Raw genomic sequence first — 71,845 nt, 5'->3', positions numbered from 1 at the left:
TCCTCCCCTAAGCTCCACTATCATCGCGCCCGTTGCACGCCATGGCCGCGACGCCGTCATGGCCTCCGGCCAAGACATCCCTGCCAGCCACCGCTGCGGGCTACACGAGCCGTCGGCGCTGGTGGTGGTTGTTTGGAGAGCCAGAGCATGGCATCGGGCTAGGAGGCTCCCGCGACAAAGGATGCGCCGAAGTTGACGTGTGGTGGCGCGCCATGGATGGCAGGGCGCTAGGGGGAGCGGCATGAGCGGCGTGAGCATACATGGCCGGAATCTTATCCAATGGGTGTGGGGCATCGTGGAGGAGCTCGGTGGTGCAGTGGTATCGACGAATTTGGGAGAGGATGAAGAAGACATGCGCATCGCGATCACGACACCTCCGTCCAATTCAAGGCACATGAGGACGTAGAGAAGTTGGGTGCTCTTCAGTTGATGGAAGCCGTTAGCTGCACTGTTTATGGTGGTGGTGCTCAAGCGAAGCTCTCTAGACAGAAAAAGGAAAGGGGAAGTCGCATGACCTCCAACTGCATCACGTCTCGGTTGTTTCCTTGCTCTGCTCATGCCCTGGCTGGTGTGGCGCTGGCCATCCAATGCGTGGCGGCGGATCGAGGCTCGAGCCCTCTCGTGAGATAAAAACATCATTTTTTACTTTATTCTTTCTTCCTATGACAGGTGGAGCCCCCATGGCAGCAACATTGACCGTCTCACCCTAACGTTATCCCATGCCACGTGGCTCTGACTGATGGGGCCCGTTGTTAGTTTTTTGTCAAAACATGGTCTTTAGTGCTTTCTGCGAACAATTACTCAAAATTGATGTTTTTTACAAATTTTTATGAAAACGGTGGTTTTTAGCAGCAACACAATTGTGGAGGAAAGGAAGAAACAGGGGAGAAACCTATTCTACGCTCGTTTCCTCCAACAGTCTCGACGGCGAGAGCTCACTTGGCCGGCCCATTTAACCTGTTTGGGTTCGTCTCAATTTTCGTAAACTATTTGCAGGTTCCTCTTTGGTTTTACTGGTTTTGGAAACCGTCTAGAAGGTTTCTGAACCATCTTTTTTTTTAAATCAATTTTATTTTTATTTTCATAAACTGTTTGGGAATTCCAAATAATATCCAGAAAATGAAATATATTCGCATTTTCCAAAAAAATAGAAATATCCAAAAATACAAATGTTTTAAATATATAAAAATGTTCTTGAGTTTCATTCATAAACTGAAAATCTTGCATTTTTTAAAAATATAAAACTTTTAGAAAATTTCCTTATTTTTCAAAATATATTCCAGTTTTTTAAAAAATCCAACTTTTTAAGAAATAGTGTATCTTTTTTTTCCAGAAATTTTAGTAAAATATGACTTTCAAAATTTATTCCAAAAAATATTATTCGCTTTAGTGCCAGGTTCATTAAAGTGAACCGGGTCACTGCAGTAAGCAGAGCGATGTAGTGAACTGGGTCACTAACATTATCCGAATAGCTACAACGAACCGGGTCGGTACGATAGCGGACCGGTACAGTCCATGCATGGTCATGTCACTACACCGCGCTGCTGGACCGGCCTAGTCGATGGCTTGCTTATATATGTGAAATGTGATGCCACAGCAAACTGACCCAACCATCGTCACTTAGGAGCTCTCAGGCGTGTCACGACTAAATAAAAACAATGATGTGGGCCTCTTGTGGGTTGAGTGGGCAATAGACGGACAAAGTTAGATTTAAATTATTTCTCAGCTCGCATATATGGGGGCAGATAGTGTTGCCTAACGAACCAATAGGCCTCTTTCAGGACTTAATTTTTTGTTGAGAAATCCCTCTTTCAGGACTGCAAAATAAATTTAAAACAAATAGTTCTAAGATATAACATCTACAAGATCCAAGCTCGTATGTACATCAACGAGGGTTTCTGGTGCCGCCGTTGTCGTCCCCATCTAACAAATTTAGGTCCCCTCGCTTCCGGGTGCCATCTTGGCGCTGAGAGGTGATGCCACCTCGGATCTTCATGATCTTTATGTTCTTCGTTAATGTCTAATGATCATTATAGTTTTGTGAGAATAAATTTCCTCTCGTTTTTTTAGGTGACATGATGTTTATATTACTGTGTGTTTGTGTTTATGTGTTTATATGACTGTGTCCTTGGATTTTTTTTGTCCTTGCAGATCCGATTATTCAGATCTGATGTGTTTATGTTACTGTGTCAAACTTTATTTTTCTTATGTCAATTCTTTGTGGAGGTGAAATTTGCATCGACACAACGGTGAAGATATAATGATCCGACGGCCTGCACTTCTAAGGGATCATCCCTGGCTCAAGTACATTGTAAGTATAAATGTTGTAAGTATGAATAAAGTTACATGTGTTTCTAAAAAAATAGTTCTAAGATATTTCTCAAAAACATTAGGTGCTTGCACTCTAGTTTCGCCCGAGAAAGATTGACTAGCTTCAGTCTCGCTGTGGAGCGTTAAGAGTCATGTTTTCCTATCCCGTCTTGTGAGACTTGGGGTGTTATACACGCCATCTTCGGCATTTTCTTCTTTGAGGTGGGGTAGTGATATGCTTTGTTGTCGTCGGCACCTTGTAGAATAAAATTTTGAATAAATCTCTTACTGCAAAATGTGTTGTCCCTTCAAGAAGTGCTAGTGTATGGTGACTATATACATCGTGTATCTCTATTTGTAATTCTTTAGCATGCTAAATAATAGAGAGTAATGACAGATGTATGTGTATTCTACTAAGCGTCATTCAAAAATGCAAGGTATAAAAAAAGATAATTAAGAACAAACTAAAAGAAACTACAAATTTAGACGATAACTAGAGCAAAAAGAAGAAAGGTGTAATGACCTTATCTGAGTGCAACAATTTATTCTGGCTCACCTCGTGTCTCTCCTTGGTAACGATAATGACCTTATCTAAGAGCAACAATTTATTCAGGCTCACCTTGTGTCTCTCCTTGATAACAATGCCCGGAGATCAGGACGAGTCAAAGCAAAGTAAGAGTCAATGGGAGAGTGGTAAGGAGAAAATGGGCAGATGGTTGAACAAGAGCAAATGTCATTGTAGCAAGTGCCCGGAAAGTTTCCGACCTTATCAACTCCGACCTTATCATTGATAAGGTGAAGACGGCTCCGATAGAGGAGGGACAACGACGACGACGCGTTGACGGCACGTTCTGACGATAGAAGTGACCGGTTGGTGGTCATGAAATCTTTGTATTATGCTTTGTACTTCCGATAAACTTTTACAATGCGTATGTAAGAGAAATAAAGTGGACCTTAAATTTCAAAGAAGAAAGCAAAAACACACATCCAGATCTGCACATGTCTGGTAAGAAGTAGCTTGATCGATCATGCGCTGGCGGCGCTCATGAACTCCTCGTCGGCGACGAGCCTCGCGAGCACTTGGGGGGCGAGGCACACCTCCAAAGTAATGCTGCCTCTGGCGCCTCTACCCTCGTGCACATTCGCCGACCCGTCCGACTTGTTCGCCGGGCCAGTCCGCACGGCTACCGGCTGGCCCCAACCAAAGTCATTCCCGTACACGTCGAACCGCGGCGAGCCCCCGGTCACCACCATGTCGGTGGCCGTGGGGTGCGGCGGCACACATGCGAAGCTAGGATTTTTCGGCCAGGATTCAAGCCTGTCCCTCTCGCTCGCCTCGTTGAACGCCGTCACCACTTTGTTCAACAGCGACGCGGTCCAGCCCAGCCCCCTTTCAATAATCTCACCGGCGGTGGACACCGCCTCGACGAGTGCCACGGCGTCGCCCGCGTATGCCGCCGTTAGGCCATCCAGTTTGCCCCGGCATCCGACGAGGAGGGTGTACGATGTCGTCTGGTTCGGAGCGAGCCTCCTGGCTCGGGACACCGCGATCCACAGGTGTCCGAGCAGGGCCTGCAACGAGGAGATGGTGGTGGTGCCGGACATCTCGGCGTTCGCCTTCGCTTTGAGCTTCCTTACACTCTCCGCAGAGAAATGGAGGATGCATTCCCCGTGCACCCACGCTGGGTGCCCATCCGTACGCCGGATGACGGGGATGTCCTCGAGCTTGCCGAAGGGCAGAGGGACTGGGACATGGAAGCCGTCAACAAACCACCTCTGGTGCACCGGCAAAGGCGAGGAGATGGCGTCGTCACCCTGACGGCTGAACTGAGACCATGTGTTGAAGAAGTGCCAGAAGGCCGTCCCGTCGGCGATACCGTGGTTGAGCGACATGGCGACGAAGAAACCGTCGGCGAGCTCGGTGACCTGCGCGGCCAGGAGCGGGTGGGCGCCCGCGGCGGCATCCACGCCGTGCAGCCCGACGAACGGGAAGAAGGACCAGACTGCCCTCGGGGTATAGAGCGACTCGTTGATGTCGGCCACGGTGACGCCGGGCGCCACGGCGTGGATGAACTCGGCGCCCTCCATGTTGCAACGCAGCGAAATCGCGATGCTCTCGCCCTGCTCACCGTCAGCATTGCTCCCGGGCGCGACGGCGAGGCGGCCGGCGTAGGGGTAGAAGCGGCCCAGAGCACGCACGAAGGACGAGGCGAGACGATCGACGACGGCGACGTGTCCATGTCCTCCGGTGGTCGTGGGAGGCTTGGGCAGGAGGACGCCCTTCTGGTTGTACTCCAAGGCGATCAATGAGAGGTCCCACGGCGTGAGGTCCATGGTCGTCTCTGGCTCCGGTGACAGCGAAGTGACTGGTTCCGGCCGGACCATGCGCCGCGACATGATCTGTACATGGTTCATCTGGTTCTTTTGCCACAGCGCACGCGGTCTCTTACACTTGCGGGAGTAGCTCACAAGATGATTTTGCCCTTGTCTCTGTCTCCTCCTGCCTTTATAACTTTTTATGAGCGTCAGCTTGTGTACCGTGCAAGTTCGATCAGATCAGATTTTCTCAAAAAAATCGACGCTTTACTATTACTTAAAAGGTTTAAGCATTTCAAACAAATCAGATATGTTAAGAAAAATGGAAATCTGATCTGACCAGACCGTGTAATGCAGATTACAGAATCGTGATCAACTATACAATGTATATTCCCCAACAATCTCATTCTGTGACTTTTCTTTTTTGGCGATCAATCTCTCAATCTGTGACCTGATCATCTTAGCCGGTCCAGCATCAACTCTGTAGCTGGCATCTGTGATATGATCAGCCAGACAGGTGGAACTGAACTAAAAAAAGAAAATATGATCACATAGAATCAGCTGCCTGAACTAAAAAAAGAAAATATGAGGTGGCTAACATCTGCTAGCATGACACCTGTGATACGGTACTCCTATCATGGTGTCTTTTTAAATGGTCAACACTTTCTGCATGTGACTAGTCACCGCTTTGACCGATATTCTAAGAGCTCACCGCTTTGATTGATATCTCTGCAGATCTCACGAAGCAATTGCAGGCAACTAGAAGTAATTACACGTGTGCACACGTATCCACAAAAGAATGCTTAGAAATTTATGGAAGCACATCACTTCCATCGCACGACCCCAAACGGACGTCCGGTTTGTCGGATTTTATTCGTTTGGGACCGCAATAGGTTCGTCCATGTCCGTCTCTGTCCGTTGAATCGTACGCGTGTCCAGCGTGATTTATTTTTTGTTTAAAAAGACCACTAACCGAGTGTTATTATCAAAAAAACCACATGCCACGTGACGCATGGCACCTGCCGTCACGGGCCGAAGCGGCTAGGCCCTGCCGCCACCCGGCGAGGCCGCCGGCCGCACAGGTGGGACCTACCGCCAACGCTCGAGGCGGCAGGCTGCGCACTGTATCGTACGTGCATGCATTCAGTCGGAGCCAGCACGAGCGAGCGCTATGGCTGACTATGTGCGTGCTCTAGCCCCATCCCATGCTCTAGTCCATACATACATGCATCCCGTTCCATGCCCGGCCATGCCCATCGTGCGCAGCCTGCCGCCTCGAGCATTGGCGGCAGGTCCCACCTGTGTGGCCGGCCGCCTCGCCGGATGGCGGCGGGGCCTAGCCGCTTCGGCCCGTGGCGGCAGGTGCCATGCGTCAACCGGCGCGTATGCCGTCACGAGAAGTGGGGGTCTCTTTTTGCATTGCATACCGCATGTGGTCTTTATGACAATAACACTCGGCTAGTGGTTTTTTTGACAAAAATTCCGCGATCGCATCCCAAATCATGTCTGTGTTGAACTTGATTAAAAAAATAGAAAAACTCAATAAAAATAAATAAACACAGTTAAGAAACTTAAAACATAATAATATTAATATTAAAAACGGCTCAGTTTTCACGAACATAAAACGGCCCAGTTTGACATAATTAACATAAAAAAAGCCCGTCGTTGTCGTGGCCGTCGCCGTCTTCACTGACCGCCGGCGTCGTCGTCGTCACCGTCGCTGACGAGGTCGACCTAGGCCGGTGGCGTCCAGAGGTGGGCCGACGGTCCCTGGTGCGCGGGGGCGGGCTGGAAGCTGGCCTACAGCACCTCCTCCCGCGGCGAGGCATCCCGCTCCGATGACCGCGGCTGTGTGGGGCACCAGTTCACTGTCCCCACTGCCTGCGTCATCTCCGACGCGGTGCACGACCAACCCCATGACGCGCCCACCAATTTCGGAGGGAACGAGGCCACCTCCTCCTCCTGCATCTGCTCGGGGATGGCGACATCGCCGGCCGCAGAGAAGGCCATGGCGCAGTCCAGGCCAGACCGTTGGCGCTCATCATGCGTCGTCATGGAGTCCTCGATGACGCGCTGCATGAGCCGGGCCTCCTCTTCCTCCGTCATGCGAGGCGTGGAGGTGGTGACGGAGACGGAGAAGGCGACGACATGGACGTGAGGCCGTGCACCCATGTACGTCCGCGCACCTCCATCAACTCTGTAGCTGGCATCTGTGATATGATCAGCCAGACAGGTGGAACACATGCCGGTTGTCCTGCCCACATAGAATCAGCTGGCTGAACTAAAAAAAGAAAATATGAGGTGGCTAACATCTGCTCCATATAACAATACTCTAGCTCGTAAGGATTCGATTTTTGTGGGTTTTTTGGAGTTTTTTTACAGCCCTTGTTGCCCTTGTTAGCATGATACGGTACTCCTATCATGGTGTCTTTTTTAAATGGTCAACAGTTTCGGCATGTGACCAGTCACCGCTCTGACCGATATTCTAAGAGCTCACCGCTTTGATTGATATCTCCGGAGATCTCACGACGCAATTGCAAGCAACTAGAAGTAATTACACGTGTGCATACGTATCTACAAAATAATGCTTAGAAATTTCTGGAAGCATATCACCTAAGGTCAACTCCACGACACGATCCCTAAACAGACGTGTGGTTTGGCCGGATTTGGTCTATTTGGACGGTAATGGGTTCGTCCATGTCCGCCTCTGTCCATTGGTCGTGCGTGCGTCCACCGCGCGGATGCACCCCCTCCGTGTTGCACTTGATTAAAAAAAATAGGAAAACTCAATTAAAACAAAATAAACGTAATTAAAAAAACTTAAAACATAATAACATTAATGTTAAAAACGACTCAGTTTTCACGACCACAAAATGGCCTAGTTTGACATAATTAACATAAAAAAGAAGTCCGTCGTTGCCATGGCCGTCGCCGTCTTCACTGGCCGCCGGTGTCGTCGTCGTCGCCGTCGCTGACGAGGTCAACGTAGGCCGGCGGCGTCCAGAGGTGGGCTGGCGGTCCCTGATACGCGGGGGCAGGCTGGAAGCTGGCCTGCAGCACCTCCTCCCGCAGCGAGGCGTCCCGCTCCGATGACCGCGGCTGCCATATATGTCTACAAAATAATTTGATTATGTTAGCAACATATCCTAGTATTGTATTAGTACATGCATGACAATTGAGTATAGGGTCTAGCTGAGTGCATATATGATAGTATAAGTTGGGCCTTAAATGATTCATTATGCTCATTGTGTCATTGTGTGTTATTTGATGGTTGGGTTACAAAGCAGCCGTAGTGTAGTGTCCCAGATGTAAATCTTCCATATTTGGAACCTGTTGCATATGGGTCCACCTTGTCAGAGTTATGATGATATCATTTGTGCCATGAGTTCTTGTGTTGTCCCTTGTATTTTTTTCCCTTCCTTCCCATGCATGCATGCATAGCATACCATTGTTTGCCTTGTCATGTGTTGTGTGTTATGATCTTAGCATTTCTTGAGATGTGGTGATCTTGTGGTTAGCTACTTTGTGATGTTGTGTATGTGTTGGGGGTGATCTATGTTTTCATGTGAGTGTAACTAGTTCTACATGAAGTGGTGTTAGAGCATATATCTCCATATGTCGTTTTGGTAATTGATGACAATTTCTATGGACTAATGGTTGCCTTAAGTTATATTTATAGGATTTGTCCATAGGCACTTCTTGAAGTCCATCTGTTGGGTTCAAGGAGTTTATATGATGACCAAGATGTTATTCAAGGTATTATCCAAAGAATGGTCATAGAAACACTAGGTTGATCAAGATCTCAGACAAAGAGTAAATCAAGATGATCAACACACAAAGTGTATAAGATGTACCGAGAGGGATCAAGTGATCCCATGGTATGGTAAGCATTGTCCATTACGTGTTTGTGTACTAACCCATGGTCTTTGTGAGACTCCTATGTGGGGGTTAGGTGTGCTTCCATTGGGCTTGTGTCAAAAGGAAGATCTCATACAACCCATGAAGGATGACGTCAACTGGTGATCCTCATCAAGATTGTGGTGTGCAAGTTCAAGCGGATCAGCACGAATATATCATTGAAACTATTGTCAATGATCTTGTGTTGATAAGGACAACCTCGTGTGCTAACAAGGACAAGATCAAGATAAGCATTCCTGAGCACTACATGCTTGATTCTTGTGGATGTTCACATGGTGGACAAATGAAGATAAATACATAAGCTAGGCTTTCGACTTTGAGTATGGGAGAGCTGCTTGAAGACTTCATCATGTCTTGCTTTCAACTTGAGCCAAGAAGGAACAACAACATCAAGCTCAAGTGAAAGGGCTAACTCAAAGGTATCAGTTCCTTTGACGTTAGTTGTGCGGAGTGATGATCAGCGAACAAAAGTATACACTCAAGTATGGATCATCAGTACCCCTTTTATGATTCTTGAGTCTTTAGGGATCCCGCACTATTAAGAGGGGATCACATGTTTTGCGATGAACTTGCTCAAACTACATCTTCACTTTCTGCTCACACCACATCTCCACTCCTTTGCTGTTATCGGAAAACAGAACCAGTGCCTCGGACATCCGGCTTCCTCCGGACGTCCGAGGGCTGGACGACCGACTGCTTCGGAAATCCGGAATCCTATACCAAAGAAAGTAGAGCCATATATCTCGGACTTCCGGCTCTCTCCGGACGTCCGAGGGCCGGTCAAGGGTCGGACGACCGACCAGCTTCGGAAATCCGGAGCCCTGCACCAGAAGAACATGAGCTCTATAACTCGGATTTCTGGCTCCCTTCGGACGTCCGAGGGCCGGACGTCCGACCCCCGTCGGAAATCCGGAACCTACCACCAGTAGAAGTTGAGTTGTATAACTCGGATTTCCGGTCCTCTCCGGACGTCCGGTCGCTGTTTAATTTAAAATAGTTTCAGTCGTATCTACAGGCCTCGGACGACCAACCCCTATCGGACGTCCGACCCCTCGCGGACGCCCGGACTTCCGGAAACTGTCGGACGTCCGGCCCCTGTGTGACTTAAAGTGTCCCCAGTATTTTCAGTGATATCTACATGCCTCGGACGACCGACCCCTCGCGGACGCCCGGACTTCCGACAACTGTCGGACGTCCGGACCCTGTGTGTCTTAAAGTTCCTCCAACGGCTGGATTTCACTCCCCACTATAAATACCCCCTCCCACTTCGTGAGAGGGTTGCCCAACACAGCCTTATCCTCATAAGAACACATTTCCACCTCACACACATTTGCTCACTCCAAATCTTAGATCCCAAGAGCATTTGTGAGCCCCTTTGAGAGTTGTTCCAATCAAAAGATAGATCGTCTCCCTCTCCTTCTCTCAACCCAAGCTATTTGTGTTTTGAGCAATTTTGAGCATTCCCCGTGATCTTGTTACTCTTGGAGGTTGGAGACTCCTAGGCGGTAGGAGTTCTTCGGAGAGGAATCAATCCGTGTGATTTTCCCCCGGAAAAGTTTGTGAGGGTTTGGAAGCCACCTCAAAGGCTTACCACTAGTGGTTGAGAAACGCCTTCGTGGTGTTATCTCAAAGGGAGAATAGGGTGAGCCTTCGTGGCGTTGGTGTGCCTTCGTGGTAACATCCACCTCTCTAATGGTGACTAGCTTCCCTCCAAGGAAGTGAACATCGGGATACATGTTCGTCTCAGTGACCTTGGTTATCCTTAACCCTAACTCCTTACTTGTGGTTTACTTGTGTTACTTGAGCATACATACATTGCATATTGTTTGTGCTCATTATATTGTGTTGGCTATTTCTTGTACAAGATTAATCATTCAAGCATACCCTCTATATCCACACGTTCATACTTGCAGCCCTTGATATATCGTGTTGATATAGTGTGATCTAGTATCTTGTGTTGTTCACCTACTTGTCGTGTGATATAGCTCAAGTAAGTTTGTGTAACTTACTTGTGCTTGTTAGTAACTGTATTGTGTCCATCTTGGTAGATCGTGTTGTTGATACATGTTGCAGTGCCTAGTGCATTTAGGATTTGTGCTTGACAAGTACCCTCTTAGTTTATTTCCGCATTAGGTTCAAGCCAAATCCGAAGAAGTTTTTAAATAGCCTATTCACCCCCCCCTCTAGGTGTCATCGAGGTCTTTTCAATTGGTATCAGAGCCAGGTCTCTCTTTAATTAGGTTTCACGACCTAGAGAGTATCGATGTCGACTATTGGATTAGTGCACAATGGAATCTTTGACTTTGATGGCACCAATTATACCCTATGGAGAATTCGTATGCTTCATCACTTTCGGGCGATGGGCCCAAATACTTTACGAATTGTTCTTGTAGGGATTGCCGACAAGAAGGATGGTGCATCTTCATCTACTAATGAAATGTATCTTGATTGTGAGGCTTTTCTTGCCATTCATCGAACCATAAGTCCTGAAGTGTTTAAGTCTATCTCGACTTGCAAGTCAGCTCATGAAGTTTGGACTAAACTTGAAGATATATATGGTGGGTCCAATCTTGATGAAGACGGTATTATGATGAAGGAGTTGGTGCATGAGCTATTCACTCTTTTCGATCTTAAAGAGTCCACCACTACTTCCATATCCGACTGCTTGCACACCTCAGCATCTTCAATCTCACAAGGTAATGACATGGTGAGTGAAGAAATATATGTTGATGAAAATTTCATAGCCTCTATGGACACGAGCATATCTAGCACCACACATAGTGTAAATTATTGTGCTGATAGGTCATGCATTTCACCTAAAGATTCCTCGACAAATGTTTGTGGTGATATGCCTCCTTCCTCGTGTCCTCTTGATCAAAATATCTTGTTTCTCCCTAGTTGCTCTATGACTAATCATTTAGGGGAAATCAAGAAATATGAAGTACTTTTGACTAATGAAGAATCTGATTCACCAAAACAATCGTCATCAACTCCTCCAGTTCACATGTGCCTCATGGCAAGAGGTAATAATGAGGTATCATATTCCCTGTGCAATAACGGTGATATTTGCGATGAAGATGATGATGATGACTTGACTGAAAATATCTATGTGATCAGTAAAATTCTTCATAAAGCTAAAAATAACTCTCTTCAAAGGTTCCAAGATGTTCTTGCTTACTTTGAAAATTGTAATGATTCACTTAATCATGAACAAGCTAAAAGTGAACAACTTGAACATGAACTTGAGAAGAGTCATCAAGCATGTAGAGACTTAAGATCTTCAAAAGGAGAGATTGAAGTTGCTCATAATAAAATTAAAAGGGATTTTGAGGTCCTTCTCCTTGAATGCAAGAATGTCAAGGGAGAGCTCGTCAAAACCTCTAAGATATTTGAGGAGCTTCAATCTACTCATGAGAAGTCTCTAATCGCTACTTACTCCTCTCATATTGTTGATGATACTTGTACATCTAATCCTATCTCTTTTGAACTATCAACATTGAAGGAAAATGTTGAGCTACGTGCTCAACTTGAATTACTAACTAGCAATTATGGGAAGTTGGAAGAAAACCATGTAATGCTCACAAGCTCTCATGCCGATCTTCTAACATCCCATAATGTTTAAAAGTTAGCTCATGAGGCTATCATCACCAAGGTAACATCAAGTGAGCCTCATGTGGACAATGGCACTACTTCTGGTCAAAGTACTATATTTCCATGTGCTAGTCCTCGTAATTCGTCTACTCATAATGTTGCTAGCTCGTGTGATGAATTACTTTCCTTGCCTTGTTGCTCTAACATTGAAGCTTACACTTCCTCTAGTACTTGCATTGATACTAACCGTGCAGAGGAAATCGAAGAGCTCAAGGCCCAAGTCACTTCTTTGAAGAAAGACTTGGAACAATGTCATGAAGGGATGTCCACACTCAACAACGTCCTGTGTGAGCAAACATCTCCTAATGACATAAATGATGTTGGAGTAAACTCAAACAAGAACAAGAGGGGCCTAGAACAAGTCAAGAATTCGGCCAAAATCATTTGCTTCAAGTGCAAAGTTAAAGGGCACCATGTTAGATCTTGCCCTCTGAAGACGATGTCTCAAAGTCACAAGCAACAAGGGAAGCGTCCACAAACTCAATCACATATTCAACTACAAGTTGAAGGAAGGCCTCTTCCCAATAAGACCCAAGCCAACACTCCCCGAGCTGAGAAATCAACTGGGAAGAAAGCAAAGGGTAGATGTTGCTACTTATGTCGTGAGAAGGGTCACGTCGCTTCGTCTTGCACAAGAGGTAACTTATCCAACCCAATCACTATTGATGATATCTATTCCCTTGGGAAGGATAAGGTTGGCAATGTGTTTGCCAAGTTTGTTGGTACTCAAAATGGTGTCAAGAAAAGAACCATTTGGGTTGCCAAGCCTATTGTGATTAACCTCTTAGGACCCAACGTAGTTGGGGACCAACAAGCTCAAACTTGATCAATAGGTGACCATGGAGGACATTAGAGACTTGGATATATAATGAAGAATTAAGGGGTCTTCATCATTCATATTATCTCAAGCCAAGTCATTTGGATTATCGAGTTTCTATCTTATATCCTATGTGCCTCCTTACGGTAACTTATACTTAAACTGTTTACATTGTTAAGTGCTTGCCCCCTTTGCATGTTGTGGTTTTGTACCTTGCATGTGTTTGTATATGTTGTGCTTCCAACATGCTTATCTTGAGTAATCGAGTATGTGTATGTTGGTTTGCACATCATGTACATGTGACTCTTGTATTGAGCCTATTTACATCTTGTCTGTATTTTTGTTGGCTCTTGTGAGAGATTAATGGATTATCCCATTGTGGGGGAGTGATGTGCTTTGCACACCTCACAATCCTATAAATGTGTATACATGGGGAATACCACTTAGTTTTGATGCTTCAAGATTATCTAGTGTCTATGTGGTATGTCTTACTCATGAGAAATTCAAATTCTATATGGTCCATTAAGTATCTCTTGTTGGTTTTAATTTGCCACTTGTTAATGTTATTGGTTTATCACATTATGGGGGAGCAATATGCTATGTGCATATTACAAACCTAGAAAATGTGTACATTTGACGTATTGTCAATTAGTGTTGATATTGTAAATTATCTTGTTCCTAGGTGGCATGTTAGCTCTACAAGTGTCATTTGCTTGCGTTTTATGGGTAAAGATGATCTTGGATATATTTGTGATCTACCAATGAGTATCATTTCAAAAATACTTCTTGTCCTTGACAATTGGTATTCCCATCATGTGATTGGAATTGCTAATCATCTTTACATTGGATTTTGTGTTTCGTTTGTCTTCCTTGCCTCTTATGAATCTATTTTTAACATGTCTAGTGTTTTTATAGATATAGAGAAAGTGATGATCCCATCGTGTGCGTTTTGTATTCAAATGCAAATTCTATATAATGCACGTCCCTTGGGGGAGCTATCCTATTCTCTTTAAAACACTCTCTTTATTCACCCATCATAAAATCATTTGATCCCCATCAAGTGTGTGTTGATGGGAGGCAAGTATTGCTCTTTATGATGCTTTGTGCCATCATGAAAATGTGTAGAGGGCTTTGTTTGTTGGAACCTAGCTCTCTCTTGGAAACTAGATACCTCGTGTTTGTTTTCCTTCAATTGGTTTCTTGTTGCCTTCTATTTGGCATGTGTCAATGGATATCTCATTCCTTGAGGTATCTTTTAATTGATATCCTTCAAGTGATAGTTCTTTTTGTTTTAGGATCTTATTATCACTTGATACCTTGTCTTTTGGTGACTTATCAACTTTGTGTTGAGTTGATTCTTAAGAGTCTTGAGCATGCGTATCATATCTACTATATACAACTTCTTTTGCTTGCTTTCCTTCTTTGACCCAATATATAGGGGAAATTCCACCTTGTCATAAATTGGCTAAAGTGTGCATGAAATTCAAATTCATATCTATATGCACATATGTATGTGGAGTTTGTCATATGTATTGCTGGTTTTCTAACTCTTTGGTCCCAATGAGTTTGGGCACCATTTTGTTTGTTTTGATTGTTCCAGGAACAACTGGAGATGCATTGGATGCTCGGCTCACCTATAAGGAAGATGTTGAGACCATGTGATTGTTGGAGCCAAGTTAGGATGATCAAAGAACAACTATCTACTACATCAATCCAATGTTGTCTCACTAGCAAGTATCCACTTCATGCATTCTTTTCTTGCAAAGGACCCAACTTGTCTTTTCTTTTCCAGGTTGCATCATGGCATGAATCTCTTGATTCGTTCTTGTAGTACTTGTTTGCTTTCTCAAAGCATCCGAACGATGATGTCTTACTACTAGTTGGGATGTCTTTGATGTTCGTATGTTGGAAGTTCATATTATACAATAAGAAAATATTAGGCCATGTGCTATGCTTCCAAGCAAAAGATCTCATTGATATATGTATGACTTCCTTTTTGGATATCTAGTTTGTTCCTTCTTGTAACCATTTTGTGTGTATATCCTTCTTTGTGGATATATATCATCATGATTGTCTTCTACTTAGAATCTTTTACGCATAAGAGAAGTTACATCTCTAATTGATATCCTCTTTTTCTTTCACGTCCATCGTTACATCTCCTTTTTCAGCTTTTGATGGCTTCGTGAAAAGATTTGTTTTGAGTGCGTATCTTATTTTCCTACATCTTGATGCACTCTTTGGCCGTGAAGATTATTTTTCCTCATGCTTGTCTTGATGAGGGTTTTGCCATTTTCAATTAGTATCCCTCCTATTGACAAGGTTCTTACTTCCTATCTTCACAATGGGTTGTCACAAGCGTTGGTTCTTATTTTGTTTATTAGTAAGCTTGTGAACCCATTTTCTAGTATGTGTGTGTGTGGGAATGATATGTCTTGCACTTTGTATCTCATTTCATCAAGACTATGTTGATGAGTAATGCTCATCCTTATCTTAGTCTTCTCAAGTGCTTTGCCATGACTCATACACATTACTTTGTTTGAGCCTATTCTTAAGTTGCTTATATTACATGTTGCTCAACCATTTGTTTTGTGCAAGTGATATGCTTATTGTCTCATCTATCCTCTTGCACTCGTTGTGTGTTTTATAAATTCTGGGGGAGCAATGATCCTATTTTGTGCACCTGTGTCAAATACAAAAATCTCATATTAGTGCACAAATCATGGGGAGCTTCTCTAGTTTTTGATAAAGCACTATGTTGCCTTTATCATAATATCTTTTATTCATGTGGTTCGAAGGACCATATGATTGTTTGTTCCATCTGGAATCTTTTGATTGCTTGCCTCTATCTTTGTATGTCTTTGTGGCATACGATTCTTTTATTTGCAATCTTTGGGTCCTCAATATAGTTTGTTTTCCTCCAACTACTTATCATTGTATTTGTGTATTTCTGCACTCATTTGCTGAGAAGCACACTTTTTTTTGGAGGACCACCTACTATATTTGCTTTCTAAACTTTTCGTCCATTTTGGCAATCGATGCCAATGGGGGAGAAGTTTAGAGAGTTTACTTTGGATATGTTTAGAGGGTTTTGCTTTTATTGCGTAAGGATTTACATCTTGCTCACATGCATTATTACCTTGTATGTGTGCGCTTGGTTATGCTTATTTCCTTATATAAATTCTCTTGAAATGGTTGTCTTTAATTACCAAAATGGGGGAGATTGCTAGAGCATATATCTCCATATGTGGTTTTGGTAATTGATGACAATTCCTATGGACTAATGGTTGCCTTAAGTTATATTTATAGGATTTGTCCATAGGCACTTCTTGAAGTCCATCTGTTGGGTTCAAGGAGTTTATATGATGACCAAGATGTTATTCAAGGTATTATCCAAAGAATGGTCATAGAAACACTAGGTTGATCAAGATCTCAGACAAAGAGTAAATCAAGATGATCAACACACAAAGCGTATAAGATGTACCGAGAGGGATCAAGTGATCCCATGGTATGGTAAGCATTGTCCATTACGTGTTTGTGTACTAACCCATGGTCTTTGTGAGACTCCTATGTGGGGGTTAGGTGTGCTTCCATTGGGCTTGTGTCAAAAGGAAGATCTCATACAACCCATGAAGGATGACGTCAAGTGGTGATCCTCATCAAGATTGTGGTGTGCAAGTTCAAGCGGATCAGCACGAATATATCATTGAAACTATTGTCAATGATCTTGTGTTGATAAGGACAACCTCATGTGCTAACAAGGACAAGATCAAGATAAGCATTCCTGAGCACTACATGCTTGATTCTTGTGGATGTTCACATGGTGGACAAATGAAGATAAATACATAAGCTAGGCTTTCCACTTTGAGTATGGGAGAGCTGCTTGAAGACTTCATCATGTCTTGCTTTCAACTTGAGCCAAGAAGGAACAACAACATCAAGCTCAAGTGAAAGGGCTAACTCAAAGGTATCAGTTCCTTTGACGTTAGTTGTGCGGAGTGATGATCAGCGAACAAAAGTATACACTCAAGTATGGATCATCAGTACCCCTTTTATGATTCTTGAGTCTTTAGGGATCCCGCACTATTAAGAGGGGATCACAGGTTTTGCGATGAACTTGCTCAAACTACATCTTCACTTTCTGCTCACACCACATCTCCACTCCTTTGCTGTTATCGGAAAACAGAACCAGTGCCTCGGACATCCGGCTTCCTCTGGACGTCCGAGGGCCGGACGACCGACTGCTTCGGAAATCCGGAATCCTATACCAGAGAAATTAGAGCCATATATCTCGGACTTCCGGCTCTCTCCGGACGTCCGAGGGCCGGTCAAGGGTCGGAGGACTGACCAGCTTCGGAAATCCGGAGCCCTGCACCAGAAGAACATGAGCTCTATAACTCGGATTTCTGGCTCCCTCCGGACGTCCGAGGGCCGGACGTCCGACCCCCGTCGGAAATCCGGAACCTACCACCAGTAGAAGTTGAGTTGTATAACTCGGATTTCCGGTCCTCTCCGGACGTCCGGTCGCTGTTTAATTCAAAATAGTTTCAGTCGTATCTACAGGCCTCGGACGACCAACCCCTATCGGACGTCCGACCCCTCGCGGACGCCCGGACTTCCGGAAACTGTCGGACGTCCGGCCCCTGTGTGACTTAAAGTGTCCCCAGTATTTTCAGTGATATCTACATGCCTCGGACGACCGACCCCTCGCGGACGCCCGGACTTCCGACAACTGTCGGACGTCCGGACCCTGTGTGTCTTAAAGTTCCTCCAACGGCTGGATTTCACTCCCCACTATAAATACCCCCTCCTACTTCGTGAGAGGGTTGCCCAACACAGCCTTATCCTCATAAGAACACATTTCCACCTCACACACATTTGCTCACTCCAAATCTTAGATCCCAAGAGCATTTGTGAGCCCCTTTGAGAGTTGTTCCAATCAAAAGATAGATCGTCTCCCTCTCCTTCTCTCAACCCAAGCTATTTGTGTTTTGAGCAATTTTGAGCACTCCCCGTGATCTTGTTACTCTTGGAGGTTGGAGACTCCTAGGCGGTAGGAGTTCTTCGGAGAGGAATCAATCCGTGTGATTTCCCCCAGAAAAGTTTGTGAGGGTTTGGAAGCCACCTCAAAGGCTTACCACTAGTGGTTGAGAAACGCCTTCGTGGTGTTATCTCAAAGGGAGAATAGGGTGAGCCTTCGTGGCGTTGGTGTGCCTTCGTGGCAACATCCACCTCTCTAATGGTGACTAGCTTCCCTCCAAGGAAGTGAACATCGGGATACATGTTCGTCTCAGTGACCTTGGTTATCCTTAACCCTAACTCCTTACTTGTGGTTTACTTGTGTTACTTGAGCATACATACATTGCATATTGTTTGTGCTCATTATATTGTGTTGGCTATTTCTTGTACAAGATTAATCATTCAAGCATACCCTCTATATCCACACGTTCATACTTGCAGCCCTTGATATATCGTGTTGATATAGTGTGATCTAGTATCTTGTGTTGTTCACCTACTTGTCGTGTGATATAGCTCAAGTAAGTTTGTGTAACTTACTTGTGCTTGTTAGTAACTGTATTGTGTCCATCTTGGTAGATCGTGTTGTTGATACACGTTGCAGTGCCTAGTGCATTTAGGATTTGTGCTTGACAAGTACCCTCTTAGTTTATTTCCGCATTAGGTTCAAGCCAAATCCGAAGAAGTTTTTAAATAGCCTATTCACCCCCCCTCTAGGTGTCATGGAGGTCTTTTCAATTGGTATCAGAGCCAGGTCTCTCTTTAATTAGGTTTCACGACCTAGAGAGTATCGATGTTGACTATTGGATTAGTGCACAATGGAATCTTTGACTTTGACGGCACAAATTATACCCTATGGAGAATTCGTATGCTTCATCACTTTCGGGCGATGGGCCCAAATACTTTACGAATTGTTCTTGTAGGGATTGCCGACAAGAAGGATGGTGCATCTTCATCTACTAATGAAATGTATCTTGATTGTGAGGCTTTTCTTGCCATTCATCGAACCATAAGTCCTGAAGTGTTTAAGTCTATCTCGACTTGCAAGTCAGCTCATGAAGTTTGGACTAAACTTGAAGATATATATGGTGGGTCCAATCTTGATGAAGACGGTATTATGATGAAGGAGTTGGTGCATGAGCTATTCACTCTTTTCGATCTTAAAGAGTCCACCACTACTTCCATATCCGACTGCTTGCACACCTCAGCATCTTCAATCTCACAAGGTAATGACATGGTGAGTGAAGAAATATATGTTGATGAAAATGTCATAGCCTCTATGGACACGAGCATATCTAGCACCACACATAGTGTAAATTATTGTGCTGATAGGTCATGCATTTCACCTAAAGATTCCTCGACAAATGTTTGTGGTGATATGCCTCCTTCCTCGTGTCCTCTTGATCAAAATATCTTGTTTCTCCCTAGTAGGGTTTCCTCTCTCGCGCCGCCACCTCCTTTCCCCTCTCCACCTTGCTCTCTGAAGATCTGCGTCAGGTAAGGTAGAGCTCCTCCACCATGACCGTTGATTGAGGTCCTCCTCGCTGCCGTGTACGAGCGTCTTCTCCCTCCATGATGACTCGGCAAGCACGCGGGGTCATCCACGAATCCATCCCCACGGCTAGATCGACGAGAGCTCCCCTGCTTCCTCTTCTCCACGACGGCGACGACCCTCCCTAACGAGTAGGCCAGAACGGCGACCACCTCTTCTTCCCCTGCTTCCTCTCCATCGCGGCCGAGTTCTCCTACCCTAGGGTGAGCAAATCCATCTCCTATCCCCTTTCGTGCATTAGCTCGTCGAGTAGGAGCAGAAGATCATCGACGTACTGCGCCTCTGTCGCTGGCGCCGCCGTGCACCGTAGCTAGGCCACCGTAGTTGGTCTCGAGCATAGTTAGCGAAGGAAATAAGTTCGTGTGTGTGCGGGCTCCCTCCCCTCCACGAGCCGTTGCTCGATTTGGGCTATGTCGCCGGCGAGAATCCTCCCCTGTTCCGGTCTACCGCCGGTAGCAGTTCAGCAGAGGGGACCTGTTGGAAATATGCCCTAGAGGCAATAATAAATTAGTTATTATTATATTTCTTAGTTCATGACTATCGTTTATTATCCATGCTATAATTGTATTGATTGGAAACATAGTGCATGTGTGGATACATAGACAAAAACTCTGTCCCTAGTAAGCCTCTAGTTGACTAGCTCGTTGATCAAAGATGGTCAAGGTTTCCTGGCCATAGGCAAGTGTTGTCACTTGATAACGGGATCACATCATTAGGAGAATCATGTGATGGACTAGACCCAAACTAATAGACGTAGCATGTTGATCGTGTCATTTTGTTTCTACTGTTTTCTGCGTGTCAAGTATTTGTTCCTATGACCATGAGATCATATAACTCACTAACACCGGAGGAATGCTTTGTGTGTATCAAACGTTGCAACGTAACTGGGTGACTATAAAGATGCTCTACAGGTATCTCCGAAGGTGTTCGTTGAGTTAGTATGGATCAAGACTGGGATTTGTCACTCCGTGTGACGGAGAGGTATCTCGGGGCCCACTCGGTAATACAACATCACACACAAGCCTTGCAAGCAATGTGACTTAGTGTAAGTTGCGGGATCTTGTATTATGGAATGCGTAAAGAGACTTGCCGATAAACGAGATTGAAATAGGTATGCGGATACTGACGATCGAATCTCGGGCAAGTAACATACCGAAGGACAAAGGGAATGACATACGGGATTATATGAATCCTTGACACTGAGGTTCAAACGATAAGTTCTTCATAGAATATGTAGGATCCAATATGGGCATCCAGGTCCCGCTATTGGATATTGACCGAGGAGTCTCTCGGGTCATGTCTACATAGTTCTCGATCCCGCAGGGTCTGCACACTTAAGGTTCGACATTGTTTTATGTGTATTTGAGTTATATGGTTGGTTACCGAATGTTGTTTGGAGTCCCGGATGAGATCACGGACGTCACGAGGGTTTCCGGAATGGTCCGGAAACGAAGATTGATATATAGGATGACCTCATTTGATTACCGGAAGGTTTTCGGAGTTACCGGGAATGTACCGGGAATGACGAATGGGTTCCGGGAGTTCACCGGGGGGGGGGGGCACCCACCCCGGGGAAGCCCATAGGTGTTTGGGGTGCCACACCAGCCCTTAGTGGGCTGGTGGGACAGCCCAAGAGAAGCCTATGCGCATTGGGAAGAAAATCAAAGAGGAAACGAAAAAAAAGGAGGAGGTGGGAAAGGGAAGAAGGACTCCACCTTCCAAACCAAGTAGGACTCGGTTTGTTAGGGGAATCCTTCCCCCCTTGGCTCGGCCGACCCCTTTGGGCTTCTTGGACCCCAAGTCAAGGCTCCCCCTCCCTCTCCTATATATAGTGGGGTTTTAGGGCTGATTTGAGACAACTTTGCCACGGCAGCCCGACCACATATCTCCACGGTTTTACCTCTAGATCGCGTTTCTGCGGAGCTCGGGCGGAGCCCTGCTGAGACGAGATCATCACCAACCTCCGGAGCGCCGTCATGCTGCCGGAGAACTCTTCTACCTCTCCGTCTCTCTTGCTGGATCAAGAAGGCCGAGATCATCGTCGAGCTGTACGTGTGTTGAACGCGGAGGTGCCGTCCGTTCGGCACTAGATCGTGGGACTGATCGCGGGACGGTTCGCGGGGCGGATCGAGGGACGTGAGGACGTTCCACTACATCAACCGCGTTCACTAACGCTTCTGCTGTACGGTCTACAAGGGTACGTAGATCACACATCACCTCTCGTAGATGGACATCACCATGATAGGTCTTCGTGCGCGTAGGAAATTTTTTGTTTCCCATGCGACGTTCCCCAACAGTGACATCATGAGCTAGGTTCATGCGTAGATGTCTTCTCGAGTAGAACACAAAAGTTTTTGTGGGCGGTGATGTGCGTTTTGCTGCCCTCCTTAGTCTTTTCTTGATTCCGCGGTATTGTTGGATTGAAGCGGCTTGGACCGACATTACTCGTACGCTTACGAGAGACTGGTTTCATCGCTACGAGTAACCCCGTTGCTCAAAGATGACTGGCAAGTGTCAGTTTCTCCAACTTTAGTTGAATCGGATTTGACCGAGGAGGTCCTTGGATGAGGTTAAATAGCAACTCATATATCTCCGTTGTGGTGTTTGCGTAAGTAAGATGCGATCCTACTAGATACCCATGGTCACCACGTAAAACATGCAAACAACAAAATTAGAGGACGTCTAACTTGTTTTTACAGGGTATGCTTGTGATGTGATATGGCCAACGATGTGATGTGATATATTGGATGTATGAGATGATCATGTTGTAATAGTTAATATCGACTTGCACGTCGATGGTACGGCAACCGGCAGGAGCCATAGGGTTGTCTTTAAACTAACGTTTGTGCTTGCAGATGCGTTTACTATATTGCTAGGACGTAGCTTTAGTAGTAATAGCATGAGTAGCATGACAACCCCGATGGCGACACGTTGATGGAGATCATGATGATGGAGATCATGGTGTGACGCCGGTGACAAGAAGATCGTGCCGGTGCTTTGGTGATGGAGATCAAGAAGCACATGATGATGGCCATATCATGTCACTTATGAATTGCATGTGATGTTAATCCTTTATGCACCTTATCTTGCTTAGAACGACGGTAGCATTATGAGGTGATCTCTCACTAAAATTTTAAGACGAAATTGTGTTCTCCCCGATTGTGCACCGTTGCGACAGTTCTTCGTTTCGAGACACCACGTGATGATCGGGTGTGATAGACTCAACGTTCACATACAACGGGTGCAAAACAGTTGCACATACGGAACACTCGGGTTAAGCTTGACGAGCCTAGCATGTGCAGACATGGCCTCGGAACACATGAGACCGAAAGGTCGAGCATGAATCGTATAGTTGATATGATTAGCATAGAGATGCTTACCACTGAAACTATTCTCGACTCACGTGATGATCGGACTTGAGATAGTGGATTTGGATCATGTACCACTCAAATGACTAGAGAGATGTACTTTTTGAGTGGAAGTTCTTAAGTAATTTGATTAATTGAACTAATTGTCATGAACATAGTCTAATGGTCTTTGCAAATTACGATGTAGCTTGCGCTATAGCTCTACTGTTTTTTATATGTTCCTAGAGAAAATTTAGTTGAAAGTTGATAGTAGCAAACTTTGCAGACTAAGTCTGTAAAACCGAGGATTGTCCTCGTTGCTGCGCAGAAGGCTTATGTCCTTAATGCACCACTCGGTGTGCTGCACCTCGAGCGTCTTCTGTGGATGCTGTGAACATCCGACATACACGTTTCTGATGACTACACGATAGTTTAGTGCAAAATACTTAATGGCTTAGAAGCAAGGCACCGAAGACGTTTTGAAACGTCACGGAACATAAGTGATGTTCTAAAGAGATGAAATTGTGATTTCATGCTCGTGCCCTTGTTGAGAGGTACGAGACCTCCGACAAGATTCTTTGTCCACAAAGTAAAGGAGAAAAGCTCAATCGTTGAGCGTGTGCTCAGATTGTCTGAGTACGACAATCACTTGAATCAAGTGGGAGTTAATCTTCCAGATGAGATAGTGATGGTTCAACAAAGTCACTACCACCAAGCTGTGAGAGCTTCGTGATGAACTATAACATACCAAGGATAGATACAATGATCCTTGAGCGATTCGCGATGTTTGACACTGCGAAAGTAGAAATCAAGAAGGAGCATCAATAGTTGATGGTTTGTAAAAACCACTAAGTTTCAAGAAAGGCAAGGGCTAGAAGGGATACTTTGTGAAACGGCAAAACAGTTGCTGCACTAATAAAGAGACCCAAGATTAAACCCAAACCCGAGACTAAGTGCTTCTGTAATGAGGGGAATAGTCACGGAGGCGGAGCAACTCTAGATACTTGGTAGATAAGAAGGCTGGCAAAAGTCGAAAGAAGTATATTTGATATACATGATGTTGATGTGTACTTTACTAGTACTCCTAGTAGCATGAGGGTATTGGATACCGGTTCGGTTGCTAAGTGATTAGTAACACGAAATGAAAGCTACGGCATAAACGGAGACTAGCTAAAGGCGAGGTGACGATACGTGTTGGAAGTGTTTCCAAGGTTGATATGATCAAACGTCGCACGCTCCCTCTACCATCGGGATTGGTGTTAAACCTAAATGATTGTTATTTGGTGCTTGCGTTAAGCATGAACATGATTGGATCGTATTTATTGTAATACGATTATTCATTTAAAGAGAATAATGGTTACTCTATTTTCTAGAATAATCACCTTCAATGATTTATTGAATCTCGATCGTAGTGTTACACATGTTCATGATATTGGTGCCAAAAGATACGAGGTAATGATGATAGTACCACTTACTTGTGGCACTGCCGCTTGAGTCATGTTGGTATAAATTGCATGAAGAGGCTCCATGCTGATGGATCTTTATACTCACTTGATTTTGAAACACTAGTGACATGCAAATCATACCACATGAGCAAGGCCTTGTTTTCATTGAGATGAAATAAGATAGTAACTTGTTGGAAGTGATACATTTTGATGTATGCAGTCCAATGGGTGCTGAGGCACGCAGTGGATATCATTATGTTCTTACTTCAATGATGATTTGAGTAGATACTAGAGTATTTGCTTAATGAATCACAAGTCTGAAATTTTGAAAAGTTCAATTCTGTTTCGGAGTGAAGTTCGTCGTAACAAGAGGATATACTGTCTACGATATGATCATAGAAATGAATATCTGAGTTGCGAGTTTTGGTACGCAGTTAAGACAATGTGGAAATTGTTTCGCGGTTCATGCCACCTAGAACATCATAGTGTGATGATGTGTCTGAACGTCATAGCCACACACTATTTGGTATGGTGCATGCTATGATGTCTCTTATCGAATTACCACTATCGTTTATGGGTTAAGCATTAGAGACAACTACATTCACTTTAAATAGGGCACCACGTATTTCCGTTGAGATGACACGGTATAGACTGAGGTTTAGAGAAATCTAAACTGTCGTTTCTTGAAAGTTTGGGGTTTCGACACTTATGTGAAAAAGTTTCAGTCTGATAAGCTCGAACCCAAAGCGGATAAATGCATCTTCATAGGATATCCAAAACAGTTGGGTACATCTCCTATCTCAGATCCGAAAGCAAAGTGTTTGTTTCTAGAAACGGATCCTTTCTCGAGGAAAGGTTTCTCTCGAAAGAATTGAGTGGGAGGGTGGTAGAACTTGATGAGGTTATTGAACCATCACTTCGACCAGTGTGTAGCAGGGCGCAGGAAGTTGTTCCTGTGGCGCCTACACCAATTGAAGTGAAAGCTGATGATGATGACCATCGAGCATCGGATCAAGTTACTACAAGCCTCATAGGTTGACAAGGTCGCGTACTACTGCAGAGTGGTACGGTAACCCTGTCTTGGAGGTCATGTTGTTGAGCAACAATGAACTTACGAGTTATGAAGAAAGAAATGGTGGGCCCGGATTCCGACAAATGGCTGGAAGCCATGAAATCCGAGAGAGGATCCATGTATGAAAACAAAGTGTAGACTTTGGAAGAATTACTTGATGGTCATAGGACTATTGAGTAAAGATGGATCTTTAAAAGGAAGACAGACGATGATGGTGATAAGTCACTATTAAGAAAAGCTCGACTTGTCGCAAAGATGTTTCCGACAAGATCAAACAGTTGACTATGATGAGACTTTCTCACTCGTAGCGATGCTAGAAGTCTGTTAGAATTATGTTAGTAGTTGATGCATTATTTATGAAATATTGCACGTAGGATGTCAAAACATTGTTTCCTCGATGGTTTCCTTGAGCAAACATTGTATGTGATACAACCAGGAGGTTTTGTCGATCCTAAAGATACTAGCAAGTATCCAAGCTCTAGTGATCCTTCAATGGACTGGTGCAAGCATCTCGGAGTTGGATTATACACTTTGATGAGCTGATCAAAGATTTTGGGTTTGTACAAGGTTTATGAGAAACTTGTATTTCCAAAGAAGTGAGTGGGAGCACTATAGAATTTCTGATAAGTATATGTGGTTGACATATTGTGGATCAGAAGTAATGTAGAATTTCTGTAAAGCATACAAGGTTGTTTGAAAGGAGTTTTCAAAGGAATACCTGGATTGAGCTACTTGAACGTTGAGCATCAAAGATCTATGGAGATAGATCGAAAGTGCTTAATGGAAGTTTCAACAAGATGCATGCCTTGACAAGTTTTTGAAGGAGTTCAAAATAGATCAGCAAAGAAGGAGTTCTTGGTTGCATTGTAAGGTGTGAATTTGAGTAAGGCTCAACACCCGACCACGACAGAATAAAGAGAATAGACGAAGGTCGTCTTCTATGCCTTAGCCGTAGAATCTAAAGTATGTCATGTCGTGTACCGCACCTGATGTGTGCCTTGACTCAAAGTCTGTTGAGAGGTACAGAGAGTGATCCATGATTGAATCACTAGCAGCGGTCAAAATTTATCCTTAGTAACTAATGAACTAAGGATTTTTTTCTCGATTATGGAGGTGGTTAAAGGGTTCGTCGTAAAGGGTTACGTCGATGCAAGCTTTGACACTAATCCGAATAACTATGAGTAGTGAAACGGATTCGTATAGTAGAGTAGATATTTGGAGCATTTCCGAATAGCACGTAGTAGCAGCATCTATAAGATGACATAAAGATTTGTAAAGAACGCACGGATCTGGAAGTTACACAACCGTTGACTAAAACCTCTCTCACGAGCAAAGACGTGATCAGACCCCATAACTTTATGGGTTTTGGATTCGTTGGAATCACATGGTGATGTGAACTAGATTATTGACTCTAGTGCAAGTGGGAGACTGTTGGAAATATGCCCTAGAGGCAATAATAAATTAGTTATTATTATATTTCTTAGTTCATGATAATCGTTTATTATCCATGCTATAATTGTATTGATTGGAAACACAGTGCATGTGTGGATACATAGACAAAAACTCTGTCCCTAGTAAGCCTCTAGTTGACTAGCTTGTTGATCAAAGATGGTCAAGGTTTCCTGGCCATAGGCAAGTGTTGTCACTTGATAACGGAATCACATCATTAGGAGAATCATGTGATGGACTAGACCCAAACTAATAGACGTAGCATGTTGATCGTGTCATTTTGTTGCTACTGTTTTCTGCGTCTCAAGTATTTGTTCCTATGACCATGAGATCATATAACTCACTAACACCAGAGGAATGCTTTGTGTGTATCAAACGTCACAACGTAACTGGCTGACTATAAAGATGCTCTACAGGTATCTCCGAAGGTGTTCGTTTAGTTAGTATGGATCAAGACTGGGATTTGTCACTCCGTGTGACGGAGAGGTATCTCGGGGCCCACTCGGTAATACAACATCACACACAAGCCTTGCAAGCAATGTGACTTAGTGTAAGTTGCGGGATCTTGTATTACGGAACGAGTAAAGAGACTTGCCGGTAAACGATATTGAAATAGGTATGCGGATACTGACGATCGAATCTCGGGCAAGTAACATACGGAAGAACAAAGGGAATGACATACGGGATTATATGAATCCTTGACACGGAGGTTCAAACGATAAGTTCTTCGTAGAATATGGAGGATCCAATATGGGCATCCAGGTCCCGCTACTGGATATTGACCGAGGAGTCTCTCGGGTCATGTCTACATAGTTCTCGAACCCGCAGGGTCTGCACACTTAAGGTTCGACGTTGTTTTATGTGTATTTGAGTTATATGGTTGGTTACCGAATGTTGTTCGGAGTCCCGGATGAGATCACGGACGTCACGAGGGTTTCCGGAATGGTCCGGAAACGAAGATTGATATATAGGATGACCTCATTTGATTACGGGAAGGTTTTCAGAGTTACCGGGAACGTACCGGGAATGACGAATGGGTTCCGGGAGTTCACCGGGGGGGCACCCACCCCGGGGAAGCCCATAGGTGTTTCGGGTGCCGCACCAGCCCTTAGTGGGCTGGTGGGACAGCCCAAGAGAGGCCTATGCGCATTGGGAAGAAAATCAAAGAGGAAAGGAAAAAAAGGGAGGAGGTGGGAAAGGGAAGAAGGACTATACCTTCCAAACCAAGTAGGACTCGGTTTGGGAGGGGAATCCTTCCCCCCTTGGCTCGGCCGACCCCTTTGGGGTTCTTGGACCCCAAGGCAAGGCTCCCCCTCCCTCTCCTATATATAGTGGGGTTTTAGGGTTGATTTGTGACAACTTTGCCACGGCAGCCCGACCACATATCTCCACGGTTTTTACCTCTAGATCGCGTTTCTGCGGAGCTCGGGCGGAGCCCTGCTGAGACGAGATCATCACCAACCTCCGGAGCGCCGTCACGCTGCCGGAGAACTCTTCTACCTCTCCGTCTCTCTTGCTGGATCAAGAAGGCCGAGATCATCGTCGAGCTGTACGTGTGCTGAACGCGGAGGTGCCGTCCGTTCGGCACTAGATCGTGGGACTGATCGCGGGACGGTTCGCGGGGCGGATCGAGGGACGTGAGGACGTTCCACTACATCAACCGCGTTCACTAACGCTTCTGATGTACGGTCTACAAGGGTACGTAGATCACACATCCCCTCTCGTAGATGGACATCACCATGATAGGTCTTCGTGCGCGTAGGAAAATTTTTGTTTCCCATGCGACGTTCCCCAACAGGACCTCCTTCAGTTGATTCTTTGCGCGATTTAGTTCAGACTTCGAAGCGTAGCCAAGTGGTATGTGGTGTGGTGTGCCAGTGGTGAGGGCGTGGGTTCGATCCCTCCCCTCGGCAACCCTTTTCTTACTCGTGTATTTTTTTCTTCGACACAGTAGCAGGCAGTTCAACCATACCTGGAGTGTACCCCCTCTCTGGTCAGATCAGAGACCGTAGCAGAGTGGTGGCTGCCTTGTGCATGTGTGTCCTCGAGCAGCAGGTCTGGGGTTCGACCCCCAGTACCTCCCCTTTTATTTTTCCTGTCCCTTATTCTCCGTTTCACAAATTCTGCAGCCTTGTTCTTTGTAGTGAGGTAGCCATTTTTGTTGCATATATGTTTGTGCCACCTCCTCTCATAACCTGCAAGTGTGTGCAATTGTTGGTGGCTTGTGAATAAGTGGTGATGCTCTTGTGTGTGTGAATATGCACTTAGTAAGTGTGTGCAATTGTTGGTGGCTTGTGAATAAGTGGTGATGATCTTGTGTGTGTGAATATGCACTTAGTAAGTGTGTGCAATTGTTGGTGGCTTGTGAATAAGTGGTGATGCTCTTGTGTGTGTGAATATGCACTTAGTAGAGTAGTGATGCATGTGCTTATAGTCTTGTGCTTTTCACCTTAGCTGAGATTGGCATTTTATCTCCTTGCTTGTATTTTGTAGTAGTGGTAGGTGATGAGGTGTATGTTTGGGTGCTTGTGAGAGATGTGCATGTGTGTGTGTGTGTGTGCATACACATGAGATTAGTCACACATGGATGTGTGTGTATGGTGATGCTTCCTAGTAGATGATCTTATGTAGGTGGCTAGTGTTTATGCTTGTGTGCCTAGTAAGAGGTGGCAGTAGGTGATGTGCATGTGTGTGTGTGTTGCACACACATGAGGTGTTGCTAGTGTAGGCATGCTTGTGTGTGTGATTGCCATATGCATGTGTTAGCATTCTTTGTGTTGCTAGCATGTGTAGGTGGTGTGGGTTTTAACTAGATGATATGCATATGAGTTGATGATATGCATGTGATGAAAACATCCCCACCTTGCAACACTTGTGCACCTTCACATGTCCATATGTGAGAGGGCATGATGATTTGTATGTTGGGTAGCTTAGTAGAAGGGGTTGTGAAGTTGATGTGCATGACACAAACATGGGGTTCAAACCCCCATGTCACTTTGTCATTGTGCACATGAGCTCAACCATGTAGTAGATGATATAGTGGAACTACATGTAATGATGCACTATTCCCTAGTCATGATTTGGAGTAGTTTCCTCTTCCTTAATTTGTGGTCACTTGTTCCAAGTAAGTGCCCACATATTATATATGATTTTGTGGTAGAATTTCCCAAGGAATTCATTGGTGAACGTAGATTTGCCATTGGAGCATTTTTATCGAATGTCATATTTGCATTTTTCTTCTAAGTTTAGAGCTTGGTTCCATGCATGGTGATGTGCTCTTGTACTTGATTCTTGGTTGTGGTAGTAGAGGGTGACCCCCTCTACCACATGTGAGTTTCAATTCATGATTTGGAATTCATGTGTGCAAGTGGTGCCCATCCAATGTGTTCATGTGGCTAGAAATTCCAGCTTAGTGAAATCTGGAATTTCACAAAGTCTGGGAATCTGGAAACATTTTCTTCTCCTGTAGATGAGGTTGTGCTGGTCATTGTGTTGAGATCTAGCCTTAGTTCAGTTCTAGGAATTTGGACCTGATATGCTTTTGAAGCTCCCTGTCAAATTTCATCCCATTTGGAATCCTGTAGGTTATGTTTTGGTTGCTGTCAAAAAGCTTTAGAACAAAGACAGAAAGTCAGGTGCATGAATTTTCACCAAGTCCCGAGACCTGATGGTTTTGGGAAAGTTTGCAGCCTTGTATCTTCCTGTGTTTAATTCCTTTTTGTGTGATTCTTGCTTGTGCTGGTACTATTCTTGGATAGCTACAACCACATATATATTATTTTTTATATTTGGAGGGCTGTAGCTATGTTGCATGTAGCTCACAAAGTGCTAAGATGCAGATTATGGCAGATTATGTAGTTTTGTCATTTTGATGATTGTGGGTGCTTAGTTGATGTTGTGGTGTTCTTCCTTGCTCCAATCCATTCATGTTTGGTTGTTATATGTCTTGGCAACCTGGGAATACCAGATTTGTGCCATTGGAATGTGTGGTGTTGATTTTGACACGTAGGGCTTCATATCTTGTTTCGTTGATTCCCGTTGATCCGTAGCTCCGATTGTAATGTTCTTTATATGATTTTGCATCGTTTTCACGAGACGCATCTGATCATGTCATTCTCATGCATGTAAAAATAGCTTAGTATACAGTTCTTTCCAGAAACTGGTAGTAGTTTCTTTTGCTTGTGCTAGTGATAGAAATAGTGATGCATGCTCATTTTTCATCTCATGCATCATGTGCTTGTTGCATCTTGAGGTGTTGTTGTTCATTGGATGTTATTCTTATGTTGGTTAGCACCGGGATCGTAGAACGAGTACATGGATTCGGGAGAGTACGTGCAGGACGAACAAGAACCATTCCAAGCTGAGGATATCACAGGCAAGATGATATGACCTTGATTCCATCTCTAGACTTGTTATGCTAGTTTTGCATTTCCATGTCATATTGCTCACTGCCTACCACTGAATTAAATTGCCTCTTGAAATGCCATGAACCCATACACTGATCCCTTCCTAGCAAAACTTGAATGGCTAAGTAGGCTTCGCTCAACTACTAATGTTAGCGTTGCTAGATGCAGGTGCTTTGACTCATGTGATAACATGAGCTTGATATCATTATCTTAAATTCTGTTATTTAATTAATGCACCTATATACTTGGTAAATGACGGAAGGCCTGGCCTTTTGCCGGGTGCTTTGTTCCATTATTGCCGCCATAGTTACCGGCTACCGGTGTGTGATTCCATAATGATCGCTCCTAACACGTTCGGGGTTGTTATGGGGACCCCCTCGATAAATCGCGTAGTGCTAAGGCTTGTCCGGCAGGACCCAACATTGGTGTTAATTTGCTAATCACTTAATAATAAACTGCATAGGGAAGAGCTACCCTGAGGATTTTAATCAACAACCCGGGCCAGTGCTCCTCATGAGTGTTGGTCCAAACTAGAGTCGTGTGCGGGGCCAACCTGGGGCAACTCGGGAGATGTCTATCAGGCCACTGTACGTTGTGCTCATCCGGCGTGTCCTGAGACTGAGATACACGGCTCTTATCAGGGTCGTCGACACGTCGGGAGGTCCTGCTAGCTTTGTCTTACCTTAGCGGTATATCTTGCGTATAGGAATCCTAGTGAAGCTTTGGTTTCCCCCAGAGTTGAGGTTTTCCTCTAAGGAATCCGACGAGATCACGAGATTCGTGATAGAGGATGCCTTTGTGGCATGTGTACGTTTGTGATGGACTAGTTGGAGCACCCCTGCAGGGTTTAATCTTTCGGAAAGCCATGCCCGCGGTTATGTGACAACTTGGAATATTTTGTTAACATCTGGTATTAGATAACTCAAACATAAGCTAATAAAATTGCCAACTGTGTGCGTAACCGTGACTGTCCCCTCGAAGATCTCTCTTCGATCGGGAACACGGTGGGGTTATGAATGCCGTAGGTAGGTGTTCAGGATCACTTAGTGATCAAGTAATCACAACCGCTAGTGTAGACCACCTTCATAAATGCTATGTAGGATAGCCACCAAATCAAGCTTAGGTTGCTGCAACCTTATACACTTCACCTTACCCTACCTAATAACTTGACTAGTTCTAGCACCAAGGTCTTAGATTGCTGAGTCCCCGTGGCTCACGGATTCCTCCAAAAACTCCCAACAGGTACAGGTACCCCAGAGACAGATGATCCCGACGGCACTCAGCTGGCGTGGCAGTACGACGAGGAGACAGACCGCCTTTACGTGAACTATCCAGAGGATTGAGGCGTGGTCGTGGTCGTGATTGTGGGCCTGCAGGCAGGGTAGCATAGCATTTCTATGTTTTGTAGTCCGTAGCGGAACTACCTTGGTTGTATGTGTGTTGTACTCGGAGATATTTATGAGAAAGCAATTGAATCCCTTATTGTCTTTCTGTATTATTATGTATGTGCTGTGTTACCCGTTTGTGAGACGCTTAGATGCGCTCCTTTCCAATTCGGGGCCTCGATCCCCAGATCGGAAAGGACCGCATCTTGGTCGTTACACGTAGGTTTATAGTAAAAATGGGAAATTCCATATTCACGGAAACGAAAAGTTCTATTTCCACATATGTTCCATCGGAAAACACTATTCCGTTTTTGTTTCCATTTTCGCATTAAAATTTCCATTTCCATTTCCGTTTTGTAAATTTCCATTTCCGCTTTCATATTTCCTCTCCGTTTTCATTTTTACTCCGGAAAAGCGGAAAGTTTACACTCCATTTTCATCCCTACCCGTGTCTACATTTTGTAATATATTCGACAAAGCACGACGGATGAGATGGTGTAATATATTCGTGACGATGATGTGTAATATAGTTGTTCCTTTATTAACATGTATGTACCATCCAATTTAGTGCAAAACAAGAATTAAAAAGTGCCCAAAATAAATTAATGGGAAAATAAGGGGCATCAAAATAGCCCCATCCAATTTAGTGCAAGACCCTAAACCCTAAAAAGTGCTAAAAGAAGCAGGAAAGAAATAGCCCCGGTCCGTATTACGGACCGAGACTAATACCCCTCCCCCCTCGCTCCCAGCTCCGTCACGTGGAAGGTCATTAGCCCCGGTTCGAGGCCGAACCAGGGCTAGCATTAGTCCCGGTTGTTTAGTCCCGGTTCGTAAATCGGGACTAATGGCCCAACCGAACCGGGGCTATAGGCCCTTTTTCTACTAGTGGTAGCACATACACGCAGCGACAATAACACACACGTAACCGCACATTAATGCACACCTACACAACAGACACAGACACATATAATAGCACATACGCACACACGTAACAACACACACGCGCACACACGCACACGCATGCAACACACGCATGGCATGCACACACACGCAGCAGACACACACGAAACATCCCACACAACAGCAACAACACATGCACACACATACAACAGCACACACGCGCACACACATAATAACACACACGCGCGTGCACACAACACACGCAGCAGACATACATGTAACAGCACACACAACAACAACAACACACGTGCACACACACACACAGCACACACGTACACACGCAGCAGCACATGCACACGCGCGCACACATGAAGCAGCACCCACCCACATCACCAGCACAAGCATGCGCACACGCACAAACGCAACAACATGCACACATGAGGGGTAAGATGGTCTTTTCAGGTGTCACTTAGGTTTAAAATGGACAAAAATGTTATGAAAGACATAAAATTTAGACTCGTTGTTATATAGGGCAGAAATCATTTGTCCATGTTAAATAGGACATAAAATTTAAACACGGTTTTAAATAAGGAATACTCTCATTATTTTACCCGGTTGGCATTAAGCCATTTATATGCGTATCTTTTGTTTATTTAATCAATAATTTATGGGCACCACTCTGTGTCAGCGCGAACGATTCGGCTGGTCGCACGCTGACCGTCGGATTTAGGCGCTCTTGACTGTCGGATCTCCTCATCCCAAACTTTCAGCCAACGAACGGGAGCATCTCGCCGTCCGTCCTCGTCCAACACGCAGCCCCCCACCCCACCCCCTCCCCCTTTTACCCCGTCGCGGTCGAGAGGTCCTTCTCCCACCGCCCCCTCTAGCCGTCTGTCCTCCCCGTCGGTCGTCGTACTTGCCCGTAGTTGCAGCTCCCTTGTTGGATCCACGCATGCAGTAACTTTCCTTGTCGGATTCACGCATGTAGCAACTTTCGTTCGCGGTTGCAGCCCCCTCGCTGGCGGTGGCAGCTCCGGTAGGACGCCGATAGCTCCGACAGCGTCGGTCGCCGTCACGGGTCGCAGCACAGCCGTGATGGATGTAGCAAAACTTTATGCCGGTTGTAGCAAAATGAAACACCGGTTGTAGCAAAAATCGCGACGTCACGTGCGATGTAGCAATATGCGACACCGATGATAGCAAAATGCGGTGCCGATTGCAACAAATTTTGATGCCAGTTAAAGCATGTAACAAAAATCAATGTTGGTTTCAGCATCCCTGTGTCATGGGTGTGCCTCGCCGTCACAGTTATGTAGCTTGTTCGCCAGAGCTGGGAAAAGAGGTGATCGTGGTCGCGGGGACGGGAAACGGCAACCTCGCCGAGGCTGGGCGACGTTCGTCGGGGCCGTTGGCCGCCGCCACTCGCCGGGTGTGTGCGCCTGTCACAGCTCGCCGGGTTTGCTCGCCGTCCCTGCTCGCACTCGATGCGGGGTCGACGGCGGCCTCACCAGGGCCACGCGTCATTGCCGCTCGCTCGCCCGTACTGCTCGTCGCCGCAGTGGTAGCTTGAAAGAGAGTCGGGAGCTTACGTGTGACCATGAATTTATGCAAGGGGACAAGGGTACGAGACGATGTGAGTTGCTTGATCTAATCGCATCGCATCAGACTGGACGTGAGATGGACTGCTCGAAGCGCTGGCTGGAAACGATTCCCATATTTTATTTGTGGAATGCGACGTTCCCTATTTAAGAAGTGCATGTGCGTCCTGAGTCCAAAAACGCATACAAGGATCACCGCTCCACCAGAGCAAGTGAGGGACAGAACTCAGGCCTGCCGACGCCGGGAGAAGTTGTAGTAGCCGGCAAGCGATATATGTGGGGTCCGCGATTGGAGATGGGACGAGGACGAAGACGTCGTGTGTCCCCTGTGGGTACGTGTACCTCGCGTCAGCGCTCGTCAAGTAGCTTCTGGAGAAGGGATACACCGTGAAGACCAGGCTCAGAAACCCCGGTGAGATTAATTAATTATTCCCCTAGTTTTTGGGTTTCAATCTGAGTTTGATTCGTCCTAGATGACATGGTGAAAAACAAACATTTCAAGGATTTGGCCACACTCGGCCCCTTAGAGCATCTTCAATAGTTGGTATGTTCAATCGTTGGTATAAGTGTCTACATCAGCAACCGACAACATATCATACAAGCTCTTTAATGAATTGTATGTTAATCGTATGTAAAATACTAAACGAATCTATTAGAACAAGTACAATAAGGTACAATCAGCAGGCTGTAAGGATTAAAATACTATATTTTTGCTGAGTTGGATGAGAGAGAAGAGGAGAGAGAAAGAAAGCGGGCTCTTCGTGAAGAGTCAGCTCCAGCACGTGCTCCTAGGTGCTTTGTGAGAATGAAAGCTGGGCATATATGATAAAAATAGTACTCTTTTACAGCTAACTATTATACAAGCTAGCTATAAAGTAAGCTATAAAAATGTTTATTTAAATATTAACCATGTTGTAAAAGAGTACAATCCAGCAGTTGGCTATACTACTAACCATGCTCTTAAATATTGAAGAAATAACCATACTTGCCTTGGAGCTTATGCCTGAACCGTTGTTTTAAGTTCATACGATTTCATTCTCTCTCTTCTTTTATTATGTGACATGTCATCAAAATCATCTATCTGACAATTTTACCAACGATGATCATACGACCGTTGAAGATGCTCTTAGGGGTCTTCCGTGCCGACCTCAACCAAGAGTGCAGCTTCGACGACGCCGTCGCCGGCTGCGACTACGTCTTCTTCAACGCCCCTCCGATGAACCTCCACGCAGAGAACCCTGAGGTAATTAAACGCACGACAAGCACCAAACCCAATGTCTCACGGGAGGACACTTATTTTGAAACAATTTAATGGAATGCATGGTGATGACAGAAAGACGTGATCGAGCCGTCCGTTCACAGAATCCTGAACGTGATGAGGTCGTACGTGAGAGCGGGAACAGTGAAGCGCGTGGTGCTGACATCATCGGCGCCCGCGGTGTCCGACTTGCCGTTGGAAGGCGACGGCCATGTCCTGGACGAGGAAACCTGGGCCGACGTCGAGTTCCTCAAGTCGGGAAAGACCCGAACTTGGGTACACACTACACACTAGACACACTTCAGCGTTTTGATTTTCAGTCCGTCGAGTTCCTCAAGTCGGGAAAGACCCGAACTTGGGTACACACTACACACTAGACACACTTCAGCGTCTTGATTTTCAGTCCGTTGAGTTCCTCAAGTCGGGAAAGACCCACACTTGGGTACAAGGTAAATTCACCAGCGGTCATTGTATTTGATCACCGAATTCACTTTGGTCACTAGACTGTAGAATACCCTAAATACGGTGCTTAATGTCACATCAGTGAACAGTGATGGTCACCGCCGACTCTGTATAGACGTATTCGCTACACGTGGTGCGCTTTTTGACCTGCTGACTAGCCATGCGGGGGGTCTTTTGCTTTGGCCATTGATTTGAGGGGCCGTAGTGTAAAATGTACCGGTCGCTGCGCAATCAACACCCTCATCGTCGCGCTCTGTTTTTCTCTGTTTCTTCGTTGTTGCGCTCGAGGCCGGTGGTCGGAGGCGCTCGAGGCCGGCCAGAGCGAAGCTATGGGAGCGAGGCTGCTGGCGGATTCGCCGTCGGGAGTGAAGTTGTGGGTGGTTTGCCGTCGGGAGTGAAGCTGCGCAACACCGACTGCTCTGCCAATGGCCCCTGTTCGTCGCCCGAAGCACGAACCGCCGCCGCAATACGGTAAGAACCGCCACTGTCCATCCATGGCCCCTGTTCCGTGCATAATCTCTCATCCAGAGCGTCAATCCATGGATTTGAATTAGAAATTTTGTGGAGAAAGGGGTTACAACTAGGGTTTTGGTAGGGTTTTGACAATGGGTTTTTGGGGGGATTTAGGTATGGTTTACGACGGGTTGGGGGGGGGGGGGGTTGTAGATACCATTCGATATGTTGAGGAGAGATATAGTTTTAAGGGAATTCTGTATGTAGTTTTTGGGGCTGGGTAGTTTGTAAATGAAGCAGCTTTTTTTTTACAATGCAGTAGTGATCAAGCAATGAAGCAGGGTCTTTTGCAATGTAGTTGCTGCCAATGGTTAAAATTCATGTACTTTGTTGTTGTGAAATTCAGAAACTAAGTTTTTCTTATGTTTTGTGATTGTATATGTGTATTTATTGATTGTAGGTGATGATGATCCTATGTTTTCTGTTCAAATATGGCATGGAGGTTTTTTCATGGGCCAAGGCAGAACCAAACAATACTATGGAGGGCACAACATCTAGTTTGATAACATAGACTAGAACACATGGTCACCCCAACATGTGGATGATCTCATAGAGAAGATAGGGTATGAGAAGGAAGGAAGGATGACAGTGTACTACTGTATGCCAGGTCTTCAAGTAAGCAAAAATGGGCTGAGGGTGATCAATGGAGTTTATGCCACAGATAACATGAGAGCTTTTTGTGACGCCCTCGATTTAATCGTACGCTAATCATACACGCAAATGCGTACGATCAAACACAAGAACTCACGGAAAGATATCACAACACAACTCTAGACACAAATAAAATAACATCAGCTTCATATTACAAGCCAGGGGCCTCGAGGGCTAGAATACGAAAGCTCGATAAACACACGAGTCAGCGGAAGCAACAAATATCTGAGTACAGACATAAAACATGGGGTGCCTTAGAGAAGGCTAGCACAAAAGATACAACGATCGAACGAGGCGAGGCCTCCTGCCTGGGAACCTCCTAACTACTCCTGATCATCAGCGGCCTCCACGTAGTAGTAGGCACCGTCGGGGTAGCAGTCGTCGGTGGCGGGGACCTCCATCTCCTGGGCTCCATCATCTGGTCGCAGCAAACGGATCGAGGGGACAAGAGGGCGAGCAAAGCAGCGGTGAGTACTCATCTAAAGTACTCGCAAGTCTTACATCAGAACTATTCTAATTATGCATCAGTATCAAAGAAGGGGGGGAGGTTATATGTAGACTGACTGCAGCAATGCAAGAATAGAGAGAAGGCCTAGTCCTATCGAAGACTACCATCTTCAGGGTCTTGCAGCAATAGACGAGAGTAGAACAGAGGTAAAACATTAATAGTCATATTGTTGCAGCAAAATTAAAGTGAGGTCACGCCTAAAGATCCTCCCTCGACTCCCTGCGAGGAAGCAATCCCGAGGCAAACTAATTCCAGTTAAGTAACATTTGTAGTTGTAAAAGATCAGGGCACAATTCCAAGTCGTCCTGTAACCATGGACACGGCTATCCGAATAGTTAATTTTCATCCCTGCAGGGGTGCACCACATGTCCCGTCACGCTCGATAACACTCTGGCCGGACATACTTTTCTGGGTCCTGCCCGACCTCGGAATATCGACACATCGCAGCCCCACCAAAAACTAATCAGAGAGGCCAGCCCGCCGGTCTAACTCCTAAGCACAATGGGTTTGTGGGCCCAGTTCCCCTTCACGCTCCTGCACGTGGCGTGGGCGGCCGACGTCAGTCCTAGCATCCCTTAATCACAAGCGCGATGCATCTCGGGACCACTCGGGCGCGCACCGCTACATTGCTGGCATCTGAAAAGCTTCGGCTGATACCGCGACGCCGAGTACCCATAATTCTTCCCGCTAGCCGGTTAGTGCGAAAAGGTCTCCGACCAACCCAGATCAAATACCCAAATCCATTAGCATTTTAATTAGGCCTTCAACACAGTCTCACGGGAATCCACCCGTCTTACAACTAATCACCAAAGATCCCAGTAACATGGTCGAGTAACTGTGTGGTTGTAACATCGGGGGGAATCCGAGGTATCACCCTCGTTGGATTCCGAACGATGTACCCGTCAAGGTGGGCTTAGAGGAATCACCCTCCGGGTCCCACACTTGAGGGGTTGCACGACAGAGGCGTGTTTGGGAATGGTGAAAGAGGAATCACCCTCGATAACCACGACCGACTAGCTATACTACAGAGATATCATCAGGAGTACTTAGCGAGGTGTCACCCTCGGTACCCGATAGTATCTCTGTAGCGTCGTACAACTAAGGGGGGTGTATGTGTTGTGTCAGGTCTGGCTCGTCGATCAGGGATCGAGATTTGAAAATATGCGGGACAACTGAACTACGGGGTCAGAGGGGATGACTGCTCCACCTATACTAGGCATATTAAAGGTACGGGACTGAAAATAGCAGTTCATCAAAAACAGGCTATGCATCAGATATAGGAGCTAACTACAACAGTAGCAAAATAATAATGCAAGCAGTAGGAAGAAAGACATAGGTGATATATGAATGATCAAGGGGGATTTGCTTGCCTTGCTGCTCTGCGGCAAAGGACTGATCGGCAGGGTCGTAGATGTATCCGGCAGCAGCGTCAGTCTCGGGGTCTACCGGTAAGAAGAGGGGGAAGAAACAATAAATAATAGCACCGATGCAACACAAGGCATGACATGGCAAGATGCAGGCTAGACATGAGCTAACGCAACAACATCCGTCATAGACGGGTCGGAAGAATATCTGACGATATTTTCCGGGTCTCGGGCTACTACCGGATATACTGGAAACGATGGAAAAGTTCCATGTTTGCTATGCTAAGGACGCGTGACAGACGAACGGACCGTGTATCCGGGTTCGTCTCGTTCTGCTCATCAACTTTCATGTTGAAAATATTTTGATCTGACTTAGGAATTATTTAATATTAATTTTTAAAGTTTTATTTAATAATTAGGAATTAAAAATAGATTTAAAAGATTTAAAAAGCTATTATGACATCAGCATGATGTCATGCTGACATCAACAGTTGACTGGTCAACTAACCATGAGGCACAAGTTTTAATTAAGATAAAATATTAATTAATTAGATTAATTTAGCGGGGGGCCCACGTGTCATACTCTAATTAATTAATTTAACTAATATATCTATTTATTTATTTAATAAAAACATTATTTTATTTTTATATTTTAATTTTCACTTTTTCTTTTAAAGAGGTTGTGGGGCCTCCCTGTCATAGACAGCGGGGTGCGTTGGCCCCACCAATAAGTGGCTTTAGGCCAAATACGCATTTTTACTCACAGATACATAACCAAACATTCAACGTATACCGCCATATACCGAAATACATACATACATACGTCCATCTCATACATACAAAATACATATGCAATACATATAAAATATTTTTATTTCTCTCAAAAACTTTCATCTCCCTCTCTGTGTTAACTTAACAGAGAGTCTTCTCCTCTGCTTCTCCTCTTCTCAACAGAGAAGAAAACTAACTTCAATCTCTCCTACGCGAACATCACGTCGTCGAAACGGGGCGCCGTTCGTCGGAACGGAACCGGGACGGCGAGGGGAACGAGATGGTGGGAGGAGCCCGAGGAGGGGCTCACCGACGTTGACGGGAGGGGCCGGTGAAGCCGGAGTTCGCGGGAAGGTGGAGGTGACGGCGGTGATGGCGCGGTGGTGACGGTGGTGCCGGTGACGGTGAGGTCGCGCCGGCGAGGGGGAGCCGACCGGAGGGTCACCGAGAGGGGCCCCGGGTTTGAGGGGGGGGCGCGGGTGGGCTGGCCAGTTGGGCCTTTTGGCCCAGCTCGGCCAGGGGTTGGGGGGGTTGTTATGCTTTTTCTTTGTCTTGTTTTCCCTTTTCTATTATTTCCTATTTTTAATTTCTTTTCTTTCTTTTATCATTATTATTTTTAATACTTTCTTTCTTTAATAGTTAATATGAATTTATAAATATAGTTATCTTTTGTTTTCAATTTCTGAATCCAGATAGAAGTTCAATGCGGGTCAACGACGGTAATCCTCGATGATGTGGCATCATTTGCGGGTGATCACTGTAGCTTAATTACAATATTTACTGTAGCAAAAGTCGAGGATGTCACACTTTTGTTACATTTGGGCATCATTTCATTGATATGTTTTTTGCAACATGATGATTCTATCAGGGACTTGGATGATGTAGTTAGGTTCCCCATTCAAGATCTTCCTCAAGTCTTCAGTCCTATGAAGCCATTGATTGTGGACACACCTGAATCAGGGGAAGGTTTCAGGACAGCAACTGAAGTATTAAAGGATAAAGACAAGTCAGCTATGAATATGGATGGAGATGAGGTGGATGACATTGATGAGATTGGAGATAATGAAATTCAGGAGGAAGATGGTAGTGACATTGATTATATGCCAGAAATTGCAGATAGTGACTATGCCATATCAGAGGGGGATGATGACCTATATGTCAACAATTGCTTTGATGCTGCAGAGGAGAAGAGGAATGAGGAACCCTTGAAAGTGTGAGAAGATGATGAGTTAAGAAGGTCAGATTCTGATGATGAAGGAAGAATTCAGATGAACTTCTAAACATTCAGGGATGAAGATTTGTTATGCCCTAAGTTTCATGTGGGGCAAGTTTTTCAGAATGTGCAGCTGCTTAGGAAGGTTGTCAAAGAGGAAGCGGTAGTACACCCATCCAGGATGATCCTCGGTGCTGGAAACATGCTTCATCACGAAGGAACCACACGCCCCGGGACCGTCGATGAGGGGGATGAATAGGCGGCCGCGACCATGGGAAGAGCTCGATGCAGACATGCTCCACAGCCGCGACGATGCTGGCGGTAACTGGTGCTGGGTGGGCTACGACGCCGTCGATGAGTGGTGCTGGGCGGGCGGCGACTGGTGCGATTTAGTCAACGACGGCGACTAGAGCCGGGCGAAAGAGGAACTGGGTTGGGCTAGGGATTTGGTCGGCGGCGGCGCTGGGTGTTTGACTCGGTCTGCATATTTTGCAAATCAGCCCCTCAAATCAAACGGAGATATCAAATGACCCCCCGTGTGGCTTGCGTGGCACTGTCAAAGGGTAAAAAAGCGCGCCACGTGTACCAAATACGTTTATACAGAGTCGGCGGTGACCATCACTGTTCACTTATGTGACATTAAGCACCGTATTTAGGGTATTCTATAGTCCAGTGACCAAAGTGAATTCGGTGATCAAGTACAGTAACCACGGGTGAACTTATATCCTTGGATACACACTACACACTAGACACTGGCCTACCGTCTTGCAGGGGTTCCCTGTCTCCAAGGTGCGTATGGAGAAGGTGGCACTACAAGAAAACAGACTTGAAGTAACACAATCATGTAACAGATTGAAAAATGTGTTACAAGGGAAATTACGGTAACACAACATTTTGTGTCCAATGACAGGTAGTAACACAGACTATATAAGGCCACAATATGTGTTACATGAATATTATAATTGTAACATATAGATATGTGTTGGTCGAATGTGTTACATAGATTTTTATACGGTAACATATAAATATGTGTTACTGAAATGTGTTACGTGTTAGTAGCACATAATCATGGTTGCTACATAGTGTTACGGGCTCTATTATAGGAGGAACTAGGAAAACTAAAATCAACTACATACATAGATCAGAAATACTTTTGACACACAAGGCCCATGTGCCAACATGATATTTTATAAATATCTTGTTTTTGTAAATAGTGTTTTCATTCTTTGGTAATATGGTATGAAAAAACAAAATAGTGAAAAACAAAATAGAATATCATATTAACCATACTTTTAAGAAAATTTTAGGATGACTCGATGACCATAAATGTGAAATGCACACTTTAAAATGATCATATGAAATTAATTATTTGACGTCAATACTTACAAAGGAGTGGACGACCAAGGCATCGTCCCTAGTTAAGAGTTTCGTACGTATATATTCAACTAGTATTTCAAGCGAAACAGTCCTTTTATTATTTTTGTAAACATTTTTACTATCGACCGTTTAAAATTATTGACGTGTTATTCTTATGTAAACCATGCACTACATGCACGATTTTAAATCGCCATGATCACGCGCCACTATTTTTGTTGGAGAGCCTCGGCACTATGATAAGGCAGCCGCTACAAAATCCTCATGTGGCTCCCTCCAGCAGACAAGGCATCGGTGTTATCGCTTGGACGACACCAGGACGGGAGCACGCAGACCGCTCGCCATCGATCCCCTTCAGAAGGCAACAAACCAAAACGACGACCGTGGAGGTGGCAGGGCGAGGCGTCATCACCAGCAACCATAACCACCAGGCAAGGCGAAGCATTTTGCCGACGATCGTGGCCGCGACCACGATGGGGCGCAGCGACCGTGGGGGCTGCAGGGGGATGCGCTGTTGCCAGCAACTATCATACGGCGAAGCGAGACGATGCACTAATGACTGTGGTCGCAACCACGACAGGTGTGTGGCACTGGCAACCTTCAAATAAGCAGCTTCCTCACATCGACCATAATACTCTAGAGGCTCGCTTGCGTGGGCAACATCCTGTTTGGTGTTGCTTGTGAAAAATGACCAGGTTAGAATGCCATCCAAGCAACAGTTTCGGTTGTATTTCCTTTACACTGGTATATATCTCCCAACAAAATACCCTTGTAAAGAATCACAGGCGGAAAATGTATCCGATATCCCAAGCAGGGCCTAAAGATCACAAGATCGGAAGCGAACAAGATATCAGGCTTGACCATCAGAAACAAGATCACAAGAGAACATGATATCAGGCTTGGCCATCAGAAACAAGATCACAAGAGAACATGCAGCAAAATATCATCAATCAAGAGACCAAATGCAATGATCGAAGAATCACTTGAGTGGCTGGCCTAGCCGTCTTACTTGGATCTTGATAACTCGCTCATTGATATTATAAATATATATCAAGAAAAACCATGGACGTTTATACAAAACTGTTTGTATGTAAAGAGTAACAGAATCTCAAATATGATGAGGACCTGCTGTGAACCTGCTACGAATATGTATGTACATTTTTGTTGTCTGCTGTTGTTGTCGTCGCCACCAGAGCGGCTTATTGTCCGAGTCTAGCACTCGTGTAAAAAATAACTTCACGCACACACGCTAGATGATGACGATGATCTGCTGCTCTTGTTAAATCCTGGGGTCATCATTATTAGATGAGTGAGAAGAAATTGAAAAGCAATAATAAAAACAAAAGTTGGGTTTATATGTTGAGTGGAAGACCTCATTCTTTCGAGTTTTTGAAGAGTGTAAGCTCAGCCAACGATCTGCAAGAACATACAATGGTTCTTAGTGCCCTGCAAAATCAGCTTTGACTTCAGATAAAACTACAGTGTATATATAATCATGAAAATGCTGCTCGAACAGAGAAATACCTTTATATGATTTCCCTCCACTATTCTTCATCGATCGAAGCATTAGAAGTAGCATCCACAATTGTTCCCTCAATATCGGATCTTACCCAATGTTGATCTTTCCTTTTCTTTTTAAACATATCTACGAGGTGAGAAACATGGAATGGCTCAGCGTCTACATCTCGTGTGCATTCATCATTTCCAGTGTCACATCTATCTCTAGGTAGCGTATAATGCATCACCACTGACCAACCTGGGTTCAGTTCGCCTTCTAGGTAAAAGACTTGATCGGCTTGGTTAGGCAAAATAAAAGGCTCATGTTCAATCTTGTCTCCTTTGTGCATCAAATGTGAGAAGTTAAAAAGTGTGTAGCCATACTTGTCCTTTTTAATTCCTTTTAGAGAAACATCAACCCGTTCACACTTAAATAAATCCACCGAAAATTGTCCAGAATAGTTCAACTTAATAATATCTCAATTATCCTGCCATAGTAAGTCACATCACCTAAAACAGGGACCGGATCACCTGGTGCAGCATATGTAGATGTTTTGGCACGTACATCTTTTCTATTTACCTTTCATTTGCGGGGGGACTACATCTCGGGCTGCAGTGACTTGCCAATTTATATTCCTAATCCTTCTGATGTTTGTGTATGCAGACCTTTTAATCTATGTTGGAAAGGTCTGATGAAAATGGAAGTACACTGCATTTGAAAATAAATCTTGGTAACGTTTATGGTCGGCTGTTTACTCAATATGTTTTCTCAAACTCTGCTACTGTTAGTGATAAACTGATAACAAGTTCATTAGTTCATATAGCAGTTCATAATTTGCAATTTTGGAACAGAATGACTTCAAAAGGTTTATGATCCCTATTTAACCTACGGATTATACATTATCTATCTAGCATCATAGGAATAATATCTGGTGTCTCTTCGTGATAGGTACATTGGTGATACATTTTTATTTTCATATTGTTTCCTTAGCAATATAGGATTAAATGCATGTCCCTATGTTCAGATCCTGTTCTATTGTCTATCGACAAGGTGTTTGATGAAAGCCGAAGTAGGCCAGAAATCTTGCTTAAGTATATACAACCATCACCTGACAATGTTTACTTACTCCGCTGCATAAATGTAAGGAGCGTACTAATTCAGAAACTTCTTCCTGATGCTAAATATGCTGACACACCATCAGGTGTCTGTCGTATGCCAACAGTCTTATTCCTGCTAATATATGGTTACACTACCCTATATCACTTTCACTATCATGTAGATTTGTGTTGCATCTCCCTAGTTCTATTTTCTAGTTCATGTGAGTGAATGATGCATTTTAACAACTCCGATTTGATTGTGCATTGCTACTGTTCTAGGTGTTCTGGTACTCTCTTTGAACATTTTGTTTCATTGATTAGTATTCTGGAGGATCAAGTTGGAAGGCTGAGGATGGTTAGATAATCGCGGCGGCTAGATTAGTACCTGCAGTTCTTATACAGAGTGAATAGCTTGAAAAGTTAGAAATTGATCCATTTAAACAGGGAATGGTAAGAAGTGTCCCAGTATATACGAATTATGATTCCCAAAGATGGTGGCATTGAAGGTCAACAATTTATGCATCAGATTCCTCAGGGTCAACAATTCAAAGTGTCATAGTATATATTCTAATTCATAGACTGTTGATGTAGGCTGCGTCCTTTATCTGAACCTTCTGCCTAATGTCTGAACTACAAAGGATGATCTCATGTTTGACTTTGCAATTCTCATCTCGGGACAAGTAAAAAGACAATCTCATCTTAGGATTCAGTAATGGAGGGGAGCAGCGCTACTTCGCCATTAGGAGAGCCCATAGTTGCAATGGCCACAAGATGTGCACCAGCACCATCACGTGAGAAATCCGTCTAAGAAAATATACGCCCTTATCAACTATCATATCCATGCCAAACCATAAGCACGGAACAAGTAAGGGCTAATGTGAACAACCGAGAGATTTCATGGTTGAAACTACAAGGTCCTGTTGTGTTCTATGAATGTTCACAACCTGTATTTAGTACTATTGGTCCTTATTTTAGCAGATAAGGCCACACGGGACAGGCACGAGAGCAGATAAGGGAGGAGGACGGAGAGCTGAGGACAGAAGGAGGAGGGAGGAAGCATGTACCTTGCAGCGGACAGTCCGGCGACGAGGGCGAGCTAGGGGCAGCGACCAATGGTGGCAGCGATGGCGAGCTCGGGCGGCGACCAAGGGCGGCGGCGATGGCTACCAGGCGTCGGCGTAGCTGGACGAGGAGGAGAGGATCGAGGGGAGACGGAGAGGGCCTCGAAGGGGATTGCGAAGGTGCCAGCGCCGGTGCTGGAGTCGAAGTGGATCAGGGAAGCGGCGGTGCTGGTCGTGGAGAAGCAGATCGTGGGAGGCGAGGTGTGGTAAGGAACACTTTACGGGGGGTCCTCGGTGGTATGACCCGGATTTTTTTTTCTTTTGAGGAATCCAATTACAGTGTGCACATACCAAATAAAATTATTTTGGGGGTCACTATAAATAAAATTATTTTCACAAAGGAAATAGTATAAGTCTTTTTAAATATTTCACTATGAACTACATACGGATGTATATAGACATACTTTCGAGTGTAAATTCTCTCATTTTGCTCCATATGTAGTTTTTAGTAGAATCTCTATAAAGATTTATATTTATAAACGGATGGGAGTATATTTTATTAAAAACACGGATTACAATGGGTACACACCATGCCACTGCAAGAGGTGTACATAGATGTCTTGCAGTATTGCATAAAAGACTCCACGAGAAGTAAAACTAGCATTTCACTCACGAAGAATCTTCCGCCATGCCGAAACGTCGCCCACCATCGTCTTCCACAGTCATCGAGGCAACACAGAAGAAGTAAAGGGGTTGCCTTCATACCCAAATATCACCAGATCCGAAGACCGACAAGAAGACCGAGCCACCTGCTTCTCAGTGCCGCCCATTAGAACGACATTGAGATGGAGGAAGAGCAGAATCGGATTATTCCATTGCCGTCCCTTCTTCATTGTTGACGCAACACCTATCACAGAAAACTGTGTCTATCTTATCTCCTAGAGAAGAGAAACTACAAGGGTGGTGAAGCGGCGGACGAAAATGACGAGGACCCATAGTGGCGCTCGAGTCGAGAGGAAAGGCAGAAGATCGCGTGCGATCACCTCTCTGGATCCGTTTCCACATATGCATGTTTTTGTTGGTATTGTTTCACCAATTCGCTATGGGCTATGGCTACTTATATTTTCGTTTATGGACTCGATTGAACCATGGGTTTAGTAGTTATCCCCTCCCCTTATTCTCTGTCGCCATGGGGATGAAAGGAAGGAGGACACTAGACTCATGTGATAGCCTCTCGGATATGGTCTTAAAAATTTGTCGACCATCAGTTGTAGTTGATGCATATCATCGTCGTCACTTTATAGCACCACCGCATGCGTTCTTAGAACCGATCAAAAGTCGCTGGTCACAACATACTCCCGGACTAGTCGTAACTTTTAGCATAGTCGTTACAACACCATGGACGATCGGTCGTAGCTGACGCGTATCGTTATCACCACTTTGTAGCACCACCCCATGCGCTCTCAGCACCAATCAAAAGTCATCGGCCTCGGTTGTCACAACATACACTCTGGTTGGTCACAGCTTATAGCATTGTCGGTCATAGATTTCTCCCACACCGGTCATAGTTTTCATGGACAGTTGTGTGGGAATGACGTGATGTTGATTGAGGCAACCGATCAAGGGTGATATCGGTCCGTCGAGTTACAATGTTTTTCTTTAACCAGCCAACGAGGTTGCAAGTTTCATTTTTTCTGGTACGAATGCAAGTATGGTCGATTTTTTGAACTGTGTGTACCTGGGATACCCTCCTGTTATGCTCTATCATCATCTAGGTGGAACAAAGGAGGAAACGATATTGATGTACCAACCTTTTGGATATGCCGTTACAGCACCATCGTCGGTCGGTCACAATTTTGTCCCACGAGAGTAGTAGTTTTCATGCGAAGTAGTGTGGAAATGACACGATCTTGGTTCAGATGACCGTTCATGAACGAGATGTTACGTAAAACAATTTTATAAAGTCATTACTATTTAGGTATATCTAATTTCCCTTTGAATCAATAATAAAATAAATATACTATTCTTTGCATGGGAAAAACACTTTTTGAAAAATATCCATGCCAAACAAATTAATATACTCTCTCAGTTTCTAAATATAAGACCTTTTAGAGATTACACTATGAACTAAATACAGATGTACGTAGGCATATTTTAGAGTGTAGATTCACTCATTTTGCTTTGCATGTAATCTTCTAGTAAAATATCTAAGAGGTCTTATATTTATGAACGCTGGGAATACATAACAATGTCCGTGTTTTTCCAAAACAATTTCCCTCTAGTTCTCCTTGATAAAAAATGGGGTAAATCCAAATTCCCCTCCTCTTCTCGATGGTCCTTTAGCGCAAAATTTACAACTTTCACGCTTACTTTTCCCTCCATTTACTTAGAAAAGGCTAAATAAATTGGGTCCCACGCCCATCCACATCCAGCCCAACCGCCCATCGTTCGGCGGCTACCTCGCCGCACTCCAACGCCCAGCACACCGAGCACGCTGCCCCTTCAGCGCCAAGCACGCCGCCCCTTCAGCACCCAGTGCGGCCGCCACCTGCAACCCCTTCCCATCCCAACCTCACCCCCCATATCGATCTGCCGCTTCCTCAACTTGCCTGCCTTGGCGCCGTTTCTTCGATCTGCCTCGGCGTCGTTCGGATTGTTGCGCCGACGGCTTCATCGGTCTTCAGCTCTGGCACCTACATCCTGAAGGAATACGATCTTGTGGCTGGTATGAATTTGACGCTCACCCTTTCTTGATCTGTCTGTGAGACGCATGCTAGGTAAATCACCACCAGGGCCGGCCCAGAGGGGGGCGAGGGATGGAAGAAGAGGCCCCCGATATGTGCCATGTTTTGTCCATGTACGGATCGACCAGCTATCGTGGCTTGCCGCATGCAGCAAAGCAGCACAGTGAATGTATATTCTCCTCGGCTTCTATCCCCTCTTTTATACGCTGCTTCTGATTGTTCCTTAGTTCGTGAAGGTCATCCTAGTAGTCTCTCTATCAAACATATGCTCGCTTCGCTGCACCAGAAGATATGGCAAATAACCATTTATTTATTTTGACATCATTTTCAGCAAAAAGATGAATACAATTTGAGAAAATAATTGTTTCTGAACAATGAAAATATTATAATATATATTATATATTATATACTATGGTAAAGGAGAGTATGAACTAAGGAAAGAAAAGATTCTTGCTGCCAGAGTCAGAAACTAAAAGGTAGATCAAAGTAGAAATCACAGTAAGCACTTTCATATTTGTAAGTTCAAAAGATAGAACAATATGTATGCATCAAGAAGAATTCAAATCTCACGGAAGTTCTATGCCATTTGCCGTTAGCCACCACATGGACAGTACATAACAAGATTTAGCTTAAACTGATAATACACATGTATGCAATTATAGCAATATAGTTTAACAGATCACTTATGGGAAACTAGAAGCTAATCTATGGCAGTGAACTGGAAAAGGAGGAGAAATTCAGAGTACTTTCTATGAATTGTTATTGTTGTCACCTTCAGCGGAATCCTTCTTCTTTAGTTGTCACTTTCTGCGAATAAGGAGCAAAGTTGACAAAATGACCAATTTCTTGGGGGTTTAGTTGGGATGGTTAATTGGAAAGCATGAGTACATGTATGAATCTGAAACGTGCTCATGTTATATTGATGCACAAGTTCTATACGTAAGCATAGACTCGCATTATCTTGAGACTCGGAGTTTGCTAATTCAAGTGCACAAGATTGCAGGCTATATCTATGGCACATAGTATCTTGTCTGCATAGGACTATTATTTTTCCTAGGCATGTTGGTGGCATAATAAAAATCAGAAACGAATTTCCATTTAACATAAACTCTAATATATATATCGTGTGTACGTTTTATACATATGTATTTGTTCACCATAGAGCGGCTTCGTGTTGTTCCTACCTAAACTTTTTCTTAAAAAAATATAATTTATTGTAGCAAAAGCATAGTTGTTGACTGAAAGTCAGCTGTACACTCAACCTCAAATTTACAGGATGCAACAATATATTTTGAGTCAAGATAACAATGTCAATATTGCTAAAACCTGAGCGGAGAAACAAACTTGAGGCATAGGAAATCCAAACAGTAAGAGATGTAAGTATAGCTTTTTGGTAAATATCCACCTGCATGCCTAGTGGACATGGTTTCGATATACTCATTAGCTCCCAAGAACGCATCGTCATTGAGTGGTGGGAGTGTCCTGATTAGTAATAATATAGGACAGAATCCTTCCGTATTTGTAGCAGCTTCCTCACAAAAGTATCAATGACAAATTCCAGCTAATCCTCCGTCCAGCATAAATATCCACGTGCTTTCATAGGTCAAGTGTAAAATGGAGGTAGACACATGCTTCACTTCAGTACATTAAATTTACTTGTACATATATATTATCCAAAATCAATAAAATGGTTACTATAGCCATCTCATTTTTTGAGCTGTGAAGACTGAAGACGATTGTTTTTGCAGCATGTTCAGGCACAAGGCAAACTGAGGAAAAACAATATCGCATTAATCGAATGCTGCTATAAAGAGTAAAAGGTACATTTAAGAAAGCATAAACAATACTTATGTGACTTAAAACTAAAACATGTCCCATTAGGACAGTAATTTCAAATTATGCTACATGTAAACGGATAAAATAGGTTCAACATTAAGTAAATAATCAGGTTAAAGGTCACACTGTCTAGGTTGCAAAGAGAGCTTTCACAAGACCTTTTCGGAAGTAATCTCACCAGCTCCTTAATGACTGGAAGCAACCCAGAATGCTGCACAGCGATACTTCGTGTAATGAAGGGCAACATCAGTTCCGTAGGAGGTAAATATATATCTTCGTTGCTTAAATAGACTACAAAAAATCTGTTCAGTGCTACCCTTGTCTTAAAAGTTGAAATCAAGCATTGATGTCCACATCACATGGTGGTCGTATTTCCTTATACTAAAGCTGAAACTAATGAATAGTTCAAACTTATGCTTCATAATAATTTGGAGATTAATATTCATCAAAATTAAGCAGGGATATGACCACCAAAGTACATGAGTATTACACCCAGATTTGTTTTTAAAAAGTAATGTACTCACATGAGAAGCGGTCTACTATATGCACCAAGAACTCCAGCCAATCAGGTCGGTAGAGTTCTGCTGGTATGGCAGCTACTGATTTCTTTGCTGAAGTGAGAACATTGATACCTTTTTGGAGTAATTATGTGCCTTTTGGAGAATTGTTATTTTTCTTGTACCAATTATTTCTGGATGTACCGATCATTATCATTCAATGCTAATATTGTTCATAATATAGGTTGATTCCAAAGTAGTTTTAAAGACTTCAATATATCCCAACAAGCGGAATGTTGCGTTTGGTACTATTCGGAGTACTGGTCCAAGAACTAAGGCTGGTGGTATCGAGTTAGGTGCTGAATTTTCCCTTGTGTGCATTGATCAACCTGTTATTGATAACGAGGAGTTGGTAAGGGAAGTTTCTGATTGCAAGGCAATTGGTGATGCTTTCTCTTAAGGATACTTAATTGCCTGGCCTTTAGCTTTTGTAAGTTAAAATCTTCTCTTCTGCATTTTGAAAACATATTTGTGCACATTTAGTCACATATATCTAAGGTGCAATTTTCTTTTACAGATTTGAGAGAAGGACAATTGAGTTGCAGCCGAATTCTTGGATCAAGAAGCATTTTTTCAAGAATTTAGCTACTAATAGTCATAGTTTTACATTGATAGACTAAAAAATGCAATGTCATCCACAAGATCTTTTTCTTTGTTCCAATTGATGCAACTACTATGTTGTAATATTCTCCATAGTTGTGTTTTATATGCTAAAAAAGATATGAATGGTATCTTTATTGTAATGCATATGTATCATACACTCTTGTACATTTGTAATAAATATCTTCATATTTCAAATTTATGTATGTGTTGTGGTTCAAATTTTATATTATTTTGATGTTGCCACATAATAATAATAATATGATTAACTATTTAAGAAATTGCATTTATTTATTAAATTAAATATATTTCATAAATTGGGTATTAAATTTTATGGTTAATAATAAAAAACAAATACATTAATTATGTTACCTATTGATATAGTAGTAGTGTTACCGATGATGTTACTATATTTACAAAATTTGTTACTAGAGTGCTTGATTAACTATAAATTATAGTGTTACGGTATTTGGATATTATGTTACCGGTTGTCTTTTCATGCTAAAAAAATGTGTTACAATTTGTGTTACTATAGTTACAAAAACATGTTACCATAAATGTTTTACGTCTATGAAAACATGTTACTATGGTGTTACTATAATTACAAAAATGTGTTACCAATGTGTTTGGTAACACACAATACGCATGTTACTAGAATGTAATATGTGGTAACATTTAATATGTGTGACAGTTGACATCACTTAGTAACACGGTCTAACGTAACACATTTCAAACTGTGTTACTATATGGCCTGGTAACACACTTTTGGGCATGTAGTAACACAAGGCGGTGTTACCAAAGCTCCGTTCTGTTGTAGTGTGGCGAGCGCGTTCGCGCTGGAGAACGGCATCAGCCTCGTCACTGTGTGCCCTGGTCTCATGGTGGGCGCGGCACCGACGGCCAAGGTCAATCCCATCGTCCTCGACGCCCTCTCCCTGCTATCCGGTGAGCTTTGAACTGGAACTAACCAAGAATGATTCAGCAAGCAAACGCCCTTTGTGTTGGTTACATTAAATTTTTTATCAATAATAACATGATATGCAAGCTTTGCATATTCAAAAATAATTAAATAAATAAATTTGTAATTATCGCTAGGCGATGATGCGAGGGTCTACACCCTTAAATTCATCATGAGGATGTCTGGCTCCATCCCGTTGGTCCATGTCGACGACGTCTGTCGTGCTGAGATATTCGTGGCCGAGGAGGAGGAGGCCTCGGGGCGGTACATCTGCTGCAACATCAACACCACCGTCGTGGAACTTGCTTGCTTCTTGGCGGCCAAGTACCCAGAGTACAACGTCAAGACTAACCGGCGCGTACGGAACGGACGGCTCGACTCCTCTCTCCCCTCTCTGGTAATGGCGTCTTCTTTTCTGAAGGTCGTGCATTGACGATGCGTATCTAAGAAAGCGTTCATTTTTCAGGTTCTGCGGTCTTCTGGAGAAGCCGAGAGCCTGCGTTTCTTCGGTGAAGCTCCTCGGGCAAGGGTTCGAGTACAAGTACAAGAACTTGGGTGAGATATACGAGGACATCATCAAGTATGGCAAGGACCTTACATTCATATCAAGACAAACATAAGACAAGAATTTTGGGACGGAGGAAGTAATATACGATGAGCGTCTCAGAAACAAACTTCGTCATTGTCCCTGGCGTCCTGTATCTTCCTTTTACTTTGCTTTTGGATATGGTTATGTCGTTGTCCTAGCAGGTTATTTGCTTTGTCAACTTGTTCAAACATATATATGCACCATGTTTCAACGCTGGTTGATGATTTACCTATAATAAAGAGGGGAGAAAGACTGTTTGAGAATAAGATTAACGGATTTGCTTGAACTCTGCTAGCTGAGTTTTATCTATGGGCTCATTCACGTGAACAACCGATCCATAGGAGAGCAAGTCAAGATTCATGCTTTTATAGAAATATGTGGGGAGCAGGCTGTATCTGATCTTTTTTTTTTTCCTTGATGCACGCTTGGCTGTTCGGCTCTTTTGTATCAGGGTGCGCGGGGAGCTGGTTGTGTTATGCCTTTGTTGTTGCTTTTAGGTGGGATTTTTGTGGGAATGATACCTATCTTGACTGGATGAGTCTTGTTTCAAGTTAATACACTGTAGAAAACACAACCAGCAAGGAGAGATTCAAGGCAAGTCTGAGAGCTTTTTTTCCCCATTTCTCCACTCACTCACTCAAATCTAATTTAACTATTTTAGGGATCAGTCTCTAAAATCTGAATGTATTATTTTTTATTAAACTTTTTTCCTTGTTTCATATTTTTTTTCTTAACTTTATTTTATCGGTTTTGCTCAAACTCGGCTAGTTGAGTTTTAACTACGGTCCGGTCACTTTTCTAGCCCTCCAATCATCATGTTAAGATTTGTGATGGCTTATCCATACAAGGGGGACCCATGCCCGTTACAATTGCGTGTTTTTAGGATGGTGTTGCAACTTCATATTTTTTAAGAGGGGACACAACTTCATGTTTTTAAGAGGGGTCACAACTGCATGTTTTGGAAAGGAGGGGGGGGGCAGCTGCATCTATTTTCAAGGCAGGTTGAAATTGCGTGTTTTCAAGAGTGGTCGCAACTGCATATCTTCAAGAGGGGCGCCCAACTACATCTTTTTTCAAGACATGTCGAAACTGCATGTTTCTAAGAAGGGTCGCAACTGCATGTTATTTAAGATGGGCCGCAATTGCATGCTTTTCAACAGGGACTGCAACTGCATGTTTTCAAGAGGGAGCTGCAACCGCTTCTTTTTTCAAGTCGGGTCGAAACTGCATGTTTCTAAGAAGGGTCGCAACTGCATGTTATTTAAGATGGGCCGCAATTGCATGCTTTTCAACAGGGACTGCAACTGCATGTTTTCAAGAGGGAGCTGCAACCGCTTCTTTTTTCAAGTCGGGTCGAAACTGCATGTTTTCAAGGTGGGTTGCAACTGCATATTTTTAAAAGGTGTCACAACGGCATGTTTTCAAGGTGGGTCACAACTGCGTGTTTTGAAGGCGATGCCGTAATTGTATGTTTTTCAAGAGGGATCGTAACTGCATAATTTTTAGGATGGGCTGCAACTGCATGTTTTCAAGAGGGGGTCGCAACTGCATGTTTACAAAAAATATCACAACTCCATGTATTTCAAGGGGCCGCAACTGCATGCTTTCAAGGCATGTCACAAGTTCGTGTATTTCCAGGGGTATCGGAACTGCATGGTTTGAATAATTTTGTTATATTTTTACTTTTGGAAAAATCACGAGATTTTTTTAAAAGGCTCTGTACATTTTGAGATGTTTTATTGTCCCCCAAATTGATGACTTTTAAAATTCGTGAACTTTTTTTGTAACATCTATGATTTTTTAAAGTTCATCAACTTTTTTTGAATTCATGATCACTTTTAAAAATTCACAAACATTTTTCGTATTTGACGACTATTTCTGATGTACGTGAACATTTTAAAATGGACAAATGATTTTCAGAATAAAAAATCACATGGTTTATGGAGAAATGGAGTCAATAACGGGTGAATAAGATCATAGTTATGTCTCAGCTAGATGAGTTCTAGCCAATCCCAATTATGTGTGCACACATACTAAAATTTGTACACGAAACATTTAAAGAGAGTTCACACATACCAAATCTTGTACATGAAAGTTTTACAGAGCGTTCAAATATTTAATATTTTTGAAAACATTTTAAAAATGCTCAAGACTACTTAAAAATAATAATTATGACACTACAAATTATGTTTAGTATTTTAAAAGATGTTTGAGAATTTAAAAAATATATTCATTCATTTTTAAAAAATCTTATAATTTTGAAGATTATTTGCTCTATTTTTAAAATATTCCTTAAATTAAAAATCATGAATTTTTTAAAAGTGTTCAATCCTTGAATTGTTTTTGCACACTTTACAATGATCACATGTTTTTAATAAGTATTCATATGTTCACAATCATGTTCTCGTACTTAAAAAAAGTGTTCATCTATTTACGTAAATAAAGTTATGTAGTTTTGGAAAATCGCTTGCTTATTAAAAGAATACTTCTATATGTTCCACACACAAGGTACAAGTGCGTAAGATGAACAACACCACATGTCCGCGGATATACAAGAAATATAAATATTTTTGATAGACATGTGCGCAAGATAAACAAGAAATATAAGTACTTTTCATAAATAAGTTCTCTTTGTGCAAAAATAAGTGTCGCTAGATATTTAGGAGTAGATCTTTCCAGTGCAATGTTGTAGATATTGTTTTCATGATAACAAAGAAAGATCATTGGGCTTTCAAGCCGGGTTCGGGCCTTTGGCTTTTACCCCGTTCAGGCTCAGGCTTATATCAAAATCACTAATTAGCGAATACACTTTTCAACGATTACTCCCATTTCACAGGTTACGACAAATGATGCATTGCATACGCGTCATTTGTCGCAATGTGGGAGTTTTCTCTTTTTTCATAGATTGATATTTTCAAAACGTTTTTTCTCCTAAACCGTGCATCCAAATCTCGAACCGTTTTCACCGTTGACTTTCTCGCATCGAGATCTTTAAAACTAGATCCCATGTTAATAGGTTTTGACGAACTTTTTTTCACGAAAAAAACCAGAAGAAAAAACCGGGACGAAAAACCGCGCCTCACGAGATAGAAAAAAAAACAGAAAACGCGTTTTTTCTCTTTCTGAGAAGCACGGGTCGTGCCTCTCGTGAAGGCAAAACCGTGCCTCTCACGAAAGCAAAACCGTGTCTCTCGCAGAAAAAAAACAGAGCAGAAAAGACGTTTTTTCCTTTTTCGGAAGAGGCACGGGCGTGCCTCTCGCGAAGGCAAAACCGTGCCTTTCACGGAAGTAAAATCGTGGCTCTCGCAAAAAAAAAACAAAAAATGTGTTTATTTCCTTTCAGGAGAGGCATGGACGTGCCTCTCGCGAAGACAAAACCTTGCCTTTCGCGGAAGCAAAACCGTGCCTCTCGCAAAAAAAAAGAGGTACAGGCGTGACTCTCGCGAAGGCAAAACTGTGCCTTTCGCGGAAGCAAAACCGTGCCTCTCGTAAAAAAAGGCATCTTTTCTTTCCAAGAGGCACGACCATGCCTCTCGCGAAGGCAAAATCGTGCCTCTCGCGAAAGCAAAACCGTGCCTTTCGGAAAAAACAGAAAACATATTTTTTTGTCTAAAGGAAACGTGTTTTTTCGTGTAAAGGAAACGTGTTTTTTCGCCAAAAAAATTGAAATGTTTTTCGTTCAAAAGTTACGAAAGACCGGTGAAAAACTGTAACACTAAAAAAACCGGAAAAACGACTCAAAAAAAGCGAAAACCCATGCAAAAAAATAAAATGAAACAAAATCCGAAGGAAACACTCAAAGCGCGACACGTGGCGGCGGCTAAAAACGCGCCAAGTGGCGGCACGCTCTAGCGATCGCTGAAAGGCTTCCGAAAAAGCGCTCGCTAACTAGTTGTTCTCGGCTTATATAATCATAGTTGGTTTTTGTAAGGCCAGACCAAAACCCGGCCTAGCCCGAGGAATGCCCATGTTTACTTGTACAGCAACCAGCTCCTCCTTCAAAAACATTTGAAAAGAAAAGGGGAAAAGACATGAGCAATATCGAACATTCCACAGATTTTTTAACATGGCATAGACGCAAGCGTTCATATACACACATATACATTCGTCCCTATAAATGCATACATACACATTCTACCCTTATGAGCATCTTCAAGAGACTGGATCGTCATATCATCTTAAGATTTACGAACTCACCGTAGTCACCTCGTCGTTGACGGAAACATCTCCTCCTACTGGATGTGCATAACTGAAAATCTTGAGAGACTGAGCCGGCATATCATGAATAAATTCAGGAATAGTGCGGGCACCAGTATTTGTACCCTCGTGGGCTGGGAATATCACAGATTGGTTCACGAACAGTCCACAGATTCTTGATTACTTGACACTCGACACTGTAAAACAAATAAAATCCTTGCAAAGTTACTCTGAAAAAATGAAGCAGAATTCCAACCGAGTGATCGTCGATGGGTGGTTAGCAGTGAGAGTACTGTATGTACAATGTGCGAACGCCAAGAGCGCGTGTATCGCATTTCAATACTCGGACGAGTAAAATGTTGTTGTCAATAATAACAAGAGTAGGTACATGGCCAACCAGCTTCTAGATCGCCCATGGAAAGAACCGTTATTACCTGAACCAGTGTGTTCTGACCTGAAATATTATTACAAGACCGAATTTAACAGTACATGCCTAGTAGTTGTGACAAATATGGCAAGATACAGCATATAAAGCACGCTCAATATCTCAGATTAAAGGATTAAATTATAGGGAACGTGGAAAGTAAACTGTGCGAAAACAAATCATCATGTCTTGCTGCCTGAAAGAGTCTGCAGGCGAACACACTTTGCAAAAATAGCTGGTAATCAGATGGCAGTCCATTCTGCTGCGAATTTTTTTTCATCACAACAAGCACAATCCGTTGTCGTGGCATCTTCCTATGCCGCCTCCACCTCGTTGCCCGATGTTTCATCCTCCACAATCACCTGCCTGCTAGTACTAGCAGGTTTCCTGCAAAATGTACATGGTCAACTACTCATAGAATTAGATCATGTTGAGAACTTCAGATCAGCTATGGCTATTTCATTTTGGTGCACAAACTAATTTGAGCAGCGACACATGAACCAACATAACAGAAGCAATGTATAATAACAGTAAAACAACGAGCTATATGCATGATGGTACATACTCATAACTTTTGTTGGGGATGTGCGCCAGCATTTTCTTATTCTCCTCAACCTCATACCACTTCTCCAATTCTGGACAGTCAAAAACACACAGATTCTTGAGGCTGGTGAGTTTCTGTAAAACATCCGGCAACGAGTTGAGGTGCTTGCAGTGGACGATCTTCAGTTCCTGGAGAGAAGTGAGTTCATCCAAGTACTCCGGGAGGTTACTGCCGGTGTAACCATTAACCTCAAGGCACTGCAGGTTAGGTGGTGGGACGAATTCCCGCAACAAAGCACTGTCCTCCACTCGTCTGACAGAGTCCAAAGTCCAAGAAAACTTCAACTTTTCAAGATTTTGTTTCTCCGCCAAATTGATTCTCTGTGCTTCCTCTTTAGACTTGACCTTTTCTAGGCAGCTTATCTGGAGCTCTTGGCAATTTACCTCCTCCAGCTGAACAATGTTGCTGCTGCTATACACATCATCATCATCGACAATGCGAACGACAAACTCGCAACTCTCTAGGCCCCGACACTTCCTCAGATTCATAAATTTGAGAGACTTCATTTCACCAACCTTCTTGAGTCTGATGCAGCCTGAGAGATTCAGTGTTTTTAGCTTGTTGAGCTCACCTAGACTCGCAGGTAGACCAAATAGAAATGTGTGATGAGACAAGTCCAAATGTTCTAGGCTGGAAAGACCGCTGACACATTCTCCAAGGAATTTGAGACTGTCCTCTTGTGACTGGTGGTAGTAAAAGATAGGATTCAGGCACGCTGACAAGTTCAGATACCGGAGGTTGGTAAGCTTGCACAAACCATCTTTTAGCCCTTGTAGATGAATCCGTTGTTGAGCAAGATGACAGCAAGGGTTTGATACGTTCAAATGCTCCAGAGTGATGAGGTCACCAAGGCGTTCTCCAATCCCTTCAAAACAAGACCAGAATGATAAATCCAGGTGTACCAGTTTGCCAAGCTTCTGGAGCGGTTCTGGAAGCTGTGCCAGTCCATGGCATCGTGATAGGTTGACATGTATCAAGTTTATGAGATCTCCAAATGATTCTGGAAGAGCTGCAAGCCTGGAGCAGCCTGATAAGTCAATATGGAACAGATTTTTCAGAAGCCCAAAGGACTCTGGCAGAGTTATCAGTCCAGTGAATTCTGATATCTTAAGATAGCCCAAGTGCCTCAGTTGACAGATGGAGTCCGGTAGCTTCTGCACGGAGCTCTCCTTTAGTTCCAGAACACGTAGGTACTTCTTGCGTGAAAATGAGTCATCTTTAAACTCCACTTTGCTACAACCGACACAATGTAGTGACCTTAGATACATATCATACATATGATCAAGTTTTCCATGAGGACTGGTGGCTAGACGGTAGCTTAAATTTTTTGAGAACCTTTTCATGAAGTGGTGCGCCAGATCATGTATAGTGAATAAGATTGCACCTATTTCGTCTTTTCCACTGGCCTGCAGCAAATCGAAGGCATATACACCTAATTATAAGATGCATCACCAAATATTTATCTTACGAAAGCGTAACTACTAGGGTGAAAATTGGACGTGTGGAGCTTAGATTTACTAAAAGGAAGAACATTTACTAAAAGCTTAGATTCACCAAATATTTACTAAAAGGAAGAAAGCTAGGCATCTGTCGACCGATTGAAAGCCTCGATTGATCACCTCACTATCCGTCAGATGTGGTGTCCGATCTAGGTTTCCCAAAAAAATAGCTTCTGGGCATGCTTCCTCAATGCTACACCATCTTCCCAGCATACTCATGCACCTGCATTTCGTGCAAATATCTAGGCGTCGGTGTTGCTCCCGCGTGATTTGTGGTCACCATTGTCATCGTCGATGAAGATGCCCTTTGCAGCAACACACTCCCCCGCATGTAGCAGCACCACCGGCATCGCCATCGAGCCTGGACACGCACCACTTGCAGTTGCAGCATTTCATCGACAATCGCAGCTCGGCCATCATTACTTGCATCTCCTGCCGTAGACAGTTGCAGGTTGCAGCAACGCTATCCATCGACGGCCGTCAACCAGCCATTGCTACTTGCAGCTCTACCGGTCACCCCTCGTAGCACAGTCATTGCTGCTCGCAGTCGCAACAACAATTAGCACACATATCGTCGTCGCCTCACATCTAAGTCGTCGCCATGGCGTAGCATTGCCGCCGCTCGTAGCACACATATCGTCGTCGCCTCACATCTAAGTCGTCGCCATGGCATAGCATTGCCGCCGCCGCATCATAGCATCACCCATTCGCCGCTCGCAGCATCTGTGTTGTAGATTATATGTGCGTGAGCTCCTCTCCGGCAACATGGGCACCCCTCTCTCTTGCAGCAACATTATATGTGTGTGAGCTCGTCTCCGGCAACAGTGGCCGGGGATGGGTGGATGGAGGAGAACACAAAGGATGGCGACGGCTTCACAGAGAGAGGTGGAGGTGGGGGTGAGGAAGGAAAGAAAACAGGGCCTCTTTGCCGTACATGTTTTGTAAGACTTATAATAAAAAAATTATAATGACATGTCATTTTTAATACTAAAGCAGTAGTATGAGCATTTGATTGTGTGCAGGAAAAATGTAGGATTCTTCACATGAGGTTGTAATGGATGGAAATTTTCCTATGAAAAGTACAAATGAATCATAAGAATTTTTTTTATTGAATTGTAATCCTAAGAATTAGAAGTCTCCAAAATTATCACTCAAATTTTACTTCAGTTTTGTGTCTCTAAAATTCGACAAATTTTGTAAAAGAGAGTAGTGGACAAACTACTCACGTGGTTGAACTCTGCAGATTGAAGGAATGACATGTCCTGAAGCGAGCATGTTGACTCTTCAGGACATGTCGTGGATCGCTTGCTGCAGGTGCTCACAAACGAAGCGAGCATCATCGCTCGGCCAACTCGACGCAACAGTAACACGGAAGAAGATGGATTAGGCCGTGTAGGGCCGCCGAGTCAGTGAGAGAACCTAGTAATCCCGGTCGGGATTACCTGTTTTCATTGTCACAAACAGGTCTAGTCAGTGAATTAGAATTCTCCAAATTTATTTTAGTTTTCTTTTTAATCAAAGAGGCCCTTGGTGTAGGAATGGTAATGTCGAAGGGAGCCAACGACTTGGAGGGGGGGCTTGACCAACACGGCCGATATATACCTATACTAGTACCACAAAGTAATAATCCATACAGTAGGAACATGTATGATACAATTCACTCAAATTTTTCTTCAGTTTTGTGACTCTAAAATTCAGTAAATTTTGTACAACAGAGTAGTAGGCAATTACTCACGTGGTTCAACTGTGCAGTTTGAAGGAATGACATGTCCTGAAGCCTGGTAATATGCTCCTCAGCTATCTGTGCGGCAGACAATATTTCAGATGGCTCAATGAGATGGAGGGCAATCCAGTGATGAACCAGGTCATCTTTGACTATAATGTGCCCGCTTGGGAAGATTTGACAACAATAAGCAAAGCATAGCCTCAATTCTGGTGGCATTCTCATGTAGCTTAGCTTGAAAGCTGGAAGGGCATAAAACAAGATATCCTCTTTCATTTTATTTTTCCATGTCATGGCATCTCGGGAAGAACCTAGAATGCCTGCATATGCTCGAGCTGCTGATGGTACACCCCAGCACTTGCTTGCGATCTCCCGTCCAATCTTCTCCAACTCTTCTTCTCCTCCCTCAAAACGGATCAATTTCTTGATTATTTCCCAGCATGCTTCATCACTTAGCGGATTTAGCCTGTACGGCTCAATGGTGCAGATCTTCCTGGCGATTGCTTGGTTGCATGTGGTTACTATTACGTCCATCCTGTCTCCCAGGAAAGTTAACATGGACTTCAACAGCTGTAACCGAATGGGATCCTCCTCCCACAGATCATCCAACACAAGGAGCACCTTCTTACCATTAAGTAGCTCGTGAAGGCGCTTCATTATACTCTGCATCCCCTCCATGTCTGAAGAAGAATGATTGGTCTCTTCTTGTCCCCTTGCTGAGACTTGAGAAATAATGGACTTGCCTATTGCATGGAAATCGAACTGGGGAGACACATGAACCCATACCCGGAAATCGTAGCCTTGGAGGGAGTGGGTATCGTTAAACACCATTTGTGCCAAGGTTGTCTTGCCGCTGCCGACAAGCCCAAATATGGGAAGAATGGTGATGTGCTCTTGCATGATGTTGGGCTCGGTAGATGGTAAAGCGGCAATTATCCTCTGTTTATCTGACCCTCTTCCCAAAACCAGTGCTTCCTCAAAACCTGGTCCAGTTTTTCGTTCCTTGATAATTTTCTCGAGCAATATGGATTTTTCTGGCAGATATTTTGATAACGAACCTGACTGCTCCTGTAACCACATCACTAGTTTTTTGGTCTCCTGCACCTGGATGGCCATGGCATTCTTCATGATGGCAAGGCGAGGTAGCATCCTTCTTGTCATCTGCACATATGAACCATTATCTATCTTGCTTATAGAAAACATCAAACATTGTTGAAATCAAAATCTCATGAGTTTTAACAAAACCCGCAGCTAAAACGTCGATCAATGAATTATACTCTAACCAATCTCACGTCGGTGAAGACAGCTAAGTAATGGATAGAAGTATTTGCTTCGTCCGAGTAAGTAAGGAATAAAAAATGTAACCGAACAGTTGCAGTGAATACCGTTGCAGCAGCCTGTGGTCTCGAGTCCTGCAGCTCGTCCACCATGTCTATGGTCTTGTAGGCGGCGCCCAAAGCACGCTGCAGCCAACGCGACGGAAAGAAATCCCTCCGCAGGTGCATCTCGGCTCTGTCCAGAATCGGCTGGACGTGCTCCAGCGCCTCCAGCATATCCCGCAGGTCACCGGTGAAGTTTGAACGCGCCACGGCTTCATCTCCTATGGCGGATCTGAGCTTCGCGCATGCCCTCTCGACGATGACTTGGGCCATGGCTGCTCCTTTTGCTCCTACAACGACGAGCTCTGTTTGCTTTGCTTGTGTTGAGCGATGGGACGGGGATGGGGATGTGGTGGGATGGGTAAACGGAGATGATGGCCTGATGCGCAGGTTACTGTATTTTCTTGAGTAATGCCTTTAGCCAGCGCATACAGAATTTGCTATTGTGCTCAAAAACGTGCATACAGAATGTCGATCGGGAGCTTGTCAGACAACAATTTGCTATTGTGCTCAAAAACGAAAACGAAAAAGAAAAGGAAACGATTCTTGACTTGCCCGGCCTGCCAAATCGTGGCGTCGGCGCACGAAAGCTTCGCCAAAGAAAAGCTACGTATTTCTTTGTTTCTCTCACTTTAATTCCCCGACAACGACTGCTCTCTCAAAGCCCCATATAAAGGATAAAGCTACGGATTTCTTTGTTTCCCCTGTCACGCAGCCCATTAAAAGAACTGACTAGTGCACAAGAAGCCACTTGTGTGGTATCGCCAAGTGAATGTGAGAGCAACAACATGAATGCCTCGACTAAGATTCTTATGGAATGGCCAAAGGTTGGCCTCAGACGTGATGCCCCGCAAGCCAGCTAGCCTCGGATCAGATGCGAGCGTAGCGCTAAAGCGATGGCTTGTATAGCACGACAGGATCTTCCAGAGGAGATTGCTTCTTCAAGCGGATAAAGCAAGAAAAGGTAGGAGAATGGGGAAATGAGAAAGCTCCCGAACAAACCAAAGGAAATGTAGGAGCTCAAAGTCCCCTGAAGAAAGTGTTAGACTATGTATTTGTATAAGCTTCCCTATATACCCCTATACTATGTATATCCTTTATATATATATATGAGAAAGCCACACCCTGTATTGGGTGTCGTGTAGTTTTCAACAACATAGGTTTCGGTCGCTTCCTCCTATGCCCCGATCGTCGCCGCCATCGCCGCGATCACCTCTCCTCCCGATGGCCTCGCCCACCGCAATTGCCCCGACAATCGCCGCCGCTTCGGCCGCTGCCACCGCCTCGCCATTCCTGTCATCCCGCCCGCTCACCTCTATGGCTGGCGCCTCGATGGCTGTCGCTGCCTCGGGCGCTGGCGCTCCTCTGCCGGGTCCAATCCAGCTATTGTCGCCCGCTCGTGCAATGTCTCCGCCAGCTGGTTTTCACCGGATGCCGCAGGTGGTCTATGAGGCCTCCTACCGCGATCGGCTGGCCAGGGTACCCTCTACCCTATGGTGCTCCCGATGCATCGGTGGCGCTACCGGCTCCCTAAAGTGCTGCCTCCACTAGTAGAAAACAGGCCTTTGGCCGGGACCCTTTAGTCCCGGCCTGCCTCTGGGCCGGGACTAAAGGCCCGGCCACGTCGCCCCAATTCTCAATGCCTCCCTCGAGGCTTTAGTCCCGGCCCGTAAGGAGCCTTTAGTCCCGGTTCGTGTCCCAAACCGGGACTAAAGGGCTACGCGGTGGGCAGCCCGCATGTGCGCCACCTTTAGTCCCGGTTTGTGTCTCAAACCGGGACTAAAGTCCTCTGCCTATATACAGCACAGCCCCCCTCTCCCCTCTTCCTTGCATTTTTTCTTGGATGGAGGATTGTGGGTGGGTGCTAGCTCTCCACTTTTTTTGATGCACTAGAGGTGTTTGTTGAAATGTGTGTTAGAGCGATGCCGCTTTAGTTCATCGAACACAACTACGATATGAGATGCCTGAGCCACGCTTAAACCTCTTCCTCTTTATTTCTACTTATTCTAAAAGGTTAGCAACTATATTTCCTCGTTTAGACCGTGCGGTACTAATTTTTAGGATCGTGATTGTATTTGATATACTGTCGTATAACACAGATGAGCCATCCATGGATGTACGGTGATCGACGCGTAGCCGCTTACAGAGAAGGCGTGCATTCTTTTCGAGATGCAGCCGATGCGAACAAGCATGGTGGTGGCTATATGTTTTGTCCATGTGTTGAATGTCGGAATGAGAAGGATTACACTTCCTCAAGAGTCATTCAGAGCCACCTGCTTCGGTCCGGTTTTATGTCGGGCTATAATGTTTGGACCAAGCACGGAGAAAGAGGGGTTATGATGGAAGACGACAATGAAGAAGAAGAGAACGATGATGACAACTACCGATCTATGTTCCCTGAGTATGCTCATACCGCAATGGAAGACAATGAAGAAGAAGATCAGGATGAAGAACGGGAACCAGATGAGCCCGCTGATGATCTTGGCCGGGTCATTTCTGATTCACGGCGAGGTTGCGACACAGAAAAGGAGAGGTTGCAGTTCGAGCAGATGTTACAGGACCACAACAAATTGTTGTACCCAACTTGTGAAGATGGCCAGAAGAAGCTGGGTAGCACACTGGAATTGCTGAAGTGGAAGGCAGAGACCAGTGTGACTGACTCATCATTCGAAAAGTTGCTGGTACTGATGAAGAAGATGCTTCCAAGAAAGAACGAATTGCCCGCCAGCACGTACGAAGCAAAGAAGCTTGTCTGCCCTCTAGGATTAGACGTGCAGAAGATACATGCATGCCCTAATGATTGCATCCTCTACCGCGGTGAGAAGTACGAGAATATGGATAAATGCCCGGTATGCACTACATTGCGGTATAAGATCAGAAAAGATGACCCTGGTGATATTGAGGGCAAGCCACCCAGGAAGAGGGTTCCTACCAAGGTGATGTGGTATGCTCCTATAATACCACGGTTGCAACGTCTGTTCAGAAATAAAGATCATACGAAGTTGTTGCGATGGCACATGGAAGATCGTATGAAAGACGATAAGTTGAGGCACACCGCTGATGGTCGGCAGTGGAGAAAAATCAAGAGAGAGTTCCTGAGATTTGCAGCTGACGCAAGGAACTTATGGTTAGGTCTGAGTACAGATGGCATGAATCCTTTTGGGGAGAGGAGTTGCAGTCACAACACCTGGCCCGTTACTCTATGTATCTACAACCTTCCTCCTTGGTTGTGCATGAAGCGGAAGTTCATTATGATGCCAGTGCTTATCCAAGGTCCAAAGCAACCCGGCAACGATATTGATGTGTACCTAAGGCCATTAGTTGATGAACTTTTATAGCTGTGGGCCGAACCGGGTGTACGTGTGTGGGACGAGCACAAATAAGAGGAATTTGACCTCCGAGCGTTGCTTTTCATAACCATCAATGATTGGCCTGCTCTTAGTAACATTTCAGGACAGTCAAACAAGGGATACAATGCATGCACGCACTGTTTGGATCAGACAGAAAGTATATATCTGGACAAATGTAGGAAGAATGTGTGCCCGTACAATCGTCGTTTTCTTCCGCCCAAGCATCCCTTAAAGAAAAAAGGCAAGCATTTCAATGGCAAGGCAGAACCCCGGGGGAAGCCTGACATCCGTACTGGTGCTGAAGTATTTGATATGGTCAAAGATTTAAAAGTAATCTTTGGAAAGGGTCCTGACAGCCAACATGTTCCTAACGGCCCTGATAAGCGCGTACCCATGTGGAAGAAGAAATCTATATTTTGGGAGCTACCCTACTGGGAAGTCCATGAGGTCCGCTCGGCAATCGGCGTGATGCACCTGACGAAGAATCTCTGCGTGAATATTCTAGGCTTCCTGGACTTGTATGGGAAGTCAAAAGATACACCGGAAGCACGTGAGGACCAGGAACGTCATAAAGGAAGAGATGGCATGCATCCAGGGCAGTTTCAAGGGCGTGCGAGCTACGCTCTTACTAAGGAAGAGAAGGAAATCTTCTTTGAAGTCCTTTTCAGTATCAAGGTCCCGACTGGCTTCTCGTCGAATATAAAGGGAATCGTAAATATGAAAGACAAAAAATTCCAAAACCTAAAGTCTCATGACTGCCACGTGCTTATGACGCAATTGCTTCCGGTTGCATTGAGGGGAATTCTACCGGAAAATGTTCGCCTGGCAATTGTGAAGGTATGTGCATTCCTCGATGCAATTTCTCAGAAGGTAATCGATCGAGAAAGTCTATCAGGGTTACAGATTGATGTGGTCCAATGTCTGGTCAGCTTTGAGTTGTTGTTCCTGCCATCCTTCTTCAATATAATGACACACCTCCTAGTTCACCTAGTCGAAGAGATTAGAATTCTCGGTCCTGTGTTTCTACACAATATGTTCCCCTTCGAGAGGTTCATGGGAGTCTTAAAGAAATATGTTCGTAACCGTGCTAGGCCAGAAGGAAGCATCTCCAAGGGCTATGGAACATAGGAGCTCATTGAGTTTTGTGTGGACTTTCTTCCTGACCTTAAGCCGATTGGTATTCCTGAATCTCAGTAGAGGGTAGGCTGACAGGAAAAGGTACACTAGGAAGGAAAGCAAAAGTATGTATGGACGGGCATTCTTTCTCTCAAGCACACTACACAGTTCTACACAATTCCACCGTGGTGGCTCCGTATATCGTGAGACACAAGAATATTCTACGCTCCGAAAACCCGGGGAAGGCTGACTCTTGGATTAAAGGGGAACACGAGAAGACTTTCAGCAGTTGGTTGCAGACACATCTCATGAATGACGTCACTGTTGGAGATGAGCTATACTGTCTGGCCAGGCCACCATCTTCGACTATATGTACTTTCCAAGGATATGAGATAAATGGGAATACATTTTACACGGTTAGCCAAGATAAAAAGAGCACCGACCAAAATAGTGGTGTCCGCTTTGATGCAACACACGAGAATGGGCACTGTTTGGAAACATATTACGGGTACATAGAGGAGATATGGGAACTTGACTATGGACCTACTTTTAAGATCCTTTTGTTTCGGTGCAAATGGGTGAAGCTGACAGGAGGTGGGGTAGTTGTAGACCAAAAGTACGGCATGACAACAGTGGATCTCAACAATCTTGCGTACATGGACGAACCATTTGTCCTAGCCAATGATGTCGCTCAGGTTTTCTATGTGAAGGACATGTCTACAAAAACGAGAAAAAGAAATCAGCAAAAGAAGATATCATCCGATGAGCCAAAACGCCACATAGTTCTTTCAGGGAAAAGAAACATCGTGGGAGTAGATGACAAGACAGACATGTCAGAAGATTATAATAAGTTTAATGAAATTCCGCCCTTCAAAGTGAAAACTGACCCAAGTATCCTACTGAATGATGAAGATTCTCCATGGCTACGACCCAGAAGAAAACAGAAATAATAGATAGGAATATTGGTGCAATAATGTAATAATGTATTAAACCTTTTATGTAATGCATGTATGAAATGTACTAAATTTCAAACACTTTTCATTTACATAGTATCCATGTAAGAGATGAGTTCTTGTTCGAAACCCTGATACTTCGAGAGAGATTGTCCGTTTTGTACATGAAGTGCATCCAGTTTTTGTCGTAGCCCTCTCAACTTTTTAACACATGCTATGTGGGTGAAATGATGATAACATGCAACCTTTCAACATTTTCGGAGTTCATTTGTAGTGCTTTTCAATTTCAGGGTCAAATTGGCGATTCATCTCTATTATGAAATTAAATATATCAAAAAACCATTGCAGAACATATCACCAAATTAATACAAGTTCATCATCACATTAAAGCCAAAGAACAGTAGTGATCAAATGTTATTATTGCAAAAAATAAATACATAAAGTTCTCTCATAAAACAACATACAACTATGTAAAACATTTAAATGCAACAACAAACGCGATCAAAATCGCAACTAAGGTAACAATTGACCCAACAGCATAATGATACCAAGCCTCTTTATCATTGGCATATTTTCTAATATTCCTAATCTTCAAGCGCATTGCATCCATCTTCAACCGCATCGCATCGATGTTCATCTTGCGATCACCGATGACATCGGCGACATGCAACTCCAGTTCCATATTCTTATCCTCAATTTTTTTCAATTTTTTTTTCAAGTATTTGTTTTCTTTTTCAACCAAATTTAACTTCTCGACAAGAATTTTTATGTGGGTTGGAATTTTCGGTTCACATACCTCCTAGATTAAAAATATATATGTCACGTTGGTCGTCATAATTGTCATAAACACTAAATGAAACAAATAGTTATAAAAGATAATATATACCACATCCGAATCATAGACAGGACGAGGGCCGACGGAGGCGGATACCAAAACCATCGCACTATATAATAACAAAAAATAATGAAAGTTAGTAATTTATACAAGTATGTATCTAAATCATACAAGTAAGATTTTTTTTTCTTTTAAAAAGAAGATAAGAACGAGAGGCTCACCACGGTGGTGCTCGCGACGAGATCGGCACGGGGCGATCGACAATGGTGAGGACGGGCACGGGACGACACCCTACGCATGTGCAGACTCTAAGAAGTTAATTTGAGCATTTGAAATGAGCTACACTAGCAGTGACAAATGAAAGGATGAAGTAGCTAACCTTTTAAAACACTTGTGCAGTTGGTGCACGGCCAAACCTAGACAAATATTAAGGAAAATGGAGCTTGGAGAGGAGAAAGCTTAAGTAGAGTGGCTCGGCCATTTCATCGAACACGTCATGTGCATGAACTAGAGTGGCAAGAGCATGGCATGGTCACACTTCAATAACCAAAAAACAGGGGATATGGTGGGCAGGGGCGAGGGTTTATATAGGCAACACTTTAGTCCCGGTTCTTGCCACGCCCTGGGACTAAAGGCCCCTGCTTCCCGCCTTCTCGTCTGCCGAAAAAGGGCCTTTAGTCCCGGGTCGTGGCTCCACCCGGCACTAAAGGGTGTCTTTAGTCCCGGTTCGAGCCACGTCCCGGGACTAAAGGACCCTGCTTCCCGCCTTTTGGTCTGCCAAAAAAGGGCCTTTAGTCCTGGGTCGTGGCTCCACCCGGGACTAAAGGGGTCTTTAGTCCCGGATCGAGCTCCGAACCGGGACTAAAGATCCACCTGTATAAGCGGGAGTTAGAAAAGTTCGAACCCAAATCGTCCATTTCTCTTCTTCTTCCTCTCGTTCTCCTGCCCGGTGCGGCACAGCGACGAACTCGACGACGCCGTAAGGCTGCCCGCCGTCCTGCTCGCCGTTGCCTGTCGTCCTCCTCACCGTCGCCGTCGTCCTGCTCGCTGCCGCCGTCCTCCTCGCCGCGCGCCGCCGTCCTCCTCGCCGCGCGCCGTCGACACCTCCGGCCAGTAAGCCCCCCGCCCCCTCCTCCCCAACATTCCGGCCAGTAGAAGAAAAGAAGAAAAAGGAGAAGAAAAGAAGAAAAGGAGAAGAAAGGAAGAAAAAGGAGAAGAAAGGAAGAAAAAGGGAAGGAGAAGAAAAGAAGAAAAAGGGAAGGAGAAGAAAAGAAGAAAAAGGAGAAGAAAAGAAGAAAAATGGAAGAAAGGAAGAAAAAGGAGAAGAAAGGAAGAAAAAGGGAAGAAAAGAAGAAAAAGATTTTTTTTGTCATTTAATTCCTATTGTTATTAGGTTTGTGCTAGATTATTAGGGTTAGTAATATGTATAATTAGGAAAAAGGAAAATAAGAAGAGGAGGAGAAGAAAAGAAGAAAAAGGAGAATAAGAAGAGGAGGAGAGGAGAAGAAGAGGAAAAATAGAAGGAGAGGAGA

General features: G+C 44.2%; 4 protein-coding genes and 2 long non-coding RNA genes across 7 annotated transcripts; 2 read left to right on the top strand and 4 right to left on the bottom strand.

Moving 5' to 3' along the window:
* Positions 1-3,252: 3,252 nt before the first annotated feature.
* LOC123429164 (uncharacterized acetyltransferase At3g50280-like) lies at positions 3,253-4,725 on the bottom strand. The gene has a single exon (XM_045113224.1). It carries the CDS (start codon positions 4,723-4,725, stop codon positions 3,337-3,339), a length of 1,389 nt encoding a protein of 462 aa, XP_044969159.1. The 3' UTR covers positions 3,253-3,336.
* Positions 4,726-36,299: 31,574 nt separating this feature from the next.
* On the top strand, positions 36,300-54,264 carry LOC123424944 (anthocyanidin reductase ((2S)-flavan-3-ol-forming)-like). The gene is made up of 7 exons (XM_045108627.1): positions 36,300-36,422; positions 36,513-36,713; positions 42,691-42,723; positions 50,751-50,758; positions 53,513-53,631; positions 53,782-53,998; positions 54,111-54,264. Exons 1-7 carry the CDS (start codon positions 36,300-36,302, stop codon positions 54,262-54,264), a joined length of 855 nt encoding a protein of 284 aa, XP_044964562.1.
* Positions 44,303-44,827, bottom strand: LOC123424443. Its single transcript, XR_006621686.1, has 2 exons — positions 44,666-44,827; positions 44,303-44,579 (listed from the first exon to the last, which is right to left on the bottom strand). It is a non-coding gene; the product is annotated as an uncharacterized LOC123424443 (long non-coding RNA).
* Positions 51,507-52,829, top strand: LOC123424442. 2 transcript variants are annotated; one of them, XR_006621684.1, is made up of 3 exons: positions 51,507-51,790; positions 52,271-52,516; positions 52,604-52,829. It is a non-coding gene; the product is annotated as an uncharacterized LOC123424442 (long non-coding RNA). The 2 variants fall into 2 exon arrangements; XR_006621685.1 differs by lacking the exon at positions 51,507-51,790 and adding an exon at positions 51,805-52,098.
* A 4,572-nt stretch (positions 54,265-58,836) lies between the features above and the next one.
* LOC123429163 (disease resistance protein RUN1-like) lies at positions 58,837-60,977 on the bottom strand. The gene is made up of 2 exons (XM_045113223.1): positions 59,420-60,977; positions 58,837-59,241 (listed from the first exon to the last, which is right to left on the bottom strand). The coding sequence occupies exons 1-2, from the start codon at positions 60,799-60,801 to the stop codon at positions 59,169-59,171; spliced, it is 1,455 nt and encodes a 484-aa protein (XP_044969158.1). The 5' UTR covers positions 60,802-60,977; the 3' UTR covers positions 58,837-59,168.
* A 1,667-nt stretch (positions 60,978-62,644) lies between these two features.
* Positions 62,645-64,424, bottom strand: LOC123424942 (putative disease resistance protein RGA1). Its single transcript, XM_045108624.1, has 2 exons — positions 64,066-64,424; positions 62,645-63,841 (listed from the first exon to the last, which is right to left on the bottom strand). The coding sequence occupies exons 1-2, from the start codon at positions 64,330-64,332 to the stop codon at positions 62,645-62,647; spliced, it is 1,464 nt and encodes a 487-aa protein (XP_044964559.1). The 5' UTR covers positions 64,333-64,424.
* Between the last annotated feature and the right edge of the window lie 7,421 nt (positions 64,425-71,845).

This window comes from Hordeum vulgare, chromosome 2H (assembly GCF_904849725.1).
Source record: "Hordeum vulgare subsp. vulgare chromosome 2H, MorexV3_pseudomolecules_assembly, whole genome shotgun sequence".
Classification (NCBI taxonomy): domain Eukaryota; kingdom Viridiplantae; phylum Streptophyta; class Magnoliopsida; order Poales; family Poaceae; genus Hordeum; species Hordeum vulgare.
This window is presented reverse-complemented; position numbering and strand designations above follow the sequence as displayed.

Bases quoted from the DNA above. Each gene is read 5' to 3' on its own strand.
- LOC123424944 (XM_045108627.1), top strand. From the start codon at position 36,300: ATGCTCTTAGGGGTCTTCCGTGCCGACCTCAACCAAGAGTGCAGCTTC. The intron at 36,423-36,512 runs GTAATTAAACGC...TGGTGATGACAG, and splicing joins TCCACGCAGAGAACCCTGAG to AAAGACGTGATCGAGCCGTC. The intron at 53,632-53,781 runs GTGAGCTTTGAA...AATTATCGCTAG, and splicing joins CGCCCTCTCCCTGCTATCCG to GCGATGATGCGAGGGTCTAC.
- LOC123429164 (XM_045113224.1), bottom strand. From the start codon at position 4,725: ATGAACCATGTACAGATCATGTCGCGGCGCATGGTCCGGCCGGAACCA.
- LOC123429163 (XM_045113223.1), bottom strand. From the start codon at position 60,801: ATGAAAAGGTTCTCAAAAAATTTAAGCTACCGTCTAGCCACCAGTCCT. The intron at 59,242-59,419 runs GTATGTACCATC...TACATTTTGCAG, and splicing joins ATCCCCAACAAAAGTTATGA to GAAACCTGCTAGTACTAGCA.
- LOC123424942 (XM_045108624.1), bottom strand. From the start codon at position 64,332: ATGGCCCAAGTCATCGTCGAGAGGGCATGCGCGAAGCTCAGATCCGCC. The intron at 63,842-64,065 runs GTATTCACTGCA...TCATATGTGCAG, and splicing joins GACCACAGGCTGCTGCAACG to ATGACAAGAAGGATGCTACC.